This window comes from Bubalus kerabau, chromosome 15, assembly GCF_029407905.1.
Source record: "Bubalus kerabau isolate K-KA32 ecotype Philippines breed swamp buffalo chromosome 15, PCC_UOA_SB_1v2, whole genome shotgun sequence".
Taxonomy (NCBI): Eukaryota; Metazoa; Chordata; class Mammalia; order Artiodactyla; family Bovidae; genus Bubalus; species Bubalus kerabau.
Genome location: NC_073638.1, coordinates 47,897,390 through 47,968,373, shown reverse-complemented (window position 1 = coordinate 47,968,373; position 70,984 = coordinate 47,897,390). Strand labels below are relative to the sequence as shown.

Here is a 70,984-nt window from a genome sequence, read left to right as displayed (position 1 = left end):
ATAATGTTTATCACACCCACCAGGCCTCTGAAAGAGGACCCTGAAGACACTATGAGTGAAGTGAGTGAAGTCGCTCAGTTGCGTCTGACTCTTTGCGACCCCATCAGGCTCCTCCAGGCAAGAATACTGGAGTGGGTTGCCATTTCCTTCTCCAGGAGATCTCCCCGCCCCAGGGATTGAACCTGGGTCTCCCGTATTGTAGGCAGACGCTTTACTGTCTGAGCCACCAGGGAAGTCACCCCAATTCAACTTATTGATTTGAATGATCTTTTTAAGTCACTTGATTCTATTTATGCATCTGAATAAAGGGAGTACTCATTTCACAAGGATTTTTGTATGCAGAAAAAATAGGTTGAAGTGACTTATAAATTCTAACTGGCTAGACAATTGTTACAAATAGCTGTGAAAAGAAGTAAAAGGCAAAGGAGAAAAGGAACGATATACCCATTTGAATGCAGACTTCCAAAGAATAGCAAGGAGAGATAAGAAAGCCTTCCTCCTAGATCAGTGCAAAGAAATAGAGGAAAACAATAGAATGGGAAAGACTAGAGATCTCTTCAAGAAAATCAGAGATACCAAAGGAACATTTCATGCAAAGATGGGCTCAATAAAGGACAAAAATGGTATGGACTTAACAGAAGCAGAAGATATTAAGAAGAAGTGACAAGAATACCCAGAAGAACTATACAAAAAAGATCTTCATGACCCAGATAATCACGATGGTGTGATCACTCACCTAGAGCCAGACATCCTGGAATGTGAAGTCAAATGGGCCTAGGAACCATCACTACGAACAAAGCTAGTGGAGGTGATGGAATTCCAGTTGAACTATTTCAAATCCTGAAAGATGATGCTGTGAAAGTGCTGCACTCAATATGCCAGCAAATTTGGAAAACTCAGCAGTGGCCACAGGACTGGAAAAGGTCAATTTTCATTCCAATCCCAAAGAAAGGCAATGCCAAAGAATGCTCAAACTACCGCACAATTGCACTCATCTCACATACTAGTGAAATAATGCTCAAAATTCTCCAAGCTAGGCTTCAACAGTATGTAAACCGTGACCTTCCAGATGTTCAAGTTGGATTTAGAAAAGGCAGAGGAACCAGAGATCAAATTGCCAACATCCGTTGGATCATGGAAAAAGCAAGAGAGTTCCAGAAGAACATCTACTTCTGTTTTATTGACTATGCCAAAGCCTTTGACTGTGTGGATCACAATAAACTGTGGAAAATTCTTAAAGATATGCGAATACGAGACCACCTGACCTGCCTCTTGAGAAATCTGTATGCAGGTCAGGAAGCAACAGTTAGAACTGGACATGGAACAACAGACTGGTTCTAAATAGGAAAAGGAGTATGTCAAGGCTGTATATTGTCACCCTGTTTATTTAACTTCTATGCAAGTACATCATGAGAAAAGCTGGGCTGGATGAAGCACAAGCTGGAATCAAGATTGCTGGGAGAAATATCAATAACGTCAGATATGCAGATGACACCACCCTTATGGCAGAAAGTGAAGAAGAACTAAACAGCCTCTTGATGAAAGTGAAAGAGGAGAGTGAAAAAATATGAAAGAGGCTCTTTTCATCATGGTAATAGGGCAGACCACTAAAGGATTGGCAAGCAATGGTGGTATTAAAGTAGTGACAGCCAGTTTTTACTGAGACTCTTCTACACAGGCTCAGGTAATTTATGACAAGTGTGCTATAAGGGAGGACTTGTCATCAGCAATTCACAAAATCACATCTCAGATCAGGAATTACCCCAGTGTTCCAGAACCAGAGACAGACAAATTCAGGATTCAGAGCTGCATCTGTGTTACCCCAGTTGGCAGTGCCTTCTTTTCTCATCTCGTACTCTCAGGGAAGGGGAAGCATGGAGTCCCAGGGATGTGCCGTGAGGAATGAAGCAGAGCAGGGCTGGAGAAGGAGCCTGCAGATAGCTTAGGAAGTGCTGTAGGATGCTTTCAAACATCAGAAGAAGGGAGCTCTCATGCTGAATCAGTACAGCTGAAAAATGAGACAAGCACCAGTCAGGAGTGGGTAGAAACAAGCTGAGCCACTTTGTGATCTGAGTGCCTTTGCAGGTAGTGTGTGGGGGTGGGGGGTGCATAAAGGAAACATTCTCTTCTTTTAAGGACCAGACAACAACTGAGGTTTGGATTTGCATAAAACTAGATTATAACCTTTGCTTCATCAGTTATTCATTCCGAGACCTTTGGTAATTGACTATCTTTTTAAGAAGTTCACTTTTCACATTTGTAAAAAAGAAAAAGAATTACTACATTTATCTGACTGAGTTATTATGGGATTAGATTATATAATGCCTGTAAAAAGTTCAGCCATTGCCTCTCACATAAAAAGCAATCAGAAAATGGTCTCTGTGATTATTTTTTGTTTTCCACTGTCCCTTGCAACAAATAACTTCATGGGTACATACTTGCTTGCATTAATAATGATTGTCTTGGCTATGTGTTCAAAAGAGGTTGTCTTTCCTGCTCACAGTCTGAGTGGTACACTTCCTTGTACGGGATTTATTTCAATCATCCCTATCTCCCCATATCAGCTACAGCACCGTGCTTGACTCAGGTCTTTACCCATAGCTGCCTTGTGTAAAAGCTGTGGAGTTGGGAGAGCTCTGAACCAGAAGTCACAAGATAGCCTCTCCCTCTTTTTTTTTCCTGTCATATAATTTTTTTTAAATTTAGATATAGTTCATATACCATAAAATTCACCCTTTCAAGGTATACAAATAAGGTTTTTTTGTTTTTTTTTTTAATCACAAAGGTGTTCACTAGCACCACTGTCTAATTCCAGAATATTTTCATCACTCCCCCGAAGTGATTCCAAATGCATCAGTAGTCATTCTCTAGTCCCCGTCCCACCAACTCTTGGCAGCCACTAATCTACTTTGTGTGTCTGTACATTTACCTACTCCAGATTATTTTTAACTTTTATTTATTTATGCTGCACTGGGTCTTCATTGCTTTTGCATGGGCTTTCTCTAGTTGCAGCAAGTGAGGGTTACTCTTCATTTTGGTGTGCTTCTCACTGTGGCTTCTCATTGTGGTGACTTCTCTTGTTGCGGAGCACAGGCTCTTAGGTGCATGGGCTTTGGTACTTGCAGCATACGAGCTCAGTTGTGGCACGTGATCTCTAGGGCACAGGCTCAGTAGTTGTAGCACATGGACTTTGCTCCACTGCATGTATAATCTTCCTGGACCAGGGATTGAACCTGTGTCTCCTGCATTGTCAGGTGGATTCTCATCTACTGTGCAACCAAGGAAGTCCTAGACATTGCTTATAAAAAGAGTTCTATAATATGTGATCTTTTGTATTTGGTTTTACTCACTTAGCATGTTTTCACAGCTCATCTATCTTATTAAAGGTATCAATTCTTTATTCCTCTTTTTCCTCCATTTTTATCTTTTTCTCCTATTAGTGATTCTGAAATACTTTCCCCAAATGCTATAAGACTTCTGTCCCAAACACCCCCCACCTGTATGCTTCTGCCTAGGTCTGCTCTCAATGAATTATCCTATCCCTAGACCATATGTGACCTCATCTGCCCACCTGTCTCTTCCTCTCCCATTCACATGGGCCCCTTAATCCTCCTGCTAGAGTTTTGGACAGGCCTGATAAAATCTTGTCTCCAAAGCACCAAGGTCAATGCCAGACTTTGAGCACCCTTAAGACCATCTTTGCAGTCCATGGGGTTGCAAAGAGTTGGACACGACTGAGCAATTGAACTGAACTGAACACCATCTTTCCTGGAGAAGGAAATGGCAATCCACTCCAGTATTCTTGCCTGGAGAATTCCATGGACAAAAGAGCCTGGCAGGCTACAGTTCATGGGGTCACAAAGAGTCGGACATCACTAAGCGCTAACACACACACACACACACCCATCTTTGGGGTTAAAGTTACAAGATTGAGGATGGAGCTTTGAACTAGGACTCGACATGAGAAGTGTTGCCGGCTCTGTGATTTATAAGTTGTGTGATTTTTATAAAGTCACTTAGTTTCTCTGTTTATCAAAAGGCCAAAAATAATTTATTCATAGTTTTCCTATAAGGGATAAAGCAGGGGAATATGGTTTTGAAATCACAACTGGTTATAAAAGTGTTGGTTGTAAAGATATGACATCATCTTATTGTGGTCATTGTAATTTCTTTGGGTTTTTCTGGGAAAGTGACCGTGAGAGATAAAAGGGCTCTGTGTAAAGCTCTGTTAGAAGGTGGTTGTGCCTTCCCAATAAATGATAACCTTTGAATTTAGAGATTAGATCCAGGAGAGCCGTGCCAGCATGATGGCAAAGAGAGGTGAAGAAGCTGCTGAGAAAGATCTAATCATCTATGGAGAGATGAGGAGGTTCTGGTTTTCTTCATCGAAAGTTGAGGACCTGTGTGTCAGGCGCTGAACTCATTCAGTAATAAGAAAGCAGTCTCTGATCTCATGGAGCTTATATTCCAGTGGGAGGATTCAGACAATTAAAGATGCATATTGTTGTTTAGTTGCTCAGTCGTGTCTGATTCTTTGTGACCCCATGAACTATAACCCACCAGACTCCTCTGTCCATGGGATTTCCAGGCAAGAACACTGAAGGGGGTTACCATTTCCTTCTCCAGGGGATCTTCCTGACCCAGGAACTTGCATCTCCTTCATTGGCAGGCAGGTTCTTTATCACTGAGCCACCAGGGAAGCCCCGCAAAAGAAATGTATTAGGTGGTGATAAAAAGAAACATAAAGCCATTGAGTATATGGAAGGTGATGGTGTGGGTGGCTGTGCCTTAGCTAGGCTTGGCAGAGGAAACCCTTCTGGTAAGGAAACATGTAGGGAGAAAGTTGAAGGAAGTCAGAGAGTCATGTGGATACCAGGGTGAAGGGGCTTCCTTGCAGTAGGAACAGCAAGTACAAACATTCTGAGGGAGCAGCATGTTCTGGTGCTTTGAACACTGAGGATGTGTGTTTGTGGGCTGAGAAAAGGTGAAACAGACTCACCCAAAAGCCACTTCTTTCCAGGATCTCATTGTCCCTTTATCCAGTGAGTAAAAGGAAATTGTTTTATTGCTATAATGAGGGTGCAAATTGATGTCTAATGTGAGGCAGGGGCAAAGAACATGTTTGAAGTTAGAATGAGAAGTTCCCATTACCCCAGTGCTTGACCTCTTTATCCAGAACAGTGAGCCTCCCTTTGTCTCCTTCATTTCTTACCCCAAATCCTTTCTCGTTTGCCCATCTACCCAGGATTCCAAACACAAGAAGCACCTTAGAAGTCAGGGTTGGGCAGGCAGAGGCCAGGAAAGTGGCTACAATGACTTCAGCAGTCCTGGTGGACATCCAAGATGAAGTGACCTGCCCCATCTGCCTGGAGCTCCTGACCGAACCCCTGAGCATAGACTGTGGACACAGCTTCTGCCAAGCCTGCATCACTGCAAACAACAAGGAGTCCACGTCTGGCCAAGAGGGGCAGAGCAGGTGTCCCGTGTGCCAGACCAGCTACTGGCCTGGGAACCTGCGGCCCAGTCGGCACCTGGCCAACATAGCCGAGAGGCTCAGGGAGGTGGTGCTGGGCTCAGGGAAGCAGCTGAAGGTGATTCTTTGTGCGCACCATGGAGAGAAACTCCAGCTTTTCTGTGAGGAGGATGGGAAGCTCATTTGCTGGCTTTGCGAGCGGTCTCAGGAGCACCGTGGTCACCACACATTCCTCATGGAGGAGATAGCCCAGAAGTACCAGGTGGGTGCCCAGGTGGAGGGAAGACAGGCAGGAACAGACTGCTTGGTAGATTTTAACTTTTCTTTATGCTCTAATCTAATTTCTTTGTAGTCCTCCCATTTACCTAGAGGGTGAACCTAGAAAAAGCCCTTCTGACCAAGAGCAGAGACCGTCTCTGTCTTGCTTACCACGATCGGCCCTGCATGAGTAGAGACTGCTGCTGAAGACCAGCTGGGGGCTAGACAGGTTGAGTGCAGGGGATATATTGGCAGTGAGAGTAAAGAACTTAAAGTGATTCATGTTCAGGTGGTTCCCCCGCAGAAAAGAGAATGTGCCTGTTCTCACTGGTTTCCATCCCTTGTTTGTAAAAGGTAATTTTGACCTCAGTTTTTCATTCTAGGGCTGGCATCTCCTGAGGTCAGCATAGTTTCTCCCCCATTCTTTCCATGTCTCGGCCCTGAGACAGTTTGACACTTGACCCTGCTTGACTTGATGTGTTTCTTCCAGGAGAAGTTCCAGGAGTCTCTGAAGAAGCTGAGGCAAGAGCAGCAGGAAGCCGAGAAATTAGCAGCTGTTATCAGAGAGAAGAGGATATCCTGGAAGGTAAGAGATTCTTCTGAAGGTGTCCTGGAGCAGAAATCAAGCCAGGGCATGGGAGCTGAGGGCAAAGGAGACCTGGTTTTATCTGTTCCCCAGTTTGGCTAGATAAGCTTCCTTTTGCCCAGTTCTTCACTGCCAGCCTTCCAAACAAGCGTATTGTTCTTGGTGCCGAGTAAGGGGGAGAGAAAGGGGAATAGAAACGAACATATCAAAGGGAATCTAGGTTTCTGAAGATAATCATATGGGAAAATAACCATAGTCATTGGCAGCCCTTAATTAAGGATTCTGGACCTTGTTCTATAGTTTCAAAAGTTGGAAAATAGGTCAGGCACAGGCCAGTCATTCTTATATCAATGTTGAAAACTGGAAGAGGAGGCTGATGCCTAGTCCTGACCGGCTAGGGAAGATGTTTAGAATCTGAACCACCCCCAGGAATCAAAGTCTCTGTCTTAGAAGCCTAGATAAGGCAGCCTGGGGCCAGTGGTCTGAGAAGAGCTGAAAGGAGAACAGGAGGAAAGAGCAGGTTCTGCAGGGCCTACTCCCTCATTTGTTCCTCCAACCCAGTGAGACCTTCCAGGAAACCAGTGCGGAGCCTGCCTCCCCCACCCCTCCGCCCCTTATACAGGAGACCCTCAGCTCAGCAGACTAGCAGCCTCTTTCTTTTCCATGTTCCTTAAGAATCAGATGGAACCTGAGAGACACAGGATCCAGAAACAGTTTGATCAGTTGAGGAGCATCCTGGACAAAGAGGAACAGCGACAGCTGAAGAAGCTGGAGGAGGAGGAGAGGAGGGGGCTGAACATCATAGCAGAAGCTGAGGTCGAGCTGGTCCAGCAGAGCCAGTCCCTGAGAGAGCTCATCTCAGACCTGGAGCGCCGTTGTCAGGGGTCAGCAACAGAGCTCCTGCAAGTAAGAGTAGGAAAGGGGCCTGCGATCTGAGAGTCAAGACCAAGAGAAAATAACTCTCCTTCCCTTCTGATGTGGCACTCCTATCCTGGTGGAGGAAAGAAAAAAATTTCCTTTGATCATACAGTGCCTCTTTGCTATTAGACAGTTCAAGATTTATCCATGGATAAAGCATAGGATAATTAAAAGTACAAATGCTAAGGGATTGTCTCATTTTTATTTCCTATGTATAAAGGATAGTCCAAAAGTTAATTCAGTACTATGTCAAAGATCTTGTATAGTGAGTGATATTTTATAGCATCAGTTCTCAGTCTTGGTACTGTTGACCTCTGATGCTGTGTTGAGATTGGTCAGGTTCCTTTCACCCAGATTAGTCACAGGCATACACAACCAAACTCAAGTACTTTAGACATTTTTTTATGTAATCACCAGCTCTTCTTTGCTGTGACTCTCTTCTGTAGGACAGAATCATTGAACATGTTATAATAGAAGTTCAAACAGAGCTTTTGAAGAACAAAGAAAGAACTCCGGTCTCTGTGCATATATAGACTAGGAGGGTGCAAGCTGTCAAATCCAAAAATCTGATAGAGAGATTTGAACTGAGGTGGAAATCTGAGTGGCTATTTCTTCATAGAGTGAATAGTGTGACTGTTAAGTTGAAGCAGGATGTACCTTGAGACATTCTGAAACCTTCAGGCTATTCCTTATTTTCTGTTTGGTTTCTTGCTTTCCTCTTGCTGTCTTTCCTAGTGGAATAATCATTTCTTTACTTATTCTTGGGCCCTAGTTCTGGGGTCAGTTCAGTTCAGTGCAGTCGCTCAGTCGTGTCTGACTCTTTGCAACCCCAGCACGCCAGGCCTCCCTGTCCATCGCCAACTTCCAGAGTTTACTCAAACTCATGTCCATTGAGTCGGTGATGCCATCCAACCATGTCATCCTCTCTCGTCCCCTTCTCTTCTTGCTTTCAATCTTTCCCAGCATCAAGGATCCGGATCTTTTCAAGTGAATCAGTTCTTCACATCAGGTGGCCAAAGTACTGGAGTTTCAGCTTTAGCATCAGTCCTTCCAATGAATATTCAGGACTGATTTCCTTTAGGATGGACTGGTTGAATCTCCTTGCAGTCCGAGGGACTCTTAAGTTTTCTCCAACAGCACAGTTCAAAAGTATCAATTCTTTGGCGCTCAGCTTTCTTTATAGCCCAACTCTCACATCCTTACATGACTACTGGAAAAACCATAGCTTTGACTAGACAGACCTTTGTTGGCAAAGTAATGTCTCTGCTTTTTAATATACTGTCTAGGTTGGTTATAACTTTTCTTCCAAGGAGCAAGTGTCTTTTAATTTCATGACTGCAGTTACCATCTGCAGTGATTTTGGAGCCCCCAAAAATAAAGTCTGACACTGTTTCCACTGTTTCCCTATCTATTTGCCATGAAGTGATGGGACCAGATGCCATGATCTTCGTTTTCTGAATGTTGAGCTTTAAGCCAACTTTTTCACTCTCCTCTTTCACTTTCATCAACAGGCTCTTTAGTTCTTTTTCCCTTTCTGCCATAATGGTGGTGTCATCTGCATATCTGAGGTTATTGATATTTCTCCTGGCAATCTTGATTCCAGCTTGTGCTTCTTCCAGCCCAGCATTTCTCATGATGTACTCTGCATGTAAGTTAAATAAGTAGGGTGACAATATACAGCCTTGACATACCCTTTTCCTATTTGGAACCAGTTTCTTGTTCCATGTCCAGTTCTAACTGTTGCTTCCTGACCTGCCTACAGATTTCTCAAGAGGCAGATCAGGTGATCTGGTATTCCCATCTCGTTCAGATTTTTCCACAGTTTGTTGTGGTCCACACAGTCAAAGGCTTTGGCATTGTCAATAAAGCAGAAGTAGATGTACTTCTGGAACTCTCTTGCTTTTTCTGTGATCCAACGGATATTGGCCATTTGATCTCTGGTTCCACTGCCTATTCTAAATCCAGCTTGAACATCTGGAAGTTCATGGTTCATGTACTGTTGAAGCCTGGCTTGAAGAATTTTGAGTATTACTTTACTAGCATGAGAGATGAGTACAGTTGTGTGGTAGTTTGAGCATTCTTTGGCATTGCCTTTCTTTGGGATGAGAATAAAAACTGACCTTTTGCAGTCCTGTGGCCACTGCTGAGTTTTCCAAATTTGCTGGCATATTGAGTGCAGCACTTTCACCGCATCATCTTTTAGGATTTGAAATAACTCAGCTGGAATTCCATCACCTCCACTATCTCTGTTCATATCGGGATCATGGGGTAGTTCGAATTGAGGTCATGGGGTCATGGGGTAGTTATTTTCCACCTCTTGGAGCTTTTCCTCATTCACTGCTTCTGATTTCATGTTTTTAGCTTATTCTTGCTTTTTTCTTCATCTTGGATGTTGGGTGGCCCTAATGCTTGCTTCTAACACCACTTATTCTAACCCCTTTACAAGTGTCCTCAAAACGGAAACATTGCTTCATAAGTACAAATGGATAATCAGTGTGTTTAATAGTTGAGGCCCCTGCTCGACTCTTCTACCCAGAACACCCAATTGTCATTTTAACGAGAGTGTTATCTTAGTCAATTTTCGCAGAACTTGCCTATCACAGACTTCCTCCTTCTCTTTTTCGTATCTGTTTAACATTGTTGCTCATGAAGATTTGACAGCTGGACATATACCTGTGGCTTTCAAAATGTGAGCCCTGAGAATAAAGCTAAGCTAAGAGGAAAAGGCATGAAGTGGCACCCTGACTTGATCATTTGAGTGTCTTATTATAAGTAGGCCTTAAGATTAATACAGCCTTGGGACTCCCCTGGCTAGTCCAGTGGTTAAGACTCTGTGCTTCCACTGCAGGGGGTGCAGGTTCAATCCCTGGTCAAGGAACTTAAGATCCCACATGCAGTGTGATATGGCCAAAAAAAAAAAAAAATTGTTACAAACCTGAATCTACATCTGCCACTTTACATATTCAAGCAAGTTTGAGTTGTGTTTTTACAAGATACAACCAAAAATAGCTCCACTACTATGAAAATAGTTATTCTTGTATTGCACAGATCAAACCATTGGCCTTTTCTTTTACTGAATTGAAATGTATAGAGCAGAAGTTAGGAAGATTAATTAAGAGGCCATGAGATAATTCTACTCAAATGAATCAGGCAGTGGTGGTGATGATAGTAAAGAGCAGTGGCTAAAAGAAGTTAAGGGTGTGAAATGGACTACTTTGGTCTAAGATGGGATGTTGTGGTGAATATCAGTTTTTTAGGACAGTACTTTGTCTACCTTTGGTGACTGAATGCTGATGTCATTGAAAAAGATGGAAAGTAGCAGAGGAGACTTTATGGTTGCAGAAAAAGTAAGTTTTCTTTCAGACATCTTGAAATTGTGATTCCTCTGGCTTATGTTGTTCTAGTCACTAAGTCGTATCTGACTCTTTGTGACCCCATGGACTATAGCCTTTCAGGCTTCTCTGTCCATGGGATTTCCCAGGCAGGAATACTGGAATGGGTTGCCATTTCCTTCCCAGGGGGTCTTCCTGACCCAGGGGATTGAACCTGCATCTCCTGCATTGGCAGGTAGATTCTTGACCACTGAGTCACTAGGGAAGCCTGTGGCTCATGTACTGGGGTATATAAAAGAAATGTGAACATCATCAACAGGTATTTGTGTTGAAATCAAGAAAAATACAAAGTCAGCAAAGCAACCTAGAGGGTTAGGGGAGGTGGGATTTGAGAACCAGCCGCATTTAAGGCCTTGTGTCCTCAGCAACCGGAATGTAAGCATCTAGATCACAGAAATTAGGACTTAGTCATGTAAGAGCATCTAGGACCAGGCACAGTGCCTGGCAATTAATAGATGATGCACATATATAACATCACACACATACACACACATTTATAAAAATAAATGCACCATGGCATGAGTTGAATCGTTTCCTGATATGCCTGGATAGGGCCTCAGGGAGAGTCTGCCTTGAATTCTTACCTCTGCTTTGTGGCCTCCATATTGGATCATCTCTAGCCCCAACATATCATGGGGTGGTAAGGGTGGGATGATAGACATGGATGTGGCTGTAGTAGAGGACAAGGTCTATTACTCCTTGTCTTAACCTCTCTCTTTCTTTTCTAGGATGTGAGTGACGTTGCGAAAAGGTATGTGTAGAACATGAGGTGGTTCTCTTGGGTTGACAGAAGATTCCTATACCCTGTGAGGAGGGGTAGGATGCTCCTGTGGTAGAGTCATCTTACAGTCAATGAGAAAGGGGAAAAAGTCACCAGGCAGGGAAGATTTAGGACTGTGGTGTCTTGAATTGCTTAGCATGAGAATTTGGGGTCCTCCAGAATAAAGGGAATGGCTTGGTTTCTATGTTAGGAGAAACTGGTTTGTGGTAGGTCACAAACTGAGGACGGTGGTGTCCTTAATCAAGGGTTACAGTATCACTGACTCACCTTGTACCTTGTGATAGAACAAACCTCTGTATACCTGCTTCCAGCCCTGATTCCAGTACTTTATAGCTATCTAAAAATACACAGCGATTTTCTTTGCCCATATACTTTATTAGAGGGAAATTTCCCATTTGCATTTTTTTTTTCAGGGTTCAGGAATCAGCTCTAGGGACCTCTGCTTAAGTTTCCCTTTCTCTCTTGGCTTTGAAACAATCCATACCTTGCTACCAAGTTTTCCTCAGACTAGCATTTTTCTCAGTTACAATAAAAACATGGACAGGTCTTGAAAAAAAGTGGCTTTGGCCCTGGAACAAGAATATATTCTGTATCACATACTGTAGAATTTCATTCTTCAAGGTGACCCCTAAAGTTGCCCACATACCTGGTACCTTGAGGCTCCTACGGACATGTGACCTGTGGAGCCTGTTGTCCCTTTGGAAGTTTTCACTCTCGGTCTGGAGGTGAGGACATTTCCTTTCTCCAACTGAGGTAACATTCCCAGAGACTAAGGGACTGTTCTGCAGGTCTTTCTCCCTAGGCATCTGTAAGACATTAAGAACTAAACCACAGACTCTTCAGAGGGAATCCCTTGTCTGATAACTCTGAAAGCCCCGTAGCAGGTCCTGATGTCCTGCCTGTCCACACAGATACCTGTAGACTCTCTTAAGAAGTCACTGATGTTTTAAATATTTTGTGTCTTTTTTTAGAGGTAGCAAAAAATTTCCCAGCCATTATTTTATTTAATATTATACAGTTTCTGGGCTTCCCAGGTGGCTCAAGAGGTAAAGAATTTATCTGCCAATACAGAAGATGTGGATTCAATCCCTGGGTCAGGAAGGTCCTCTAAGGAGGAAATAGCAACCCACTCCAGTATTCTTGCCTGGAGAATCCCGTGGACAGAGTAGCCTGGCAGGCTGCAGTCCATGGGGTTGCAAAGAGTCGGACACGACTTAGTGACTTAGCATGCATTCAGTCTCTAGGATGCAGACAAAGAAGGAAAAATTGTTGTGTTTCACAAAACAACAAACCGAACAAAGAAACCAAAATGAGGCTTTGAGGGATAAATCCTATCAACTTACAAAAAAATTGTTCTATAGTTGAATCAAAAGACTATATTAGTTTAAGGTGTACCACACAGTGAGTCAATATTTTTATACATTATACTCCATTTAAAGTTATTAGAAAATATTGGCCATATTCCCCAGTCTGTACAAAAGATACATGCACCCCAGTGTTCATTGTAGCACTATTTACAGTAGCCAAGATGTGGAAGCATCCTAAGTGTTCATCAACAGTTGACTGAATAAAGATGTGGTGTAGATATTAATAGATAGATATAGATACAGATAGAGATACTATTTTTGTGACTCTGTGCTCAGTCGTGTCCAACTCTCTGCAACCCCATGGACTGTAGCCTGCCAGGCTCCTCTGTCCATGGGATTCTCCAAGCAAGAATACTGGAGCGGGTTGCCATGCCCTCCTCCAGGGGATCTTCCCAACCCAGGAATCAAACCTGTGTTTGTTGCATCTCCCGCATTGGCAGGCGGATTCTTTACTACTGGTGGCACCTGGGAAACCCAGATATAGGTACTACACAGTCATTAAAACATGAAAATCTTATCAACATGTACACATATGGTGAGAAGCTAGTTTTTAGTCCAAGTCTTCTGGCTCCTATGCCGGAGCTCTTTGCAGAATGATGCTAATTTTCTTCAGGAAAGAATGTTGAAGTTCACCAATGGGCCTGGGACACAGGAATTAGAGGCACCCAAGTTTAGCAGTGTTGGAGTTTCATAATGTCTTTTCTCTCTAGGAGTGAGTTCTGGACCCTGAAGAAGCCAGAGGCTCTCCCCACCAAGCTGAAGAGTATGTTTCGAGCTCCAGATCTGAAAAAGATGCTTCGAGTGTTTAGAGGTGAGGAGTTTCAGGGAACAGAGTTTGGATGAGGGATCATGGTAGTAGTAGGAAATGAAAAGAATGGAGGGCGTGGTTGGTATTTGGGAACAGTGGCAGAGGGAGTGACACAATATGCTGAGGAAGATGCGGTTCATACTTAAAAGGGGAATGAAGTGGCCAGTTCACAATCGTAGAGAATTCCCTGACACTCCCCTCACCCAGGTGAGGGAGGGACAGCAGACCTGAGACTGCTGGTGTGATTGACTCTTTGTTGTTACAGAGCTGACAGATGTCCAGAGCTACTGGGGTAAGTAGAAACTGTGGCCTCTTTAAGCTGACGTGTGCTTATCCTTCCCACTCATAGCCACACACACTCTCAGATATGAGGTGTCGCTATTCCCCCCCACCACCCAGCTCCATTTCCTCCCACTCATCACCTGTGTTTCCTCTTCTCAGAGTCATAAGACCATGTACCTATCCTCTGCTGATGCTGTACTTTTCTCCCACAGTGGACGTGACCCTGAATCCCCACACAGCTAATTTAAATCTTGTCCTGTCTAAGAACCGGAGGCAGGTGCGATTTGTGGGCGCTCAGCTGTCTGGATCTCATCTGGAAGAGCATTACGGCTGTGGTATCCTGGGCTCTCAGCACTTCTCCTCAGGGAAGCATTACTGGGAGGTAGATGTGGCCAAGAAGACTGACTGGATCCTGGGGGTGTGCAGTGATTCAATGGGACCTGCTTTCTCTTCCAACCAGTTTGCAAACAATCGGAATGTTTACTCCCGATACCAGCCTCAAAGTGGGTACTGGGTGATTGGATTACATCACAAGCATGAATGTAGAGCCTACGAGGAATCGTCCACTTCCCTGCTCTTATCCATGACAGTGCCCCCTCGCCGAGTTGGGGTGTTCTTAGACTATGATGCCGGCACAGTCTCCTTTTACAATGTCACCAACCATGGCTTCCCCATCTACACCTTCTCTAAGTGTTACTTTCCCACAACCCTTTGTCCGTATTTTAATCCTTGCAACTGTGTGTTCCCGATGACTCTGAGTCGCCCAAGCTCTTAAACATTCTGAGTTTATACCCTGTACTCCAAGTCTCTCCTGCATCTCAGTTTATCCTTTCTTTCCTATTGACCATTTGGTGAAGATTTTTTCTTTGTTGATGCAGTATTAGGAAATAACAGTTCTATCTGATGTCAGTTTATGTACTGAATGGAAAATTTTCAACATATATTGTGTCTATAATTATTGAGATAATTACATGTCATTTTTATTCTGTTACTGAATATATTGATATGTTTTCATTTTTAAAACCAACACAAATTTCTGGAATAAACCACTATTATTATTCACAAGCAATACTGGATTTGTTTTTGTTCATACGTTGTTTAGGTTTTGTTTTCATCTCTGTTTATAAAATAAATTGACCTGTAACTTTATATTCCTGTAACATTCTTGTCAGCTTTTATGAAGTGCAATATATGAGCATAGAAATTGCTGGGTTTCTTGTGTAAGTATATATAGAATTGAGTGCTAAAATCCATTGAGGTTTTTTTGTGTGTGTAAGTATATAAGATTGAGTGCTAAAACGTTAATTTTGTTGGTTTTAAATTCAATTTAAAGAAAGGTTCTAACTTCAATTTTCACTACAAACTTCGTGGAATTTAAAAATCTAAGATACTAATTAAAAAAAATAATTATTCTAAATGGATTGAAATAAAAACAGGGGAGAGGAAGAAAATGACCAATCCAATACAGATTTTTCTGCCAGAATGTGGGGAAAATGTAAAGAGAAAATAATCAATATAAAGCACTTTTACAAAGAGAATGATTTCTTCTACTTTCTCCATACTTCCTTTTCTTTATATTCATGAACAGCTTGTGAATAAGTGCCTTTGGTAGACAGGTGATGTATGCTTTTTGAGCCAACTATAAAATTATGATGAGATGGCTGTAGGGATGGAAACAAATATCAAGCAGTTGAATATCGAGAGCTTGGCTGTCCATTAGGGTAGCCAAGAGGTTCTGGTGGCTCTTGAACACTTGTCTGAATTGAGATGTATCATACATATAAATTGCACACTAAGATTTTGAAGACAGTTCAAAAAAATGATGTTAAATATCTTAGTATCTTTCACATTATAGATAGCAATGATAATGGGCTTCCCAAGTGGCTCAAGAGGTGAAGAATTTGCCCGCCATGCAGATGACCTGGCTTTGATCTCTCGGTCAGGAAGATTCCCTGGAGAAGGGAATGGCTAGCCACTCTTAATATTCTTATCTGGAGAATCCTGTGGACAGAGGAGTCTGGCTGGCTATACCGTCCATGGGGTCACAGAGTCAGACATGTCTGAAGCGACTTAACACCCACACACTCATTCACAGTAGTGAAATAGTTCAGTTGAATCAGATCAGATCAGGTCAGTCGCTCAGTTGTGTCCGACTCTTTGTGACCCTATGAATTGCAGCATGCCAGGCCTCCCTGTCCATCACCAACTCCCAGAGTTCACTGAGACTCAACGTCCATCGAGTCAGTGATGCCATCCAGCCATCTCATCCTCTGTCTACTTCTCCTCTTGCCCCCAATCCCTCCCAGCATCAGAGTCTTTTCCAATGAGTCAACTCTTCGCATGAGGTGGCCAAAGTACTGGAGTTTCAGCTTTAGCATCATTCCTTCCAAGGAAATCCCAGGGCTGATCTCCTTCAGAATGGACTGGTTGGATCTCCTTGCAGTCCAAGGGACTCTCAAGAGTCTTCTCCAACACCACAGTTCAAAAGCATCAATTCCTCGGTGCTCAGCCTTCTTCACAGTCCAACTCTCACATCCGTACATGACCACAGGAAAAACCATAGCCTTGACTAGACGGACCGTTGTTGGCAAAGTAATGTCTCTGCTTTTGAATATGCTATCTAGGTTGGTCATAACTTTCCTTCCAAGGAGTAAGCGTCTTTTAATTTCATGGCTGCAGTCACCATCTGCAGTGATTTTGGAGCCCAGAAAAATAAAGTCTGACACTGTTTCCACTGTTTCCCCATCTATTTCTCATGAAGTCATGGGACCAGATGCCATGATCTTCATTTTCTGAATGTTGAACTTTAAGCCAACTTTTTCACTCTCCACTTTCACCTTCATCAAGAGGCTTTTGAGTTCCTCTTCACTTTCTGCCATAAGGGTGGTGTCATCTGAATATCTGAGGTTATTGATATTTCTCCCGGCAATCTTGATTCCAGCTTGTGTTTCTTCCAGTCCAGCGTTTCTCATGATGTACTCTGCATATAAGTTAAATAAGCAGGGTGACGATATACAGCCTTGACGTACTCCTTTTCCTATTTGGAATCAGTCTGTTGTTCCATGTCCAGTTCTAACTGTGGCTTCCTGACCTGCATACAGATTTCTCAAGAGGCAGATCAGGTGGTCTGGTATTCCCATCTCTTTCAGAATTTTCCACAGTTTATTGTGATCCACACAGTCAAAGGCTTTGGCATAGTCAATAAAGCAGACATAGATGTTTTTATGGAACTCTCTTGCTTTTTCCATGATCCAGCGGATGTTGGCAATTTGGTCTCTGGTTCCTCTGCCTTTTCTAAAACCAGCTTGAACATCAGGAAATTCACGGTTCACATATTGCTGAAGCCTGGCTTGGAGAATTTTGAGCGTTACTTTACGAGCGTGTGAGATGAGTGCAATTGTGTGGTAGTTTGAGCATTCTTTGGCATTGCCTTTCTTTGGGATTGGAATGAAAACTGACCTTTTCCAGTCCTGTGGCCACTGCTGAGTTTTCCAAATTTGCTGGCATATTGAGTGCAGCACTTTCACAGCATCTTCTTTCAGGATTTGGAATAGCTCAACTGGAATTCTATCACCTCCACTAGCTTTGTTCATAGTGATGCTTTCTAAGGCCCACTTGACTTCACAGTCCAGGATATCTGGCTCAGTTGTATGGTAGGTAGTAAATGGTTATTTTTTTTTTTTTAACTGCCAAACTATTTTCCAAAGTAATTATGCCATTTAACATCTGCTTTATCATTGTAGAAGTTATTCTACATCCTTGCTATAACTTGATTTTGTTTAAGTGTTTTAATAGATGCACAAGTGAAATGTCTCATTGTAACTTGAATCTGAATTTCTCTGATGCCTAGGGATGCTGAATATCTTATTTTTCTTTCTTGTTGTCAACTGTGTATTTTTTTTTTTTGATGAAGTGTCTTTTCAAGTCTTTGATCATTTTTCTTTAATTGTTGCTTATTTTCTCATTACTGAGTTTTGAGTTGTTTTTTATACATTCTTGATATGTTTCTCATTATATATATGCTTGCATATATCTTCTAATATTTGTCTTTTCTCTTTATTTACTCTATTTATTAAGAGTCTTTCAAAGAGGATGAGTTCTTAATTTTAATAATGTCCAAATTAGCAAGTTTTTCTTTTATGGATCTTGATTTTGATGTTTTATCTAAGAACGTTCCTAACAAAAGGTCGCAAAGAATTTTTCTTTAGTTTTCTAGAAGTTTAGATTTTATACTAAGTCTATGAACTGCTTTGAGATTTAAAAAAGAAAATAGTGCAAGGTATGTGTCAAAATCCATGTCTTTGTATATGGATCCAATCATTCCAAGCACTATTTGTGGAAAAGACATCCCTTTCCATTGAAATTGCTTTGTAGCTTCATCATGTCTCAATTGGTCATATATATGTGAATCTTTTTCTGGATTCTGTCCTTTCCCATTTATCTACTTATCTATCTGGATATCAGTATTGTATGTATTGGTTATTGTGGTTTCATAATATATCTTGAAATAAGTTAGTATTAAATTTTCTATCTTTTGTTCTTTTCCAAATTTGCTTTCACTATTCTATATCTTTTGAAGTCACATGTGCTGTTGTGCCTTGATTGACCTCATTATGATCTCTGTCCACATGGTCTTTTATTCATCTATCCTAGGCTTTCTGAATGGCTACTGGGTTCCAAGAAGGCAAATGAAAGCTGCAAGGTCCATATGCCCTGGAATTCACACATCACTTCAAACTTATTCTGTTGATCAAAGCAACTCACAAGGCCATCTCTAATTCAGAGGGTTGAAGATTAGGCTACTGCTCATGTATAGGGGAGTGGCATGTGTGCACAGCAGATGGAACAATGCCAGCCATTTTTGTACATGGTCAACCACATTTGGTTAAGTAGCAGGTTGATAATGTTCAAAAACTTGACCATACACTCTGCTGGAAAGATTATGAGAAAAAAGACACTCTAACTGGAGTAGGTTGCCATTTTCTTCTGCAAGGGCTCTTCCTGACTCAGATTGAACCCACATCTTCCTCATTGCAAGCAGATTCTTTTATCCCTGGGCCATCAGGGAAGCCCCTGTACACTGCTAGTGACAATCAAAAACGCTGCAGTCACGAGGAGGGGATTTTCAATATCTAGTAAAACTAGTATACAAATGCAGCTATTGTTTGACCGAGGTAATTGTGTTTCTAGTAATTAACCTTAAGATTTATTAATAGAATTAACCAACTAAAGAAGAAAGAAAAAATGAAAAGGTTCTTTGATAATAATGCAACCGTATCACAAGATCACATGTAGTTGGGATCCCAAAGTGAAATGAGAGAAAGACTGAAATCTGGCAGCTTAGGTAAAAATCAAAAATTTACATGTTCAAAACTCTTGAAAAACTTCATGGTATAAAAAACAAGGAACGCTACATCTAGATACATCACAATCAAAAATTAACAAATTGAAAATACTCAATGCAGTTAAAGGAGGCAGGGAAGAGAAATACAAATGTCCAAGTTAATAAAGACTCACGACTCTTCTATGAATTATTAAGCATGCATTTTTATATTGCCTCAGGTAATAGTTAAACATAATTCATGACTCAAATTTGAAACTTATAAAAACTCAGGGGATGAATACTGTATAACTTCAGTGTAATCCTTTTCATGACTAGCAAAACTTGAAAAATCATTGGTGCCTTCACATTACAACTATTTATATTCCTGTTGAAAATAGATTTCATATGAATTAAAATGAGCCTGTAGCAAGGCTAGATTAGGTAGAAAAGGCTTTTATATCAGAAAAACCTGAGAAAAGCAAAAATGAAGAGAAGTAGAAGAAAGAGTGGCAGATAGGCAACGGTCATAGAGATTTAGCCCACGTGGGAAGAGGGTGAGGCTGGTAGAGACAGCTCTGTCCCTGGAGTCCTGATGTGCTCCCCTCAAGGGCTCCACAAAGGAAGATAAACAACCCTACTCCTGACCGTCACATAACAGATCCCCTGTCTGTCTGATCCTATAATCTCAGCCAAAAGCTGGTGAGTGAATTCAATATCTGTTGAGTGGGTTGTTCCAGAATCAAGGAAGGACTGTGTGTGTGTGTTACTTGCTCTATCATGTCCAACTCTGAGACCCCATGGACTAGCTCGCTTGGCTCCTCTGTCCATGAAGTTCTTCAGGCAAGAATACTGGAGTGGGTTGCCATTCCCTTCTCCGGGAGATCTTCCCAACTCGTGGATTAAACACAGGTCGCCTGCAATGCAGCAGATTTTTTACCATTTGAGCCACCAGGGAAGACCCAGATAAGGACTGGGCCAGTGTCATGTCCCAGACAGGCCAGCAGGGACAGGACTCTTGGAGACTATTGATATATGTGGACAAGGAATGGTAAAGACCAGAGGTGCAGATCTGATTGGTTATAGCAGATGTGGGGAATGGAATCTGGAAAGGGATGTTGAGAGCATGTAGGGGCTAGATGAAGGATCCTGAAGTGTGGTAAATAATGAGAAAGAATTCAATAAAATGACAAGTATCCTAATAATTAGATGAGAGATGAGAAAACAGAAAACATAATTACATAGACTATAGTCTCCTCTTGGAAAACCATGAAAAGAGCCCTGAGAATGGCAGGAGACTGTGGTCACCTACCCTGTACCAGACATTTTAAGGAGCTTTGAGGAAACAGGGAATTTTGAAAGATATGAGAACTAGGAGCCAATTTTCCTCCCCAGAATGATAAATCAGGGTCACTAAGAGGAGGAGCTGGAGTCGAAGAAATAATGAGCATAAAATATACCTTAGCCACTGAGATAGATATTTTAAGATATCCCTTAAATATTCTCAGAAACCCCAAGAAGAGAGTATTCATTGTTTGGCTCCATTTCTCTTCATTCTGTGAAAGGTAGATCACCATGGCTGTCTTCTCAGAAGTATCATCCAGGTCCATTACACCTGGAACATTTTACAAAATTCATCTGCTTACATATCCACCATTCTCTCAAATCATCTGTCTAAATAGGACTCAGTCACCTGGTATAATGCCTGAAATATAGTCACTGCTCAAAATGTACTTGTTGAATGATTAAGCTCATGGATGAAGAAAAGTGTTTAGTAGGAAGTAATTGATGAAATCATATATTCATTTCTATACACTGAAGAATATTCCACGTACCAACTACTGCAACCTCCTGCCCTCCAGCAATAAATTCTTTCTTTTTCCAATTTCATTTATTTCTAAGTTTAGCCCTTTAAAGTGGGAACATCAGGGGTGCCTCATCTCTGCCATGGAAACCCTGTCTATGTAACCCCTTAAAACTTTCATGACTCCCTTCACAAGTAAGCAAACTGTAGGTAGTGGAGTTAGAAGATCTAAATTCATTTCTATCAATTGTTGATTGTGAAATTTGACAGGTGATTCATAGTCTCTGAGTCTCACTTTTCTTAGGTGTGAAACAGAGATAACATCCACTTCCTAGACTGGATTTCTACTCCCTACATAAAGAATACATAACATTAACCTGCATACTACAATCCCTGGTATAAAACAATGCTTAATAAATATCAGTGACTTTTTGTGGCTTTATTATATTTAGACCCATTCTACTTCTGGAATATGAATAATCTTTTAGAACCAGACTCTTCAGTCAAGTACTAATAAACTTTCACAGGTAATCCTTCTAAACTAGTATATTGTACACTACTTGCTCCAAGACATCTAATGGCTACTCCCCACGTTAAAGATGGAGTCTAAGTGTAAGTTGTGATCAAGGCCTTTAACAATCATGGATATCTGCCTGTTCAACCCCCTGTGAAAATCTTAAGTGCCTGTTACTATGTGCTGGAAGTGTTCCAGGAGCTTCCTTTATTGCAGTAATCTATATATTTACCTTGTGTTGTGCTATCATATGTCTCACTTCTCATTCATAATTTATGATAAGCTCATCATTTCAAGGTCAAGTTCAAGTGTCAATATGTTAACAGGTTTATCAGACATGAAGACTGATTTCTTCCTTGTACTTAAATTTTCTCTTTGAAAGAGAAATACATATAATAGCATCTCTTTGTTTAGTTGGAGGTAAGTGTAGTTGGCTATCACTCAATGGCGCGCAGACCATATTCTTTCACCCTTGCCTATTTCCTATGATTTGCATGTTCAAAAAAGATGGAGAGTATGAGATAGGCCAAAAGCTCCTGGTATATTTGTCACAAAGTGTGTTTGTATGGTGGTGGTGGTTTAGTTGCTAAGTCGTGTCTGACTCTTGAGACTCCTTGGACTGTAGCCTGCTGGACTCCTCTGTCCATGGACTTCTCCAGGCAACGATACTGGAGAGTGTTTGTATGATCCCTCTTAATAAATATATTAAAGAATATATATTTTCCTCGATCTCTGTGAATAGGAAGTGCAGTCCCATGTCATCTGCTCCAGGTATGACTGCTTCTAACCACAGCAGTGTTAGCCGCACATTCTTCCACTTGCTGGGCATCCCTGGCCTTGAGGACCAGCATGTGTGGATCTCCATCCCCTTCTTCATTTCCTATGTCATCGCCCTGCTTGGGAACAGCCTGCTCATCTTCATTATCTTCATGGAACGGAGCCTCCATGAACCCGTGTACCTCTTCCTCTGTATGCTGGCTGGAGCAGACCTTGTCCTCTCCACATGCGCAGTCCCTCAGGCCTTGGCCATTTTCTGGTTCAATATGAAGGAGATCTCCCTGGATCACTGCATCACTCAACTTTTCTTCATCCATTCCACCTTCATCTCTGAGTCGGGGATCTTGCTAATGATGGCATTTGACCGCTATATTGCCATATGCTACCCTCTGAGATACACCACTATTCTTACACACACACTAATTGGGAAAATCGGTACGATTGCCTTTCTGAGAAGTTATGGTACAATTTTCCCCATAATATTTCTTTTGAAAAGGTTGACTTTTTGCCAAAGTAATGTCATTCCACACACCTATTGTGAACATATTGGCTTGGCCAAATATGCTTGTAATGACATTCGAGTGAATATCTGGTATGGGTTTTCTATCCTCATGTTAACAGTGGTCTTAGATGTCCTATTAATTTTTGTTTCTTACATTCTGATTCTCCATGCTGTCTTCCACATCCCTTCCCAAGATGCTCGTCACAAGGCTCTCAACACGTGTGGCTCCCATGTCTGTATCATCATTCTCTTTTATGGGCCTGGAATCTTCACAATCCTTACTCAGAGGTTTGGCCGCCACATTCCACCTCATATCCACATCTTGTTGGCTAATGTCTGCATGCTTGCTCCACCTATGCTGAACCCCATCATTTATGGGATCAAGACCAAGCAGATCTGGGAGCAGGTAGCCCATGTGTTGTTTACAAAGCAGAAATAACTTTAGCACAAGATGTGAGTTTTCAGAATCTCTAGCTATCTGTGAAGAAGTCTATGAAGTGGTGGGAGGGATCAGCTGAAACACTAGGAAATAGCTCAGTGAGTCCTGTCTGAGATCAAGTTCACTCCGAGATTGCAGAATTTAGTTTTCTGTTGTCAAAACAACCTGGCAGAGTGAAGCCATGTTTGACTAAGTAAGCGACCTCCTTCAAAGACCCTGGAACAGGACGGATTGATTTTCAGAAGTCATCTATAATTAATAACACTATAGTATAATCTTCAGAATTAGATGAAGTGAGAACAGTGCTCTAGCTTGGGATTTTGCTCAGCTACACCTAACTGAGTTTCTCCCGCTCTGAAACAAACCTCTTTTACATACAAACCTCTGTGCCTCAGTGTCTCTCATTCATAACATTCTTAGAATCAGTGATTCCAGGATTTTACAGTTATTCCTATTATATCATAATTTATATCCTATCGACATGCATGTCTATAATAAGAGGATGTAATTACAAATACGTGTGTTTCATATTTTGTAGAACAACTCTTGAGGAGACTGAGGAGGTTGAGAATGATCTGAGAAAAATAGCATATTGTGCATAGTTCTATTTTAATACATATTTGACTAAAATCTATAGTTTTTGTAGAAAATGTTAGAAAAAAGAAAAACATGAAATGAAACTCATGGACTCATAAACAGCCCTCAAGCAATTTTAATATTAAAATTTTTTCTATAGTTGTACATCTTTATCTGTATACTTATATATCTATGTCTGTCTCCATCTATATCTAAATCTATATCTTAATCTGTGTCTGTGCTTTATTTCCTTCTGAATCTATTTTTAGCTTTATCTATCCTTGTGCTCTAAGGAAATATTATGATACATGTATAGATGTATAGATTATGTATTATACTATATACATGGTGTATAACTTATCTTTTTTTCTAGCAGAACATTGCTGATACTGGGAACAAAAGCCAACAAACGCTTGACTTTTGGCCAAAATAATGTCATTCCACACTCCTGTTGTGAACATATTGGCTTGGCCAAGTATGCTTATAATGACGTTTGAGTGAACATCTGGTATGGGTTTTCAATCCTCATATTAACAGTGGTCTTTGATGTCCTATTAATTTCCAAGGTTTATGAATTTATAAACTCATTACTATCTTTATATAGTATTTCATTGCAGGGTTTTACAATAACTTATTTAACCAAGCATTCCCTTTTTAAATCCTTTTACCTGGTATTATGACTATATATTCACAAATTTAAGTCTCATTCAATTTGTTATTTAAGTACACAGTCCAGGTGTGTTCTAAATAGATTATTTTAAGTATTGTCTTTTAATATAAAATGCAAATGCTCAGTGTAAGACAGTTGGGAAACAGCAAAAATATTTTTAAAAATTCCTAGTCAGGAGAAAACCAATGATAGCTTTTCTTTATGTTATCCCACCTTACATTCTTTGTTCCATGGATATGTAATTTCATACATTTTCAATATTATTGGATATTTAGAGCTTTCCATTTTTAACTGTATATACCAGACTTCTCTGAACATATCTAAGCTTGCTCTGATCTTTCAATTTTTATTTTAGGAATAAAGTCTCAGAAATGCTGTTGTGGATTGGATTTTTAATGAATCCTATAAAATTACTCTCAGAAAAGATTCATAATGTATCTTTCTGCACTAATAATGAGGCTGAGTAAGAACAAAAGAATAAAAAAGATATTGTACTATAATTTTAATTTCTTTTTAATTGCTATTGAGACTAAACCTCTATTGGAGAGTCATACTTCATCTTATGAAGTAATGATAGCTACCATTCGTTGATGACTGTGTTACAGGTCCATGCTAAGCATTTTATGGACATTACCTCATGTTGTCTTCATTTGGACCCCTTAAAACAGTATTACAGATGAGGAAATGGAAGTCTACTAGTGAAATGGCAAAGGCAGGAACAAATCTTCTTTTGTCAAGTTTGTTTTCTTGGCTACTAAATCTCTGAAATGGTTCTGATTGTTTCTGCTTTTGCCCATTGAAGTCTCAAAAACTCCATGTTGTCCTAATTGCTCTTTATTATTTTTTACAAATAACATAATACTCTGTGTTTTCACTGTCACATTTTGAGTATTTGCCTCTTTTTAGTTAATTGTTAATATTTCTATAAACTTTTAAATATTAACAGCTATGTGTAAGCCTTTTCTCTTGTTTCTTTCTTTATTGGTTACTCACAGGAAATTCTCCTTAAGCTTGAAAGCTTTGAGCCTTTGGGTATTATTCACATCTGTCTACTTTCACCTCCTCATCCTTAAATTAGGATTATTTAATCAAAATTATGAAGTTCATATGAAGATTAAATAGGCTAATATATGTAAAGTGTCTAGAACGATGTCAGGCCTATAGTGTAATATGCATTTGATATATAATAATTATTATTATATTATTGTTTGTCTTAAGATGTCTTTATTTCACATTCAGCAATTTTTTTAAAAAGGTTTTTATTCTGAAGTAATTTTAGATTCATTATCATTAATAAATAATTAAATGTAAGATTTTATTTCTCTAGAGTAAATGCTCAAGCACACAATTCTGTGTTGTAGGATAAGTTTGTGTTTATTTTTATAAGAAGACACCAGACTCTTTTCCTGAGTGGCTCCATTTTAATATATTCCCACCAGCCATGTATGAACGATTCAGATCTTCCATTTCCTCATCAACATTCGGTGTCATCACTATTTTTTATTTCAGTTGGTTTGTTTTTCATTGTAGTTTTAATTTGCATATTTCTAAATGTTGATGATGTACATTTTTCATGCTCTTGTTTGTCATCTGAATGCTCCTCTTTAGTGAGATGTCACTTCATGTATTTTGCCTGTTGTTTTTTTTTTAATTTTTATTTATTTATTTAGGGCTCTCCCAGGTCTTAGCTGTGGCACATGGGATATTCGATCTCCATTGCAGCATGTAGTATCTTTGGTTGCAGCACGAAAATTCTTAGTTGCAGCATATGGGATCTAGTGGCCTGGTCAGGGATTAAACCTGGGTCCCCTGCCTTGGGAGCATGGAGTCTTAGCCACTGGACCATCAGGGAAGTCCCATTGCCTGTGTTTTAACTGGATTCTTTTTTTCTTTTTAACTGTTAAGTTTAGGGAGTGTTTTTTCTTTTTTTTTAATATAATTTAAATAAAAGGCATTTGTCACATGTGTGGTTTGCAGATAGGTTTACCCAGCCTGCAGCTTGTCTTTTCATCTTAACAGAGACTTTTTCAGAGTAAATGTTTCTAATTTTTAAAACTTCGTAAATTTTTTTAAGTTGATAAGTCTAATTTATTAATTTTTGCTTTTATGAGTTTGGCTTTTGGTGTCACCTGAAAACTCTTTACCTAGTTCTTGTTTCTAGGGATTTTCTTTCTTACAAAATTTTTCTAAATGTTTTATGAATATTTATTTTATATTTAAGTCAGTGACCAACTTTGAATTAATTTTTGTATAAGGCGTTAAATTTGGGTCAAGACTCATATTTATTTATTTTTTTCCTTTAGACGTTCATTGCTTCTTGGTTAATGTAGCCAAATAGTAAACTTTAACATGAAGTACAGTGACACATTAGTTTTTCTTTAATTGTTTTAAATACTTTAAGTCTTTTTTATTTCTTTCCTTATAAATTTTGGAATAAGTGTATCTAGATCTACAAAAATTCTTGCTGAGATTTTGATAGAATTGTATTAAATATATATATATTCTGTAAAAATTGATACCTGATCTCCCTTATTTTGAGTCTTCAAATTCATAAGTCTGTTATGCCTCTCCATTTATATGCTTCCTTTTATTTTTTATCAGCACTTCCTAATTTTCAGCATACATATCCTATCCATAGTTTTCTAGCTTTATACCTATGTACTTTTTTCTTTTGCTCCAAGTGTTATTTGGATGTAAAAAACAGCATATGTCAGCGTGAAACATAGGTCATAACTACTAATCTATTTATCTAACTCTATAACTTGTTGTCTATTGATTTTATTCTAGTTTTCATTATCTAAATGAAAAAGGAATAATCGATTTTTTAAAAGTAGTCAAAGGATAGGTCCACTTATAATGGATACAGAAATTTTTGCAAGAAAGTTGTTAAAATTTCAACAATTTGGGGGACTCTCTTTCTGCGTTGGATTTGTCCTTCGTCTCTAAGTATGAGTCAGAAGATGGGAAAGGGCAGAAGGGATATTACACCTTGGAAAGCAGTTTCCAAAGGTAGCATTTTTTCTTATGTAATGTGTTTTCCAAGAGTATAGGAGAACCCAGGATTTCCTCAATGAATACAGCACAAAAAATTAGCCTGGGGACTTCTCTTGTGGTGCAGTGGATAAGAATCGGCCTGCTGATGCAGGGGACACAGTTTCGATCCTGGGTCCAGTAAGGTTCCACATGCTGCAGAGCAACAAAGCCCATGTGCCACAACTATTGAGTCCATGCTCTAGAGTCCATGAGTCACAACTACTGAGTTCACATACTGTTAACTACTGAAGCCCATGCACCTAGAGCCTGTGCTCTGCAACAAGAGCTACCACAAAAGCCTGTGCACTAAAATGAAGAGTAGCCCCCACTCACTGCAACTAGAAGAAGCCCCCACACAACAACAAAGATCCAGTGTAACCAAAAATCAAATAAATAAATTTGTAAACAGGGATTTAAAAAAAATTAGTCCTTTAATTGTATTTCCTCAATAAAGCTAAATAAATAGATAAATAAATAAAAATTTTCATGGCGACATAGTGTTCTAGGATTATCCTGTGCCCAAGAAGGTGGGAGACTTTTGACAGGGACTTCTCTGCTCAAGATTGTTCCCATCAGGTGTGGTTTCAACTCCCATCTCCTAGGAGATGGTGTAATGCTTTTGGGGAGCAAGTAGAACACTGGACAGGAAGGGTTGATTCAAATTGGTTGACTGGGGGACTTTCCTGGTAGTCCAGTGGTTAAGACTCTGTACTCCCAAAGCAGGTGGCCCAGGTTCGATCCCTGGTCAGGGGACTAGATCCTACGTACCATAATGAAGATTGAAGACCCCACATGCCACAACTAAGATATATCACAGCCAAATAAATAAGTATTTGTTTTAAATGGTAGAATGATTGAGGGCCTGTGCACAATTATGAAAGTGGTGGAGACCCTCCACTTCTAGCTGGTCTAGGAAACAGAGATGGCTAAACAGAGCTTCTCAACCTCAGCATCTTGGACAGGACACTGTTGTGGGAGCGATCGTGTGCATTCTAGAATGGTTGGCTGTATCCCTGGTCTCTGTCCACTAGATGGCAGTACCATCCCCTGCAACCAAATTTGTCACAGAGGCCAAAGGCCCCTCCCCTCTTGAGAACCTCTGGGTTAAAGCATTACTCACTCCCCTGTGGCCCTAAGGGACAGCTGCCAACTTGGCCCAGAGTTCCTTCCCTCTTCCTCTTCCTGCCAGGCCAAGATTTCACTTTCGTTTCTCTGCCAGCTCCTCATAAGAAACTGCCTCATGCAGACTGAGCCCTATTTGGTGAGTGAATTCTGACTTTGATTGCCCCTGCTTTTCTTCACCACTGAAACCAAGAGTCTTCTCTGGAAGCTGAAGGTGTGTGGGGAGGTTTGTGGAGGCACAGAGGGCGGGAGACTTTGGAAGGAAAGTACTAGGCTTAATTGGATGAGTTTAGATTGTGGCCCAGGCTTGCACCGAAGGTCAAAAAAGCCAACTTGCAGGCTTCCTGCTGAGTGCAGACAGTTGGCAGCTCTGAGTCTAGAGAAGGAACGGCCTGGAAAGAAGTGAGTGTGGAAGAGGCAGAGGGCCTTGCTTGCTTCCTGGAGGAGCACTTATTTCTCCAGGCTGAGTCCATCTGCATCTCTTTCCTACACCGTAGCTTTGATTGTTTACCTTCCTGAGAGGAAATAGAATCCTCTGTCTGTGTGCTTATCTTTCTCTGTGTGTGTGTGTCTCTCTCTCTCTCATAAAGAGATGAACAGAAAATCTACTCACCTCCACCTCCTCAGAAGAAAACCTGGTGAAGGAGGTCCCTGTTTTCCAACTATGTGAAGCCCCAGCTTCTTGTATGGAGCATCAGACAGAATAGAGCCTTGGGAACATGGCCAGGGGCAATGTTGAAGTTGATCCTTTCGCCCTCCTCCTAGCACCACTGAGGAGCTGTCTGTGGCCGTCCTGACATCCCCTCAGCTTCTGTCCTGCCTGAGGATGGCAGGTTGGATGTTATGACAATTGCCCACCTCTATGGCTTCCACTTAACATGTGTCCCGCTGAGGTCCAGTCTCAGGAATCTGCTTGCACTTCCCTGAATAGACCTGCTACTCTCTCTTCAGTAGTCTCTGCTGCCTTGGAGCTTTTCTTCCTTCTTCTTCCGCTTAGACACACCTTTGCAGTGATTGTTCCCTCAATTACTTATTATTTACAATAGACCACTAATTAATAAGGAGTTGATTATTGCTCAGAAGGAGTCCAAAGACTCAGCGGTCTTGCCAAGAAGTTTGCTCTTATCGATTTACACTAAGGATGTCCCATCTTAAGCTCACATTTCACAGTGATTGATATCTTTCTTTATTGTTATTATCCTATCTTATTTTTTTATTTTAAAATTTATTTTATTGAAGTGTAGTTGATTTACAATGTTGTGTTAATTTCTGCTAGGCAGAAAAGTGATCCAGTTATACATATATATTATTTTTTATATGCTTTTCCATTAGGTTTATCATAGGATATTGAGTATAGTTCCCTGTGCCATAGAGTGGGACCTTAATGTCCATTGATAGAAGAATGGATAAAGAAGCTGTGCTACATATACACAAGGATTGATATCTTACTTACCTTCTGATACATGGCCTCTCTGTTCTGTGTGCCTACTTTTCAGAAGTCATTGTTACTGCCTTTCTGTGTGTCTATGCCTTACTCTTGAATAGGATCCACTTCTCCCCAGATAACAATTGTCTTCTCAGGGTCAAAAATAAGGTGCAATAAATAGGAGGAAAATAGATTTATTCATTTATTTTTAAGATGTATTTCATAGGAACTAAAGCAGGCGGCTGGCTTTTAAAAGTACAATGAATATCCATTCAGCATACAATAAATGTTAAATACAGATAGTAGCTTACATTAGAGCTGGGAAGAGATTGTAAACAAACAAAACTAAATGTAGTATATAAGAAGATGATGAATATTATGGAAGAACATTTTTTAAATGTTGACTCAGGCTGAGGGATCTGCAAAGACCCAGTAAAGGTCTTGCAATTTTAAGTAGTGCTCTTGAAGCCTCATTGATTTGTTTTTTACAAATTTTGATCACACCCTGTGGCATGTAGGACCTAGGTTCCCCAACCAGGGATCGAACTTGCATCTCTTGCATTGGAAGGTGGAGTCAACCACTGGACCAATAGGGAAGTCCCAAAGGTCTCATTGTGAAAAGAAAATTGAGCACAATCTTACAAATGTGAGAGACTTAAAGGCCTGCTTTTCTCATTGGCAGTTCCTGACTCAGGAAACCCTGAGAAGAGTCTGGGATGTTGTCCAGAAGCTCCTAGGGCCATCCTTCCCTGCACTCCACTTTCTAGAGACACTTTCATTTTACTGTCTAATCTGCAGAGAAGCATAGAGTTTATAATATCATGAATCCAGATATTAGGAGAAGACTCAAGTATAGGATGCATTCATTTGACACCATGGCAACTATCTGACCTGGGAGTTCTATCAGGTAGATACTTCTTGTATTCCCTTCTCCATGTCCCTGAAAAATGGCTGCTGGGCTCTTGGGGTCATTCTTGGGTCTTGGTTGGGTCACTGCCCATGTTTGGGGGCTCTGGCTCCTCTGCACCTTTCTCCTTTTGCAGCCATTTATGGTGGCATCCACTTTGACATCAGTTCCTTGCAGCCAAACTCTAAACAGGAGATCCAAAGCCCCACAGTGGAATGCATGTTCTACTCTTCCCTCCTCTGTAGACTCTTAGTGTTTCTCAGTATTGAGTGGATTCTCAATAGAATGAAAACATATCATGCCAATGTTGGCTCATAGCTTCAGTTGTAAGCTAGGATGGACAGTGTCATATTATGTAAACCCCTGGTCTTGCCAGTTATCAGAGCCTGATCTGACACATAGTCACTGCAGCCAGGAGTTAACAACATATGGCCTTTAGACAATTTTCAGTATCTCTACCATTGGCTAGATTATACCCACCAGCTTTACTTCTCACCAGGTTCACTTCATGGATGATTGGTGAAGTGGACAGATTTCTAGACCTAAATTTATCTCCATGCAGCTTTCATTATGCCCCTCTCCCCGACTCTTTAGAGCAAGGGTAAGTTTATAGCTTATGAATCCCTCAGATCTTTGTTTCAATATCAAACCTTTGCAACTGTATTCGTTTCCTAGGACTGTCACAAAGAAAAATGGATCACAAATTGGGTTGTTCAAGGAACAAAAATTTATTTTCTCACAGTGCAGGAGGCTAGAAGTCCAAAATCAAAGTGGTGGTAGACTTGTTTCTTTTCTGTAGGCTCCAAGGAGGAATCTAGTCCATGTTCACCTCCTAGTTTCTGGTGGCTTTCAGCAATCCTAGTCATTTCTTGCCTCGTGGCTGCACTACTCCAATCTCTGCCACCATTGCCACATGGCCTTCTTTCCAGCGTGTCTGTGTGCCCTCTCGTCTTCTTAAAGGATATTGGTCATTGTGTTTATAGCCCACTTTGTATCAGTATAATCTCATCTCAACTTGATTACATCTGCGAAGACCTTGTTTTCAAATAAGCTCACATTCAAGCAAGTGAATGTATCTGCATATGAGACAAAACACCCATCATAGCAAGTTCCAAGATATTAATATCTACTGAGATATTCCCTTATTTTTATTTCTGTAAATTTTTGCTTCATAGTTCCTTGTACTAAGGAGTCCAGGTTCTGAGAGTCAGCATCGCCATGCTACCACTCTGCGACAGGACCTCTGATGACCACGAGCACTAGTTTCGGGGTTGGTTTGCCATTCCCACTCATGTATCTTAGCAGAGCAGAAGCCAACCAGGTTCACTTAGCCTAGCAGGGGCGCAGAGGAGAAGAGACCCAGAAGTCAGTATGGCCACCTCTGGTGGGCTCTGCATGAGGGGCCATATTGTAGTATAGTAGGTACGTAGTCTCTCTCTTCAGGTCATTGCAAGAGAACAAGATCAGGTGGATATGTATGAAACTAATGTAGTTTAAGTAAGTTTTGTGCCAGCAGATTGATTACCTTGTAAGAACCAGAAGCATAGCTTACAGGACCCTATAGGTGACCCTATAATAGTCACAACTTCTTTGACGAAGCTGAGGTCTCTGTTTACTAAAAATAACAAAAATAAAGAACAGGAGAAGGTAATGCCAATGTCTTACTTCTTACAGGAAATAAAGACTTAAGCCTGATGATAATCCTTCATTCCCATATACACAATCTCTAACTCCCAAGCCTGTCATTTTGTCTCATTTCTCATTCTCTTCTGCTTCTCTCCATTGTTTCCATCAACTTGTCCTACAAACTTCCATCACTGAACCTCTGCTCTTTGGAAGGAGACTTCACATCATGTGGGAATTGTAAAATTTCTGGTCCCTGCTGGGTTCTTGCCATTCTGAAAGCCTAGCAGCTCTCTGTATACCAGTCAGGCTGACATTTTAAAGCAGGTCAAAGATGCCGTGCCTTTCACTAACAGGACATTCACATAGGTGACTCCTTTTCTCTAAAATATTTTTTTCCTCTAATTTCATATTCCCTTCTCATCATTCAGCTTTCGATTAAAATCTTACTTATTCAGCAGCAATATCTTCGATATTCTCCTATTTGGAAAATTATTTTATTTCTCAAAAATATGTACCTCTAGGTAATAATGTTTATCACACCCACCAGGCCTCTGAAAGAGGACCCTGAAGACACTATGAGTGAAGTGAGTGAAGTCGCTCAGTTGCGTCTGACTCTTTGCGACCCCATCAGGCTCCTCCAGGCAAGAATACTGGAGTGGGTTGCCATTTCCTTCTCCAGGAGATCTCCCCGCCCCAGGGATTGAACCTGGGTCTCCCGTATTGTAGGCAGACGCTTTACTGTCTGAGCCACCAGGGAAGTCACCCCAATTCAACTTATTGATTTGAATGATCTTTTTAAGTCACTTGATTCTATTTATGCATCTGAATAAAGGGAGTACTCATTTCACAAGGATTTTTGTATGCAGAAAAAATAGGTTGAAGTGACTTATAAATTCTAACTGGCTAGACAATTGTTACAAATAGCTGTGAAAAGAAGTAAAAGGCAAAGGAGAAAAGGAACGATATACCCATTTGAATGCAGACTTCCAAAGAATAGCAAGGAGAGATAAGAAAGCCTTCCTCCTAGATCAGTGCAAAGAAATAGAGGAAAACAATAGAATGGGAAAGACTAGAGATCTCTTCAAGAAAATCAGAGATACCAAAGGAACATTTCATGCAAAGATGGGCTCAATAAAGGACAAAAATGGTATGGACTTAACAGAAGCAGAAGATATTAAGAAGAAGTGACAAGAATACCCAGAAGAACTATACAAAAAAGATCTTCATGACCCAGATAATCACGATGGTGTGATCACTCACCTAGAGCCAGACATCCTGGAATGTGAAGTCAAATGGGCCTAGGAACCATCACTACGAACAAAGCTAGTGGAGGTGATGGAATTCCAGTTGAACTATTTCAAATCCTGAAAGATGATGCTGTGAAAGTGCTGCACTCAATATGCCAGCAAATTTGGAAAACTCAGCAGTGGCCACAGGACTGGAAAAGGTCAATTTTCATTCCAATCCCAAAGAAAGGCAATGCCAAAGAATGCTCAAACTACCGCACAATTGCACTCATCTCACATACTAGTGAAATAATGCTCAAAATTCTCCAAGCTAGGCTTCAACAGTATGTAAACCGTGACCTTCCAGATGTTCAAGTTGGATTTAGAAAAGGCAGAGGAACCAGAGATCAAATTGCCAACATCCGTTGGATCATGGAAAAAGCAAGAGAGTTCCAGAAGAACATCTACTTCTGTTTTATTGACTATGCCAAAGCCTTTGACTGTGTGGATCACAATAAACTGTGGAAAATTCTTAAAGATATGCGAATACGAGACCACCTGACCTGCCTCTTGAGAAATCTGTATGCAGGTCAGGAAGCAACAGTTAGAACTGGACATGGAACAACAGACTGGTTCTAAATAGGAAAAGGAGTATGTCAAGGCTGTATATTGTCACCCTGTTTATTTAACTTCTATGCAAGTACATCATGAGAAAAGCTGGGCTGGATGAAGCACAAGCTGGAATCAAGATTGCTGGGAGAAATATCAATAACGTCAGATATGCAGATGACACCACCCTTATGGCAGAAAGTGAAGAAGAACTAAACAGCCTCTTGATGAAAGTGAAAGAGGAGAGTGAAAAAGTGGACTTAAAGCTCAACATTCAGAAAACTGAATTAAGACCATGGCATCTGGTCCCATCACTTCATGGCCAATAGATGCGGAAACAATGGAAACAGTGAGAGGCTTTATTTCTGGGGCTCCAAAATCATTGCAGATGGTGACTGCAGCCATGAAATTAAAGGACACTTACTTCTAGGAAGATAAGTTATAACCAACCTAGACAGCATATTAAAAAGCAGAGACATTACTTTGCCAACAAAGGTCCATCTAGTCAAAGCTATGGTTTTTCCAGTAGTCATGTATGGATGTGAGAGTTGGACTATAAAGAAAGCTAAGCACCAAAGAATTGATGCTTTTGAATTGTGGTGTTGGAGAAGACTCTTGAGAGTCCCTTGGACTGCAAGGGGATCTCACCTGTCCATCCTAAAGGAAATCAGTCCCGAACATTCATTGGAAGGACTGATGCTGAAATTGAAACTCCAGTACTTTGGCTACCTGATGCAAAGAACTCACTCCTTGGAAAAGACCCTGATGCTGGGAAAGATTGAAGGTGGAAGGAGAATGGGGACGACAGAGGCTGAGATGGTTGGATGGCATCACCGATTCCATGGGCATGAGTTTGAGTAGACTCCAGCAGTTGCTTATGGACAGGGAGGCCTGGTGTGCTGCAGTCCCTGGAGTCACAAATAGTCAGAGCCAACTAAGCAACTGAACTGAACTGAGACAATTGCTAGTCATAAAATTACTTTCCTCTTATAATGTTTACTCTGTCTGTGTGTGTCTCTGGGGAGTGAGTGTAAGTATGTGGGAGGACTCCTTATGGAAAGGTATATTGGGAGAGACAGATGGGAAAATCGATTGATTGATCCATAGATAAATCTTTACTGAAAAACTATCTGTGCTCCTAAAGCTCACCTATAGGAGAACAGCTAATTAATGGAAAGAAAAGAGGAAATGCTGAGTTTTTTTTTTTTAAAAAAAGGTCTAATTTCCTCTGGAGAAGTGAGAAGATCCTTTATGTATTCATCAAACATAATGTTCCCGGTGCTAGGCATTAGGGATACAGCAGTGAATAAAAACAAGTGCCTAATCTACACAGATTGCATTTTTGGAGTAGGATACTTTAAGAAAGGTATCATATATTATACAGTGATAATAAGAAAAAGATGGTAAGTGCACACAAAGTGATGTATTGATGCTTGTGCTGTAGATGAGTTAATCGCATAAGGCCCTGCAAAGGAGAGGCCATATAAGGAGGGAGTCAGATGAAGCATAACAGGAAGTCATGCAAATATCAAGGGAAAGATCATTGTAGGGTGAAAGAAAAACAAACTGCAAAAGCCCTGAGGCATTAATGGCTTTCCCAGGCCATTAATTCCATTTGTTCTTTCTTGTTCTTCAGTATTTCAGTCTTAATCAGTTTTTAATGTCTGCATGATTGAAATCTTTTTTATCTATGCCAGTCTTACATATCTCTTTTCAATTTGCCCATCCATCCCAGAATCCTTAAGCAAGAAGAGCTCCAGAAGTTTGGACAGGAGGAAGCCAGGGAGCAGCTGCTATGGCTTTAAATACTGTGGTGAACCTACAGGAAGAGGTATCCTGTCCCATCTGCAGGGAGCTTTTAACAGAACCCCTAAGTCTAGACTGCGGTCACAGCTTCTGCCAGACTTGCATCACTAACAAGGAGACAGACACCAGCCTAGGAGGGGACAGCAGCTGTCCTGTGTGTGGTGCGCGGTACTCACTTGGAAACCTGTGGCCTAATCTGCACCTGGCCAACATAGTGGAGAAACTCAGAAAGGTCAAGCTGAGCCCAGAGGAGGGGCAGAAGACAAGTCTCTGTGTGCACCATGAAGAGAAGCTCCTACTCTTCTGTAAGGAAGATAGAAAAGTCATTTGTCATCTTTGTGAAGAATCTCAGGAGCACCATGGTCACCACATATTCCTCATGGAAGAGGCAGTCAAGGAAAGTCAGGTAGGGCCCAGGATGCAAATTAGTACTTGGTGGAAAATCTTACCTTTTCGTTTGCTCTGTTTGGCACCATAGTAGTGAGCTCTGTTATCTCCGATGTATGTCTCTTAACGGTATGCTCCATTTCCAATGTCTGAAGGACATTTCTGTGTTTTTCTCTAGTTACATAAAGAAGGAGCCAAAAGTATAGACTCTTGGCTGAAAGTGAGAGGTTTTCTTCTTTTGTCTCTTTTGTTGTATTGATTGGCTATTCCTTCACCAGATTAGCTCTAGTTGCTGAGATTAGCTCTCAGCAGAATGGGTGCTGTTGAAGATTGTAGATTGGATATAGAAAGAGTGTCAATAAGAAAAAAGGACATTCCTTGCAAGAGCAGAATCAGTAATTACTCTAAAAAAGAGAGAGAATTGGCAAGGATAGTGACTTTCACCACTTAGGAATAAACAATGCATTTACCTTCTCAGATTTTCTTCTATCTCATGTCATCAATTTTAATGATAAGATTCAAACTGGTTTCCATAAACTGGTCTCTTCTGAGATCAGCATGGTTTCTTCCCTGTTTATTCTCTGTCCAGGTGCTGAAAAAGCCCAAAGTTTGATGCTGATGTAGTTCCTCCCTTATAGGAGATGATCCAGGCAGCTCTGACAAGGCTGAGGAAGGAGCAGCAGAAGGCTGAGAAGTTGGAAGCTGACATCAGAGAAGAGAGAACTTCCTGGAAGGTGGGAGGAGACTCTTCCTAATGCATTTCTGAGTTAGGAGTCAGCACAACTGTCTCTCCTCCTGTCCTAATCATTAGGAAGCCCCTTCCTCTTGTCTCCTGGCATTAAATGAGTCCAGGTGCCATTTTATTTGTGATCTCCTTTGTCCTTTCCCTGTGGGAAGTAGGGGCTAGAGAGTGGATATGTTTCAAACATACACAGAGTTTTGGAATTCAACATGAAGACTGACTTTATGGTGAGTCTGTGTTGTTGTGCTCAGTTGCTTCAGTCGTGTCTGACTCTTTGCAACCCTATGGACTGTAGCCTGCCAGTCTCCTCTGTTCATGAGATTCTCCAGGCAAGAATACTGGAATGGGTTGTCATTCACTTCACAGGGGATTTTCCTATCTCAGGGACTGAACCCAAGTCTCATGAGTCTCCTGCATTGCACACATGTTCTTTGCCACTGAGCCACCAGGGAAGCCCTCTATGGTGAAGAAGCCTGGAGAATTCTGTCTTCCATTCCTCCTGCAAGTCTCTGACACCTTCAATGAAAGACAATGGCAAAAGACTGAGCTTTTTCTCAAGGTTCAAACTTAGGGACTGTAGTAATGCAGGGAGGCATGAGTGTCTGGCACAGCTATACAGAACTCAAACCTCACTCAGACTTTACATTTTGGCCCAGGGTTGGCAGATAAGATTGTCTGAGACCTTTTTGATGTGTACTGAGGGAAAATAATAGAAAAAAAAAAAATCTGAGCTTTCCCCAAAATTGCTTGCCTACTTTAACTCCCCTCCTGGTAAGAAGCCCCTGAAAAATATTTTCCTGGCTTTTAATCCCTTACACAGACTTCCCAGCTGACAGATTCATTCCATCTCCCTCTTGTCTAACCTTACAGTATCAGATTCAGACTGAGAGACAAAGGATACAAACAGAGTTTAATCAGCTTAGAAGCATCCTAGACAGTGAGGAGCGAAGAGAATTGCAGAAATTAGAGGAAGAGGAGAAGAAGACCTTGGATAGCTTGGCTGTGGCTGAAGCTGAGCTGGTTCAGCAGGGCGAGCTGCTGAAGGAACTCATCTCAGATCTGGAGCGCCGCAGTGAATGGTCAGCTGTGGAGCTGCTGCAGGTGAGGAAGGCCATCCAACCTGCGGTTCTGAACCCGTGTCAGTTACCTTCTCATCTGTGTCCTTGAGTTCTAATCCTGTTGTTGTCACTAAGAGGCTCCTTTGAAATATTTATCAAGCTTATCTTCACTCATATTGATGGCTTTTCTAATGTTGAAGCAACCTGGCATTTCTGGGATAAATTCAAGTTGACTATGATGTATAATGGGCTTCCCAGGTGGCACTCGTGGTAAAGAACCTGCCTGCCAATGCAGGAGACATAACAGATCTGGGTTTGATTTCTGGAATGGCAACCTACTCCAATATTCTTGCCTGGAGAATCCCATGGACAGAGGAGCCTGGGAGGCTACAGTCCACAGAGTAGGAAAGAATCAGACATAAATGAATTGACTTAGCATGCATGGACGCATGATGTATAATCTTTTATATTTTGCTGGATTAATTTTTCTAGTGTTTCACTGAAAAAGTTTCATGTCTATATTCATAAGGGATATTAGCCTGTAGTTTACTTTTCTTGTAATGTCTTTGTCTCATTTTAGTATCAGAATAGTATTGGCCTCATGGAATGAGTTGGGAAGTGTTTCCTCATCTTCTGTTTTTTGGAAGAATTTGTGAAGTATTTGTATTATTTTGTCTTTAAAACTATCAGAATTCACCAGTGAAGCCATCTAGAACTGGATTTTCCTTTGCAGAAAGTTTTTGGTTTCCAGCCCAATCTCTACATATTTTAGGTCTATTCAGTTTTTCTATTTCTCTGTGAATTAGTATGGATAGTTTCTGTGTTTGAAGGAATTTGTCCATTTAGTTTACATTATCTCATTTGTTGGTATACAATTTTTCATAGCCTTTATAATCTTTTAATTTCTGTTAATTCAGTAGTACCATCTCTTCTCTAATTCTTGTTTTAGTAATTTGCCTCCTATGTATTTTTTTCTTGAGATATCTAGCTAAAGAGTTATCTATTTTATTGATTTTTTCAAATAATTTCAAATAACTTTGACTGCTCTGTTTTTCTCTATAGTTTTCCTATTCTTTGTTTCCTTAATCCTGCTGTTTTATTTCTTCTCCTTGACTTGTGTTTTCTTTCTTCCTCCTAGGACATGAGTGGAATCATGAAATGGTGCGTATGGGTGATCAAGAGTCATGCTCATGTGGTATGAAGAAAGGTTGGTAGCCATGAGAGCAGAATGAAAAATCTCCCCAAACAATGAAATTTTGATGTAGTATTATTTTAAACTGTGGTCATAGATGAGGATTTAGTGTTCTATAGCTTTTGAGAATGAGCCGGATTCTATGTTAATGAATTCGGTAGTTGGAATTCACAGAGTTAGGGTCTATAAGGATAAAGAGGATAAAGGATTTTACTGTTAGATTCTTGTGACTTCACTCATTTATTTCACCCTCTGTCCTTTGGTTTCTTTATTTCACTGATGCTCGCGTTAGCACATGGACCTTGTCAAGCCCTAAAATAGTTACGCGGGTCAGCTTTAAAGAGGGAAAAAAAAAAAGTTTTGTTTTGTTTTAAATTTTGCCTACATAGAAGTACAGTGGGACTACACCATTCCACAAGGTTCTCTTTAGATTTATAAAAGCAGACCTGAGCCTTGAGGTTATTGGTTTTGACTCTGGTGGCAATAATTAATCTTTTCCAAGTCACACATTTTAGAAACTTATATGGGAAAGTGTAGTCTTTGTGTCTAAAGTTTGCTGATCCATCTAGCACCACCAAATTCTTTACAAACACATGAAATTCTAACCATTTTCAGTTCAGTAGTCATAACTTCTCTTTTGCCAGAAGTTTTTAACTTTTTCCCAGAACTCCTTAAAATCTCCAATGTTGTTTGTGGGCCACAGCCCTGGAAGTAAAGCTTTGAACCAGGGCACAGGCTTATCGACTCTCCAAAAATAGACCCATACCACAGTCAGGATCTGTAGCCTCCCTACTGATCTGCCTGGGAACGTCCATCTGGGAGACCCATTGTGTATGATGACTTTTCCATATTAGTACCATTTTAGAGGTAGCAAAGGGTTTCCCTGGTGATTCAGACAGTAAAAGAATCCATCTGCAATGCAGGAGACCTGGGTTGGGAAGACTCTGGAGGAAAGCATGGAGGAATACTCACTCCAGTATTCTTGCTTGGAGAATCCCCATGGACAGAAGAGCCTGATGGGCTACAGTCCATGGGGTCGCAAAGATTTGGACATGACTGAGCAGCTAAGCACAGCACAGCACAACACAGAGGTAGCAAAAGCCTTTCCTATACAGTATTTCACCTAGTTTCATATTCATTCCATGAAGTATCAAAAGAAGGGCTAATATATTCCATTTCTAGAAGGACAGAGCTTTTTATTGTGTTTTTTTAAGTGAAGGTGTTCTTCCTAAGTGGGCAGGAAGACACGAGCACATTTCTTTTGTCTGCGGTGTCAGAGCCTTCACTTCTCCCCTCCTGGGGTTTCTCAGGGAGGAAGGTTTAAGTGCATCATTGCATGGAAGGAGAGGAAGGCAGTGGTATTAAAAGGATGGAATGTAAGAGATGCAGGGTCAACATTTTTGTCATCTCCAGGAGTGAGATCTGGACACTGAAGAAGCCAAAAATGGTTTCCAAGAAACTGAAGAATGTATTCCGTGTTCCAGATCTGCATGGAATGCTGCACACGTTTAAAGGTGTGGAAGCCAGGGCAGGAGTGTGGATATGGGATTCTTGTGGTGCCAGGGACTAAATTTCGGCACAAGTTGGGGTTGAAAGAAGGAGGGTGTTCAGAGAAGGGGTATTGCTGAAGAGGATGTGGTTATATAAAAGGGAGAATGGCTAGGTTTCTGGTTCATCCTCTCATTCACCACTTCATAGCTTTACAGTAGTCCTACCTCTTACCCCACCCTAGAAAAGAAGTAGGTATCAGTGCTTAGTCACTTGCATCAATCAACATCATTGAATCTTTTATCATTTCAGACCTAACACGCGTCCAGTGCCACTGGGGTAAGAAGATTTATTGGGTCTTCAAATTACTGTGTTCTGACCCCATTTCCGAAGTTTGCAGTTTCAATTAGATTTGGTCATAGCCCATGTGTTCACCTCCTGATATATGCATATAATATGTCACTCTAATGTTTGAACCCCTTTCCCCAGTCCATCAACACAAGTTCTTCACAGTCAATTGCCAAGTTCCCTCTTCATAATGTCACTGGATAAGCTTACCCTATATTTGCCATATGTTTTGATCTTTTTTTTTTCCTCTGCAGTGGACATCACATTGAATCCATTCAACCTAAATTTGAATCTTGTCCTTTCAGAAGATCAGAGACAAGTGCTATCTGTGCCAATATGGCCTGTTAAGTATTATAATTATGGTATCTTGGGCTCCCAATATTTCTCCTCAGGGAAACACTACTGGGAAATAGATGTATCCAAGAAGACTGCCTGGATCCTAGGGGTATACTGTAGAATACGTTCCTGTAATAGAAAGTTTGCTGTTCAACAAAGCACGAGTTATGAAAATGCTTACTCCATATACAGACCTCAATTTGGTTACTGGGTTATAGGGTTAAAGGATAAATTTAGATATGAAGCCTTTGAGGACTCCTCCACCACTCATCCTGACTCAAGAGTCTTAACTCTTTTCATGACTGTTCCTCCCTGTCATGTTGGTGTTTTTCTAGACTATGAAGCAGGCACTGTCTCATTTTTCAATGTCACAAACCATGGGTCACTCATCTATAAGTTCTCTAAGTGCAACTTTTCTCGGAATGCCTATCCATATTTCAATCCTTGGGACTGTCCGGCTCCCATGACACTGTGCCCTCCAAGTTCCTGAAACTTCTGTTCCCTCTCCCACTTCTTATAGTGACCCTTGCCTTGGATTTCATCTTTTATACCTGAGCCGATCTGTGCCATTCACACCATCTCTTCCTTCCAGTCTCCCATCTCTACTTTAGAACTTGTGCTCATCTTTGGGATGCAGAGTACATCTGCTTTGAGTTAGCAGACATGCTTAGTTACCCATTGACTCTCTTTTGATTCTCAAAGAGAGACCTCTAATCCCTTCTAAAGAAAAAACAGTAATGGTATAACGTCTTTGCCCTCATAATCCTCCATAAATTTCTTTTTTGATCACCAACCTAAAGAAACATGGCAAAGCCTGTCTGCCTCCATCTATGACATCCAGGACAATCTACAATCACTCCCCACCCACTACCATCAACTAAGTATTTGAGCGAATGTCTGTTGCCCAGGACACACTCAGTTTATCAAAGGGTCATGGAAAGGAAAACACAAGCAATATCTGTACACAGAATAACAATTTTATGTTCAGAGTGTTGGAGTTCTAATCCTGTCTTGACTTTACAAGGTGTGTAATGATGAAAATTTTCTGAGCTTCTTTTTCCTTAAGTGCAAACTACGGTTTAAAACTGTGCCTGACTCTTAAGATCATTGTGTAAAACTAAATGTCAGTGTAAAACAACTATTTAAGTGTCCTGCACAATTTAATAAAGATTTACTCTATGATTACAGAAAAGTATAAGCTGTGTCAATGTCCTGTGTACATATTTGTGCCCTTCAGATGAACAATAATGGACCTATCAAGTCTCATTTTTCAAGTTCCCAGACTTGGCTGACAAGACCACTCCAGTTCCCATCTTGTTTTACAGAACTTTTTTATACTGAGGCTGCTCTATATGGGACCATTTTTAACGTCCTTTACTGGAAATGGGTCAGAAAAGTATAAAAGTATGAGTTTCTGAAACCTGTCTAGCAGAGGAAGCCATGTTTAGGGACAGCTGCTCTTATTAAGGATAGCCTTTTGATTTTCAGGCCTTTCAGTTATGGTAAAACACAGTACAGGGCTTCCCAGTTGGCACAGTGGTAAAGAATCCACCCTTTTGATCCACCTAAAGATCGAATGCTTGTTCGATTCCTGAGTTGGGAAGATCTCCTGGAGGAGGAAATGGCAACTCAATCCAGTATTCTTGCTTAAAAATTTACATAGACAGAGGAGCCTGGTGGGCTACAGTCCATGGAGTCAAAAAGAGTCAGACAAGACTGAGCACACGTGCATGCGCGCACACGCACACACACACACACACACATACACACTCACATACACATTCTACAGTATATGCCATACCATGTACTTTTCTTTTCTTTTTTTTTTGTAGCTAGTTTCAAATTCATGATGAGAAATTGACCTAGGATAGCAAAGGAGCAAGCTTTTCTTTGAGAAGTATATGTAATAAATTAGAGCAGACTACTATACAGCATCTACATCAAATTATAGAAGGGTAGTACCTTGTCCTGGTGGAATGACAAAACATATAAACTGGGAATGGTATATATATACACATTCATACACACATGTACATGTGTACACATATCTATAATTATGTGTATAAATATACATATGTACATAGAGTATCTTTATCCCAGTAAATCTTCAAAAATATCATATAAAGAACAAGTTCCTATCAGGTCATGAAAGGAATACATAAACTTATGAGGTACATCCAACACTTCATGGCTAACAGTGCAGAAGACAGGATGATTAGGCCTAGGACTGCGTTTCTCCAGCACAGGTGCTCTTTCAGTAGAATACTCCCCAAGAAAAGGTAGAAGTCAGATTCCCTAGGATGTGGAGTAGGAGGGAGAGCCATTAATGAAGCAAGAGCAGGTCATGGTAATGGCTAAAACTAAGTTGAGCTATTTCATAGCAGGGTACTCTTACAGGTCACATATTATAGTGGGGGAACACTGTGGACAGTTAAGAGCTTGGGCTTTGAAATAACAAAATTTTATTATCATACTTACTGCTGCTGCTAAGTCACTTCAGTCGTGTCCGATTCTGTGTGACCCCATAGACGGCAGCCCAGCCCTTATTAAAATTAAATAGATTCAGTTTTTCACAAGAAATAAAAGTACTAAGACTTACCTCATAGGCCTATTGTGGGAATTAAATAATAGAATATTTGTAATAACTTAATCTCCCAGCATATAAGCACTGATCCAAATTGATAGCAATTAATTTTCTCTGTGGGCTTCCCTTGTAGCTCAGTTGGTAAAGAATCTGCCTGCAGTGCAGGAGACCCGGGTTCAATCCCTGGGTTGGGAAGATCTCTTGGAGAAGGCAATGGCAACCCACTCCAGTATCCTTGCCTGGAAAATCTCATGGACAGAGGAGCCTGGTGGACTGCAGTCCATGGGGTCGCAAAGAGTTGGGCACGACTGAGTGACTAACACTAACTAATTTTCTTTGTGACTAGAAATGCATGTTAAGAATGAATAGGAACTCACTTTTTTTTTTTTTTTCATTTTAAACACGTTTATTTAAACAACAAGATGCTTGACTCATAGAGAAAACTATCCAGGATTCATTTCTTTTAGAGTAATTTATCCCTACTTAAAGACAGATTGCTCTACATGTAACAGCTATGTACAAAAAGTTATAAAATTGTTCATGGTTTTACATTGATAAATGAAAAACATTAAAATTCTCCAATCAAACAAGGTATACAAGAATTTTTATGTTGTTCTTTTTTGTTGTTGTTGTTAAACAGTGAGAGCAAAATAACTTACTGGAATACAAAGATAAGAGCTGATGGGCATGCCATTAACGGAGAAAAGGGGGTATTTTCAGAGAATCAGTATTTTTCTCTATCCCATCTCTATTTGATGCTGAGCAAAACATACCATTGGCCATTCAGTTTAAAAAAATGCAACATGCTTGTGCACATACACCAGTTACTTCAAGTACAATAAAGGAATGGGTACGAGGGAAACGGAGAAACTATACTGTAGTAGTCAGGATGTGGTGGGAGAAAACTGTGGTTTTCTAACTGACAATGTCTTCTTGGTCTGGAGGAACAGAATTCTGGAGTTAAGTAGCAGGTTCCCTTTTTAGTAGACACTTCCTTCCTGCTGCTGGAATATGTCAATTGTATCTTCATCTTCCATCTCCAACTATGCAGGTATGTCTCTTTCACTGATTAGCTGCCCATCAAATTGGAATCTGATCTGCCCCATTGATAAATCTTGTCATTCACAATAGGCCTTTATTAGTTTACTATGTGGTGTATGTAGGGTAAGGGAGTTAGAGAAGGTGAAGTTCAGAAAAAAATGAGATCGGCACTTTACAGGAACAGATCACCTTTAATGAGACGAGAAGGGGCAGCAGTCAGATTAGTGAGCTAATGCACTAACTCAAGAAAAGAGTAAGTATATATAGGCATATATGTGGAAATCAAGTGTCTTAAGGGGGCCTGTTCTTCTCCAAGGTTGTTCGGATTAGTTATCTCTTAAATGGCTGGGGCAAGGAATTCTGGAGATTGGCCAGAGGCTGGGACCAGCTGGGAGCTGGGCGTAATCTACCTTAATGTCCATTTTTTCTTCAGGTGAGAGATTTCTTTGTTTTGCAAAGAATGGTGGGGAGAACCCAGAGGGGGGTTTTAACTCCAGGCTGTTTAGAGCCGTGTAACTCTCCTTCAGTGTATGTATGCCTCTTAATCTTAAACCACACCACAGAGCCATCCTGCCCCACCACCTACAAATTAATATGATTGATGTTCTCAGTCTTGACATCTTCCTTGGGCTTCTTGTCTACCATGTCGAGGACTGCAGTCTCCTCAGCTTCTGCTTCACAAAAGAGGTACGAGGTCCAAACTCAATGAGCACACAAGCAGCACCAGAAGTGGAAGAAGAAACGATAATCTACTTTAAACATTAGTAACTTTGCTTTCCTTTGATAAGGAATAACTTGATTTGGGACTTTCCTGGTAGTCCAGTGGTTAAGAATCCACCTTCCAATGCAGGGTACAAGGGTTCTATGCCTGGTCGGGGAACTAAGATCCCACATGCCATGGGTCAACTAAGCCTGGCACAGCAACTATTAAGCCTGTGTGCTCTGGAGCCCATGGACCACACTAGAGAAAAGCCGCGTGCTGCAACAAAAGAGCCCTCATGCCTCGGGGAAGATCCCACATGCCACAGCTAAGACCTGATGCTGTCAGATACATAAATTCACATTAAAAAGAATAACTTGATTAAGGAATCACAAATCATTTTGTATATTTACTTTTTCTTAAATCTTTAAATACTTTTACTTTAAAGATAGTTTTCTGAATTTACAATTCTATATTGTTATTTATTTTCTGTAAACATCCTATTTGATTCTACTACTTAATACTCTGCTATCAATCACATGGGCTCTTTTATGGTGGTTCAGTTCCGTTCAGTCACTAAGTCATGTCCGACTCTTTGTGATCCCATGAACTGCAGCACGCCAGGCCTCCCTGTCCATCACCAACTCCCAGAGTCCACCCAAACCCATGTCCACTGAGTCAGTGATGCCATCCAACCATCTTATCCTCTGTCATCCTCTTCTTCTCCTGCCCTCAATCTTTCCCAGCATCAGGGTCTTTTCCAATGAGTCAGCTCTTCGAATCAGGTGGCCAAATTATTGGAGTTTCAGCTTCAACATCAGTCCTTCCAACCAGGACTGATCTCCTTTAGGATGGACTGGTTGGATCTCCTTGCAGTCCAAGGGACTCTCAAGAGTCTTCTCCAACACCACAGTTCAAAAGCATCAATTCTTTGGCGCTCAGCTTTCTTCACAGTCCAACTGAGAGGGTAGGAAGGCCAGGGATCTCCAAATGGAGGAAATAGCCTGCAAGTGTCAGACATTTTTATCTTTCTTAAGCCTCAGGAGGAAACAAACTAGTGATATTTTTTCCTTCTCTATACAAATTCAAAAGGAGGTTTCTCTTCAAATACTGTGTTGCTATAAGGACACCTGGTTTCACCTGAAGTTAACTATTCTCAAACCTAGAGATAACCAATGCCTTTTTCTTATGGAAATTTTTGTCTTAAGCTATGCTAATGTACTATGTATTTACCCCCAAACTCTGTCTTCAAGTCGGTTCTGCTTCTTGGCTCAGAACCTGCTGGACAAACCAGTTTGTTATACTCAGATATCGTTCCCCTAATCTATGTAAATGAAACTATTTGTATGGGGGAAGGTAGCCTGCTGAGTTCACACATCTAATTCTGTTCTCATCTGGAAATGACACCCACACAGACACACCCAGAAACCATGTCTGGCACAAATGACCAGTCAGTGTTAACACACAAAATTAACCATCAAACTAATTTTCTTGCTTCATTTTGTAAGACTCTAAGGATTATATGATAAACTGCATTAGATGACATTGTCCAACAAATAACCCTCCTACAGTTTCCTCTTTTTCAACCTATTTAGGAAAAGTCTCATTTTAGCCATATAGCATCCAGCTTCTGAATGTCAGTGTCAATGAACTACCCACTCTGTGATCACCCCTCTGATTGACAACCTGAGTGATTTCAGATTTGTTGAGCCATTTCCTCCAACATGACCTAATAAGACAGACTGTCCATATTCACTTACTTCAGCTGGTGGACACAAGCCAGGGGAGAGCATGCCAGTGTTATTGCCTCAGGGGAGCCCTCAGTGTGGGTCTTCACTGGGGGAAAGGGGGTACTTTACTCCCTCCTCCTGACAGCTCCTTAATATGGAACAAGACATGGTGAGTGTCTGAAATTGCATTGCTTATGAAGCCTGATTTTCCAAAGGATTTATTATTTTGAAGAGACTTGAGCACAGCTTCTAGGAGAAGAGCTGAGAAAAGAATAAAATGTACTCACTGACCCAACAGGCTCAGGAGTAAAAGCCTTGTTTCCTCACAGTGTCCTAGGTAGACATCTCTTACTGGTTTATAGTTTCTCTCCTTTCTCACCCATACTCCACCCTCTAGAATTTAGCTTTCATTTTCACTTGTCATCTATTAGAGATCTTAGTGGAGGTCAGGCGCTGGTGTTTTGAGTGAATCCTGAATACATCTGCCTGTCTTCACAATTTCTGCATTAGGATGTGAGGATTGCTGAGTGGTTTGTGGAGGGAAGAGTTTGAAAGACACACAGAAGAAAAAACGAAATCTGCTTGGGTGAGTTTCATTTGCTGTCTGGAAGCTGTTCTAAAAGAGGAAATGGCCCAGCCTGCAGGCTTCCTGGTTAGAGTGCTGGCTAAAGATCAGTCTGTGGGAGGTGGAGTCTTAGAATAAGGGAGGTTGGAAGAAGAAAAAGGCTTTGTTTGTTCCTCAAAGGGACTGTATTTCTCTAGGCTGAATATACCCATCAGTTCAGTTCAGTTCAGTCGCTAAGTCGTGTCCGACTCTTTGCGACATTGTACGTGAGACAGGGATCAAGACCATCCCCATGGAAAAGAATCTACCCATATCACCTTCCTATTTTGTAAGTTTGAATCGCACATGCAGAGAACAGCCAGAATCTTTGATTTTTCAGAGGTAGAAAGACCTCCTTCAACAACAGGTCAAAGGCCAAGGTGGTCTTTCAGTTCTGATGTTTTAATTTCTAACTGTAAAAATGCAATATTTATGCATGGCTGTGTAGAAAATTTCTTCATCACTTTGGTCTGCCTGTGCTCAGGCATCTGATGGTGTGCCAGCTGGTTGGCCCGGAGCTCTGTTATGTATTCATTCATCCAGACACAGTAAACTGCTGCAGTTCCTTACATCACTAACCTGCCCCTCCTTCTCCTTGAGGAGGATCTGCCACCCAGAACTAGCTCAGCTGAGAGATCGGGGCAAGAGGAGCATGTGGGAATAATTTCCAGAAGTGGCATCAGGAAATATCCAACTTTTAATAACAATGACATCTAACTTTTAATGTTAAAAAGTTGATTTAATGCACTTGATTGGTGTTAATGATATTAAAAAGATGTCTGAGAAGTATCATAGGACCATGAGGAAAGTAAGTTAGAGAAGTCTTTGTAGTTCCCCCCGTCCTCCTTCTTACAGAAGTTCCATCTTAATCCCCATTTCCCAGACATGGGACACAAGACAAGTCTCTTTTCTCACCATGACTTTTCAGCTTCTGACCAAATCTTATTTCTTCAACGTTGACTTTGGAAATTATCATCTCTACTACATATTACTTGTTGCTGTCTCAGCTATAATCAGTTTTAGAATCTTGTCTTCTGAGCTCACACAGTTCACCTCTGTCAGGCCAAAAACTACAGAATTTTAGAATTTATTTGTTAGTTTACTGTTTCAGGTTTTATTTTGCTAGTATCACAAGGAATTTATGGTGTATAATAATAGATGACTGTCTGGGAAATAAAACAAAGCAAAATTTCATTTTCCAAGTCTACTTAGGAAAAGTGACTTCTTTCCATATAACATCCGTAATCTGTGGCTTTATCCTACTTATAGAAACAGTTTTACTGGAATCACAAAAGAAGAAAGTTCTATATATAAATTTACTTCTAGGAACTTTGCATAACTATTTTCTTTTTATGTCCTTTTTGTTTATCTATAGTTATTTCCTCTGAGGAATTTTATCTCTGTGCTCAGATGTGAGAAAAGCAACCTGTAAGATTCAGCCACCTGGCACCATGGCAGCCAAGTGGCCTAAAGTTTTATCAGGCAAATGCCATCATATTCCTACATCTATCTCTCTGATTGCATTGGAGCCCTTGGTCCACTGCTTAGGGAGAAGTCGAGGGGTGGGTTCAGCCTTCATGTATAGAGACTAGTTCCTTCCATGTCAGTTGTGCTGCATCAACTTTGACGTATTAGCTCTTTGGAGCCCTGAAAGGAATATAAATTCTGCAGCCTTACGGCTGAATGCTTGCTCTGTATCTCCTGTCTCTATACGCTTTTGGTGCATCTCAAAATTGGTTGGATGGAAGAGAAATAGTTGGAGATTCCATTACCATTTGGAACGCAGCTTGAGTCATCAATTGATATAATGTCCACCTCTGATCTTGTTCTTCATCGGAGTCTGATTGGGTCATAGTCTTTGCAGCCATGGGCAAACTGCATATGGCTTCTGAGCTATTTGGGTATCTCTACCTTTAACTGGGTAGCATTTCTGCTTCACTTTCAGCCTCATTCTTTATTATGTTTCCTTCATGTAGGATGAACATGGCACAAATGGAATTTCAATAGGTCTCAATTTATCTCTATTCAGCTTTTATGAGTTCTACATCCCTTGGGCAGAGCAAAGGGAAACTTATTAGCTGTTTCATACTGGAGATCTTTCTTTTACCATCAAACTTTGGCAACCATCAAGATATGGAATATCATCTGAGATGTTCCTTTCCTCATTTATTGTTTCATAGCCCCATTTGCTTGAAGCCCCTACAGAACATCTAAGACTAGACTATGGCCAGAGAGCCATAGTGATTCCAGGTTGAAGAGCAAGCATCTCTGCTGTCACTTTGTGATGCCCCTTCTGACTGACCACTAGCGGTGGTTTCAAATCTGGATCACAAATCCCACTTACACAATCTCATAACACATAAGCTGCTGAAAGGTTGCTGCTATGCGCTGAGAACGACACAGGATTCTTGGCCTCTGGAGGAGAGGAATTCAATCTGTGGCCAGTGATGCGGCTTGATCGCTCAGAGCGTTTTATAGAAATAAGTTGTATTAAAGTATGAAAGAGGGAAAGCTTCTCACATAGACATCAGAAAGGGACAGAAAGAGTGCCCCCTTGATAGTCTAGAAGGAGTTATATACCTATTAGCAAGCTGCTAATTAGAGAAAGGAAATGCCTCAAAACTGAGAGAGTTCCACCAGGCCTCTCACCCACAACATGCACTGTGAGATAGCATTGGCACAAGGTGAGGCATCCTTGGCCGTAAAACAAATGACATGAATCTTGAAGAAAGGCAGATTTCCAACAAATGCATAGTTCATTCATTCAGTTCAGTTCAGTTGCTCAGTCATGTCTGACTCTTTGCAACCCCATGGACTGCAGCACACCAGGCTTCCCTGTCCATCACCAACTCCCAGAGCTTACTCAAACTCATGTCCATTGAGTCGGTGATGCCATCCAACCATCTCATCCTCTGTCGTCCCCTTCTCCTCCCACCTTCAGTCTTTCCCAGCATCAGGGTCTTTTCCAATGAACACAGATCATTAACATAGCTTAAGAAAGACCTTTACATGAGAAAAATGCATTGGTTACCTCAAGGTTTGAGATAAGGTTACGTTCAGAGGGAACCAGGTATTACCATGACAGCACACGATTAGAAGAGAAAAGAAAAAAAAAAAAGCCTGCCATTGAAGTTTTATTTCCTCCTGCCACTTGAGGACCTCTGGCCTCCCTATCAAGGCTATTAATACTCTCACCACCAGGTTTACTAAGCTTAGCTGGAGGTGTCAGGACAGGAGACACAGCACTGGGCCTAAGTGCCTCAGGTGAGCTCTCAGAGATGATCCTTACAGGAGGTACATTATCCCCATCATCTCAGCTTTGTAAGGAACCACACTAGATGGATGTGTGCGAACCCACCACAGGTGAGATAAGCCTAATGAATCGATTACCTTGTAAAAAGACCACGAGCACCAGTTTTCAGGTCCCTAAAAGAGACATATTTGATGATGATAGTCACAATCTCCTTGTGAAAAATGAGGTATATTCTAACCAACTGTGTTTATTTAAGAACTATATAATGCCTTCCTAGTCCCAAATGCAGTTTATATCAGACTAATTGTGTTATCCATAATGTGTTCTTGAAAGGCTGCAGAACTTCTACTCAGTTGTAATCCAATAGGTTTCCCAGAAAACAACACACACACACATTCACACAGACTTAGGAGAATTATAGCCAGTATTATCTTTATAGGAAGAAAGAGCCCAGACCTGATGTTAACCGTTGTTACTACATATCTAATCTAAAACAGAATCCTGCCTTTTTATCTCTCACTCTCATATGCTGTCCTGCATTCCCCTCATCACCCTATTCTCAAACTATCATCATCTCTCTCCTGAGCAGCTGCATCCTACCTGATCTTCCTAATTCCACATTGGGTCCATCCAACACTTTACAGCCCAAGGTCCCAACTGGTCATGCCCCTACTCTTCTCTGATGGGAAAACATTGATAACTTCTCCTGACTCTTGGAGGTGGGTCTGCAAATGTTACGAATGCTAGGAAGTATCATAGTTAATGTCACTGCAGCCTCTAGTGATATCAAGGGCCTGGCACTTTTCTGTGCTCCTGTCACACTGGCCTTTTGAAACCTATATAAGAGGTTGTGTCTTCAAGGAACAGGTCATTTCCTACACCTAAAATGTTTATACTCTCTTTACTTCCATGTTTCCTTCATCTTCCTTGAGTTCAGCCCTTATGTTTTCAAGTTGGAATTCTTGGATAACCCCCCCTTTTTTTTACCCCTATTATTTGATCTCTGATAAACATATATGTCTGTATAGTGGTATCTTTATATTTGATCTTTTGCATATATAAGACCGAATTTTTATTTACTACTACTTTCCAGGTGAGTATCAAGTTTACAATGGTCTAAATCATCTTTTTGAACTCATCTTACTGTGTATGGATATTAATCCAGTTGCCAGCACATAATTCTTTATCAACAATAATTAGATGAATAATATGACCTAATATTTTGAGATTTTTCTTCTCAAGACTGACATTCATTTCATCTATGTTTATATATTGTTATATATCTGACTTCTGTTATTCTATGAGTCTGTTTATACTAACTCCGTCCTCACCATCATACACATACTTCTTTTAGACTCCTATCAATGCTCCTAGGAATATTTTTGGGCCAAAGGGAAATCAATATGTACACACTCAAAACTTTGTAGAACTATCCAGCTGGTTGGGATTTCTTCATTTCCACACACCCCTTCACATTGCTCTGAATAGTAATTGGGTCCATGAAGTAACTTCTGTTTGTCTCAGATTAACTCAGAGGGGTAGAAGACAGGCCTCTGAAAGGGTGCCATTAATATATTAGGTTCAACCCATTCAGTGTATTAAAGATGCATGATCTTTGTAAGTCACTGGCTGTATTTACTCATCTGATGAAGGATTTGCTCTTATCACATGTATAAACACATTATAATATACTATGTCATAATAATATGGGAGATCATTGCAAATGTCCAGCAGTTAATGGCAGTTGCTACTGCTGCTGCTGCTGCTAAGTTGCTTCAGTCGTGTCCGACTCTATGCGACCCCACAGACGGCAGCCCACCAGGCTCCCCTGTCCCTGAGATTCTCCAAGCAAGAACACTGGAGTGGGTTGCCATTTCCTTCTCCAATGCATGAAAGTAAAAAGTGAAGTCACTCAGTCGTGTCCGACTCTTAGCAACCCCATGGACTGCAGCCTACCAGGCTCCTCCGTCTGTGGGATTTTCCAGGCAAGAGTACTGGAGTGGGGTGCCATTGCCTTCTCCTATACTTTTGTTAAGTAACATTAAATAATAAGAATCATTAAATTTACTGAGCTGATAGTAAAGCATTAAATTATAAAATGTCCTTTTGACTTGGTAACCAAGATCCTTTCCTTGTTTCTCCATGTTTTCTGTCCTTCAATAATTTGATCTTGGCCTGTATTTGATTTATAAGCAATTAATACCATGTTTTTCTACCTTTCTTACTCTGTTCCCTTTTATCCTTCCCAATCCTGTAGCAATCTGTGAGCAAGAGAACCCACAGAAGTCAGGACAGGTAGGAGAAGGTGAGCAGGTGCTATGGCTTCAGAAAAATTGGTGAACCTACAGGATGAGGTGACCTGCCCGATTTGCCTGGAGCTTCTAACAGAACCCCTGAGCCTTGACTGTGGCCACAGTTTCTGCCAAATCTGCATCACTGCAAACAGCAAGGAGTCCCTGACTGGCCAAGAAAGGGCGAGAAAGTGCCCTGTGTGCAGAATCAATTATAAATCTGGGAAACTGCGGCCTAATTGGCACCTGGCCAACATAGTGCAGAGGGTCAAGGAGGTCAAACTGAGCCTGGAGGAGCAAGAGAAACATCTCTGTGCTCACCATGGAGAGAAACTCCTGCTCTTCTGTGAGGAGGATGGGAAGGTCATTTGCTGGCTTTGTGAGCGGTCCCAGGAGCACCATGGTCACCCTACATTTCTCATGGAAGAGGTCGCCCAGGAGTACCAGGTAAGAGACCACAATGGAGAAAAAACAGGGCAGAAAATTGTAGTTGATGAGAACTGTCTACTTTACATTGGACTTTAATTACCTAATCACCATGAACCTGGGGCCTGTGATTTTTTTTCTTCCTGTGCTCACATTCTGATGTCTGAGGACATAAATGTACATTTTTACAATTACAAAGTAATAACCCTATACACAGACTCTTAGCCTAGAAGTATACATCCATGTACCTTGTGCTAATATGTAGAGACTGGTGCCCAAGAGAAGCTTTCCTTAACTCTTTGAACAGGAGAGGTAACTAGGACACTGGGTGGATTGAAATGTAAGCTATTTCCTTGTTGCAGGATCAGGTTTCTTTTTAAACAACCAGTCTTCTCTAGGTGAGAGGATGGTGACTTTTATCTCTTCAGTCTTATAGAACACATTCCCCACCTCAGGTCTTCTTCCAAGTGAAAGTGAAGTCACTCAGTTGTGTCTGACTCTTTGCAATCCACGGACTGTAGCCCACCAAGCTCCTCCATCCATGGGATTCTCCAGGCAACAATACTGGAGTGGGTTGCCATTTCCTTCTCCAGGGGATCTCCCCGACCCAGGGACAAGTAATAGGGTCTAACTGCTGTTCTCAGTTTCTGTAAAGCATATTCTCTTTGGAAATCAGGCTCATTTCTCCTCCATTTATCCTCTACAGTGATGTTGGGAAAATCCATAGCTTGACTGTGATGTGATTCTTTTCTCAACAGAAGAAACTCCAGGCAGCTCTGGAGAGGCTAAAGCAGGAGCAGCAGGAAGCTGAGGAGTTGGAGTCTAACTTCAGAGAAGAGATTGCTGCCTGGAAGGTAGGAGGAGACACTTCCTGAAGGAGTTAGACAGATATCTGGGCAGGACCTTAGGTTGATCACAAGGAGCTACCTTCCTATTTGTTTCCAGACAGTTAAGTCATTTGACTAGTCCTTTTCTTCACTGCTTCCCTGATAAGAGTGGGTGCTGAAAAGTGAACATAAAGCAAATGAACACAGATATTGGAAAGGAGGTATTCTTTTAGAGGAACTCTCTGGTGGGGATGACTAGGCAATTTCATGTTCCATTTTTGACATATTCATTAGCCTTTGACTCTTCTGAAAAAGACATCTGACAATGGCTCACGGTTCTGTCCTGAGTGTTCGCCTTTTTGGCAGAGGTTGGTTGGTGGGGGTCAGAAGCAATGCAGGGAGGCATGAGAATTCTGAATAGATGAGTGAAGGCTGGAATCCTTTTGGCTTTTGGTTGTCCTTAACAATGCAGACTTGGAGGCATTATTTTGAAATGTGATAGAGAGAGAAAAAAAAAAGCAAAGTCAGCTTCTCCAAAAATTGTTTTCTTCCTCTCTCTCTCTCTCATTACTGAAGAATCAAACACAACATGAGAGACAAAATGTCCAGGCAGAGTTTAAAAAACTGAGAGAAATCCTGGACAGTGAGGAAAGGAAGGAACTACAAAAGCTGAAGGCTGAGGAGACAGCTATTCTGTGTACCATGGCAAACTCTGAGAATGAGCTGGTCCAGCAGAGCCAGTTGGTGAGAAATCTCATCTCAGATATAGAGCATCGTTTGCAGGGGTCAACAATGCAGATGCTGCAGGTAAGAGTTGGGAAGAAGCCCTAGCATCTAAGACACAAGAAAAATGAAGGCAAAGTTTCCATTGCTTTCAAGTTGCTGTGCTCCTTCTGGTGCTGTCACTCACCTGCATCCTTCATTCCTTGTAACCATAAGTTTGTTCTCTAAGTCTGTGAGTCTGCTTCTGTTGTGTAAATAGTTCATTTGTATCTTTTTGAAAAGATTCTGCATGTAAATGTTAGCCTATAATATACACTATATTATATGTCTGACTTCACTCATATGACCATCTCTAGTTCTATCCATGTTGCTGCAAATGGCAATGTTTCATTCTTTTTAATGGCTAATATTCCATTGTACATATGTATCACATCTTTATTCATTCCTTGGTTAATGGACATTTAAGTTGTTTCCATGTCTTGACTACTGTAAATAGCACTGCAGTGAACACTGGCCTATGTATCCTTTCAGATCATATTTTTCTCCAGGCATATCCCTAGGAGTGGCCTTGCAGGATCATGCTGCTGCTGGTGCTAAGTTGCTTCAGTTGTGTGCGACTCTGTGCGACCTCATAGACGGCAGCCCACCAGGCTCCACTGTCCCTGGGATTCTCCAGGCAAGAACACTGGAGTGGGTTGCCATTTTCTTCTCCAGTGTGTGAAAGTGAAAAGTGAAAGTGAAGTTGTTCAGTTGTGTCCAACTCTTAGCGACCCCATGGACTGCAGCCTACCAGGCTCCTCCGTCCATGGGATTTTCCAGGCAAGAGTACTGGAGAGGGGTGCCTTGGATCATATGGCAGCTCTATTTTCAGTTTCTTAAGGAACCTTTATTGGCTTCACCTATTTACATTCCCATCAACTGTGTAAAAGGGTTCCCTTCTCTCCACTCAGTCTCCAACATTTATTGTTTGTGGGTTTTTAGATACTGGCCATTCTAACTGGTGTGAGGTGATTTGAGTTTCTCTAATAATTTTGATTTGCATTTCTCTAATAATTAGTGATGTTGAATATCTTTTCAAATGCCTCTTGGCTATCTGTATGTCTTCTTTGGAGAAATGTCTATTTAGGTCTTCTGCCTGTTTTTTGATTTGGTTATTTGTTTTGATGATATTAAGCCACATGAACTCTGTAAATTTGGAGACAAATCCCTTATAAGTCACATCATTTGCAAATATTTTCTTCCAATCTGTGGCTTGTCTTTTCATTTTATTTAAAAATATTGAATTTGATTAGGTTCCATTTGTTTATTTTTGTTTTTACTTCCAGTACTCTGGGAGATAGATCCAAAAAACATATTGCTGTGATTTTTGCCAGAGAGTGTTCTGCTAATGCTTTCCTCTAAGTGTTTTATAGTGTTTCACCTCATATGTACATTCTTAATACATTTTGAGTTTATTTTTGTGTGTGGTGTTAAGAAGTGTTTTAATTTCATTTTTACATGTAATTGTCCAGTTTTCCCAGTTTGGTGGTTTCCCTTCCTCTGCAATTTTTTGGAACAGCTTCAGAATTGTCAATAACTTTTCCCCATGATAGAATTCACATGTCAGCACATCTGGTCCTGGACTTTGTGCGTTGGATTTTTTCAGTCACAGCTTCAATTTCAATACTTGTGACTGGTCTGCTTGTCTTTTCTATTTCTTTCTGGTTAAGTCTTGGGAGATACCTTTCTAAGAACTCGTCCATTTCTTTGAGGTGGTCCATTCTATTGGCATACAGTTCCTTGTAGTAATCTCTTATGATTCTCTGTATTTCTATGGTATCAGTTGTAACTTCCTTGGTGGCTCAAATGGTAAAGCATCCGCCTACAATGTGGGAGACCCAGGTTCAATCCCTGGGTTGGGAAGATCCTCTGAAGAAGGAAATGACAACCCACTCCAGTACTCTTGCCTGGAAAATCCCACGGACAGAGGATCGTGGTAGGCTACAGTCCATGGGGTCGCAAAGAGTCGGACATGACTGAGCGACTTCACTTTCACTTTCAGTTGTAACTTCTTTTTTATTTCTAATTTTATTGATTTGAATCCTTTCCCTTTTTTTCTTGATGTGTCTGGCTAAAGGTTTATCAATGTTGTTTATCTTTCCAAAAAGAACCAGCTTTTAGTTTTATTGACCTTTGCTATTGTTTTCTTTGCCTCTACTTCATTTATTTCTGCTCTGACCTTTATGATTTCTTTCCTTCTACTAATTTTAGGTTTTGTTTGTTCTTCTTTCTCTAGTTCCTTTAAGCATAAGGTTAGGTTGTACATTTGAGAATTTTCTTGTTTTCTGATGTACGATTGTATTGCTATAAACTTCTTTCTTAGAACTTCTTTTGCTGAATCCTGTAGGTTTTGGATCATTATTGTGCTTTTATTTTCATTAGTCTCTGGGTACTTTTTTATTTCCTCTTTGATTTCTTCAGTGGTCCCATTGGTTGTTTAGTAGCATATTGCTTAACCTCCACAGATTTTTGGTTTTTGTGGGGGTTTTTTTTGCTTATAGTTTATTTCTAATCTCATAGCATTGTGGTTGGAAAAGATGCTTGATATGATTTCAATTTTCTTGAATTTACTGAGGCTCACTTTGTAGCACAGTATGTGATCAATCCTGAAGAATGTTTCATGTGCACTTGAGAAGAATGTGTATTTTGCTGCTTTGGATGGAATGCTCTATAATATCAATAAGTTCATCTGGTCTAATGTGTGATTTAAAACCTGTGTTTCCTTGTTGATTTTCTGCCTGAATAATCTGTCCATTGGTGAAAGAGGGGTGTTAAATTCCCCTGCTATTATTGTATTAACTGTCAGTTTCTCCCTTTTTGGCTATTAGTATTTGCCTTATATATTGAGGTGTTCCTATGTTGGGTCAATATATTTTTAAAATTGTAATATCAACTTTTTGGATTGATCCCTTGATCATTATGTAGTGTCTTCCTTTATCTCTTATAACAATATTTATTTTAACATCTATTTTGTCTTACATGAGTATTACTACTACAGCTTTTTTTTTTTTAATTTCCATTTCCATGGAATACCTTTTTCCACAAACTGAGAAGTTCCAGATGTAGTAGCTGGGTTTAGAAAAGCCAGAAAAACCAGAAATCAAATCGCCAACATTCATTGGATTATAGAGAAAATTACAGAATTCTAGAAAAACATTTACTTCTGCTTCATTGACTGTGCTAAAGGCTTTGACTCTGTGGATCACAACAAATTTTGAAGAAATCTTTAATGATATGGAATACCAGACAACCTTACCTGCCTCCTGAGAAACCCGTATGCAAGTCAAGAAGCAGTAGTTAGGACCAGGCATGGAAAAACAGGCTGGTTCAAAAATGGGAACAGAGTAAATCAAGGCAGTAATTATCACCCTGCTTATTCAACTTACATGCAGAGTACATCATGCAAAATGCTGGACTGTATCACTCACAGGCTAGAAATCAAGATTGCTGAGAGAAATATCAACAATCTCAGATTTGCAGATAATACCACTCTAAAGCAGAAAGTGAAGAGGAACTAAAGATCCTCTTGATGAAGGTGAAAGAGGAGAGTGAAAAAGTTGGCTTGAAACTCAACATTCAAAAAACTAAGATCATCACATCCACCTCATCATCACTTCATGGCAAATAAAAGCAGAAAAAAAAATGGAAGCAGTAACATATTGTATTTTCATAGGCTCCAAAATCATTGTGGACAGTGACTTCAGTCATGAAATTAAAAGACATTTATTCCTTGGGGAAAAAGCTATGACAAACTTAGGCAGTGTATTAAAAAACAAGAGACACCACTTTGCCAACAAAGGTCCATAGGGTCAAAGGTATGGTTTTTCCAGTAGTCATGTACAGATGTGAGAGTTGGACCATAAAGAAGACTGAGTGCTGAGGAATTGATGCTTTTGAATTGTGGTGCTGGAGAAGACTCTTTAGAGTCCCTCTGACTGCAAGGAGATCAAACCAGCCAGTCATATAGGAAATCAACCCTGATTATTCATTGGAAGGACTGATGCTGAAGCTGAAGCTCCAATATTTTGGCCACCTGATACAACCAGCCAACTCATTGGGAAAGACCCTGATACTGGGAAAGATTGAAGGCAAAGTGAGAAGGGGAGTGGCAGAGGATGAGCTGGTTAGGTAACAACATTGACTTGGTGGACATGAATTTGAGCAAACTCCGGGAAATTGTGGAGGACAGAGGAGCTTGGCGTGCTGTAGTCCGTGGGGTCCCAAAGAGTCAGACATCATTTAGCAACTGAATATCAACAACAATCTTTTTCCATCCCCTCACTTTCAGTCTGTATGTGTCCCTAGAGCTAAAGTGAGTTTCTTGTAGACAGCATACATATGGGTCTTGTTTTGTATCCATTCAGCCAGGTTATGCCTTTTGTTTGGAGAGTTCAATCCATTTACATTTAATGTAATTATTGATATGCAAGTTCCCATTGTCATTTTCTTAATTGGTTTTGTTTTTGTAGGTCTTTTTCCTTCCCTTTCTCTCTTATTCTCTTCTCCTGTGGCTTGATGAACACTTTAGTGTTGTGTTTGGCTTGCTTTTTCTTTTTTGTGTATGTATCTATTATAGTTTTGGTGTTTGCTGTTCTTGAGACGTTTTCATACAGCAGAATATATACTTACAAGGCTTTTCAGATTGCTGATCTCTTTCCTGCCTAGACAAGTTCCTTTAGCATTTGTTGCAAAGCTGGTCTGGTGATGCTAAATTCCCTTAGCTTCTGCTTTTCTGTGAAGCTCTTTATATCTCTGGCAAATCTGAATGAGATCCTTGCTTGGTAGAGTGTTTTGGTTGCGAGTCCTTTAAATATATTGTGCTACTTCCTACTAGCCTGCAGAATTTCTGTTGAAAAATCATCTGATAACATTATGGGAATTGCCTCATATGCTATTTGTCATTTTTCTATTGTTGCTTTTAATATTTTTTCTAGCTTTTAATTTTTGTCACTTTGATTACTATGTGCCTTAGTATGTTCCTCCTTATGTTTATCCTGTCTGGGACTCTCTTTGCTTCCTGGACTTAGGTTGCAGTTTCCTTTCCCAGGTTAGGGAAATTTTCAGCAGTTATCTCTTCAAATATTTTCTCAAATCCTTTCTTTCTTTTCTATCTGGGACCCTTAAAATGAGAACAGTTGTGCATTTAATGTTGTCCCAAAGGTTTCTTAGACACTCATCGTTTTTTGTTGTTGCTGTTTTTCTTTATTCTGTTCTGCAGCAGTGATTTCCCTCACCCTGTCTTCCAGGTTGCTTATTCATTCTTCTGCCTCAGTTATTCTGCTATTGATTCCTTCTAGTACAGACTTCATTTCAGATATTGTATTCTTCACCCTTATTTGTTTTTTAGTTCTTCTAGGTCTTTGTTGAACATTTCTTCCATCTTCTTGATCCTTGCTTCCATTCTTTTTCCAAGATCCTGGATCATCTTCACTATCATTATTCCGAATTCTTTTTCTGGAGGTTGCCTATCTCCATGTCACTTAGCTCTTTCTCTGGGGTTTTATCTTGTTCCTTCATCTGGGACATATTCTTCTGTTGTTTTATTTTTTTTCTAACTTTCTCTGATTGTTGTTTCCATTCTATAGGCTGATGGATTGTAGTTCTTGCTTTTGCTGTCTGTCTTCTGGTGGATGAAGTTATCTAAGTTCTTTGTGCAAGCTTCCTTATGGGAGAGACTGGTGGTGGGTGGAACTGAGTCTTGTCCCTCTTGTGGACAGGGCTAGGGATACTGGTGGCTTCCAGGAGAGCTCACTCCAATGAGTGCCAGTGTCTTTGCCACAATGAAAAGCCATCCTGTGCTTCTGCAGGAGGCCTAGCAAGTAGATCTCACCCAATCTCTTATGGGATCACTGCTTTTTCTCCCTTTAGTCCTGGTGCATACAAGATTTTGTGCATACACTTCAAGAGTGGAATTTCTGTTTTCCTCAGTCCTGTGAAATTTCTGTGATGAGACTCCCTTGGCTTTCAAAGTCAGATTCTCTGGGGACTCCTCCATTGCTGGACCCCAAGGCTGGGAAGCCTGACCTGGGCTCAGAATTTTCATTCCTGTAGGATAACTTCTGTAGTTTTTTTTTTTCCCAGTTTGTGGTTTGTCCACCTGTTGTGTATCAGATTTTATTTCATTGCAATAGCACCCCTCCTCCCATCTCACTGTGTTTTCTCTTTTGTCTTTGAATATAGAGTATATTTTTTGGTAGGTTCCAGCATTTTTTTTGTCAATGGCTATTCAATAGTTGTGATTTTGGTGGTCTCTCAAGAATAGGGTGAGTACACACCCTTCTACTCCACCATCTTGAGACCAATCCCCTAGAAATAGTTTCTTAGGCCCATATATGGTTTTCTTTATTTGTATGTGTGTATATATTTGTGCACATGTGTGCAGGGGGAGCTGTTGATTTAATTTACTATTCCTTTCTTAATTTTTTGAAGTGAAAATTTAGACCACTGATTTGAAACAAGCTCTTTTGACACAGTATTTAATGGCAAAGTGCATTTAATTAACTAATTGTATTGCATACATTTTGATTGTTTTATTTTTGTTTCCATTCACTTTGACTTATTCTCAAATTTCCTTTTCAGTTTTTTTTTTTAATTTTCTTTTTAAAATTTTGATTCTGTATTAAATCTAGGGTATTTTAAAGTGTGTTGTAAATGAGAAAATGCTTACTGATTTCCGAGTTTCACTCTCTTGAGGATTTCAAAGTTAATCTTGTCAAAATCAAAGAACACACATCTTTATTATTTTAAACTTTTATGTTTATTGTTACTTTTTATGGCCTAAAATATTGTATATATAGAAAAATTTTTATTATGAATTTTAAAAGATTATATGTTTCTCATTTATATGGTAAAATGGGCTATAGACATTAGTTAGGTCTAGTTGGTTGGTAGCATTGTCCATGTCTTCTGTAAATTTGAATGTTTCCATATAAGCTGTTCTCTCATTAGTGAGAGTGAGTTATTAACATCTGCAACTGCTATTATTGAATTGTGTGTTTTTCAATAAACAATTATTGAATTGTTTTTTCAAAGCAAAAATTTTGTTTTTGCTTTGAGTATTTTGAAGCTCTGCTGTTAGGCACATACACATTTATAATTGTTGTATATTTTTGATGAACTGAACCTTTTATAATTATAAAATTGCCCTCATGTCTTTTCATAATATATATCTTAAAGTATATTTTCTTTAATATTAGCATAAATATTTGACCTTTTTTTTATTACTGCTTGCATGATATATATTTTTCTATCTTTTTACATTTTCCCTTTTTGTGCCTTGACTATGTCTCATGCAAATAACCATAGGTGAATTTTGCTTTTTATACAGGTCAACAATCTCTGATTTCAATTGCTTCATTAATACATGAAATTTAAAGCATTTACTAATACACTTATATTTAAATTTGCTCTTTTGCCATTTGCTTTCTATTCAGCTCAGTTCAGTTCAGTCACTCAGTCATGTTCAACTCTTTGTGACCCCATGAATCACAGCATGCCAGGCCTCCCTGTCCATCACCAACTCCCAGAGTTCACTCAAACTCATGTCCATCGAGTTGGTGATGCCATCCAGCCATCTCATCCTCTGTCCTTCTCCTCCTGCCCCCAATCCCTCCCAGCATCAGGGTCTTTTCCAATGAGTCAACTCTTCGCATGAGGTGGCCAAAGTATTGGAGTTTCAGCCTCAGCATCAGTCCTTCCAATGAACACCCAGGACTGACCTCCTTTAGAATGGACTGGGTGGATCTCCTTGCAGTCCAAGGGACTCTCAAGAGTCTTCTCCAACACCACAGTTCATCAATTCTTCATCAATTGAAGCATCAATTCTTCGGCACTCAGCTTTCTTCACAGTCCAACTCTCACATCCATACATGACCACTGGAAAAACCATAGCCTCGACTAGATGGACCTTTATTGGCAAAGTAATGTCTCTGCTTTTCAATATGCTATCTAGTTTGGTCATTACTTTCCTTCCAAGGAGTAAGCGCCTTTTAATTTCATGGCTGCAATCACCATCTGCAGTGATTTTGGAGCCCCCCAAAATAAAATCTGACACTGTTTCCACTGTTTCCATCTATTGCTTTCTATTACTATATGGATATTGTACGTTTCATTCTTTTCTTTCTCTTTAGCTAGTTTGTTTTGTGTTAAACGGATATTTCTAGTATAAAATTTTAGGTCTGACTGTACTTTTTTAGTTTTTGTCCTAATGGTTGGTGTAATGTATACAATATGTTTCCTGCCTTATATAATCTATTTCAGACTGATACTAACCTAGTTTCAGTAAAACTAGAAACTGTTTCATTACCTTCAGCAACAACACAAAAATATTTGCTCTTTAATGTGGGTAACTAATCCTATGCAGTTACCTGTATTCAGTTGTCTGAATGCCTGTAGGCATACAAGCATTATTATAACTGGGAGAAGAAACTCTCTTTTCTTCTGGAGTTTATATCAGGAGGTTTATGTTTCCTTCATAAACTTGGAAAAAGAGTCATTAGGGGCTGAATAAATAGAATTAAAGAAAGATTCTGGCCAGATTCTGAGAATAATGTTCGAGCTTCAGAATTAAACTATGATTAAAGTTGCAATTGCCACCCTAATTCCTTATTCTTTCTCTTCTTATTCTAGTTTTATTTGATTTCTTTGTCATATACACAAAAAAGCCCTAATACAAAGAGTTGTTTTTTTTTTTTTTCTTTTTGAAACTCAGCTGTTCTAGTTTTTGGTGACATGGAAGTAAATCTTTAGTAAAAGAGACCAAATAAAGTAACAGATACCTGTTCAAACAAATAAAACAGTAAACATGATGATTACTACAATTAGATGGCTAAAAACTGTTAAGGACTGGATTGAACAGACTCAGCAGAGACTAAAGTGCAGATAAATGCACGAGTATGTGTACAGTAAGTGTATATTGGTAGCATTATGCAAATGGTGTACAAGAGACGAGACAATTTAGTTGGTGAATAATAAGTTACATATTAGACATCCTACATTATTGATTCCTGTGGCTTATTTACTACTGAATAAATTAATATAAGAGACAAAGTTGAATAAAAAAGAAAGAGTTGGAAATCAACTGCACATATATGGATGCTGAATTTAGGGAATAGAAGAGATCACTAAAACAGAGCTTATAAAATGAGAAGAGAAAATTTTTTCAGGCTTTTCCTGAAAAGCTTATATTGATATATATGTTTGCTTGTACTCTCAACAAAAGCCATCTACATAGCTTGAGGAATATTAAGATTATGATTTCATTTCTGATTCTCTAAGTTTAATGCTTGGTGTACAATAGTGTCCACAGTCCAGTTGAATAAATGAAAGAACAATGAATTATTCAAATCACCTCATGGGGAACCAGAATTACAGGCCTCTTGTTTTTTCCATAAATATGTCTCATCTCCAGATACTAGAAGCTTCATACTTCCACAAGGGTTGAAGCTTTTTTACATTTTTGGAAACCTGACAACATCACATGAATCTCCTAGAATTATGGGCCTCACTCTTGTCTTTACTTTTTGGCTCTCACATTGAAAGCATTTCTATTCCCAAAATCAGGGGTTGATGGGGATGTGATTAAGCTTTGTAAGTGGGGGAACCTATTACTTCTTGACTCACATTTTCTCTTTTCTCACTAGGATGTAAATGACATCTTGAAAAGGTATGTTTGACAGACCAGAGATGGTCCATTTATGCTGTGAAAATAAAATAAAAACCCTAGACATAGCTGGTGACCAGTTAGAATAAAACAATGTTCAGGGCTGAAAAAATGGGGTGTAGGTTTACCTTAAATTTCTATTCACAAATCATGGCTAGATTGTTCTATAAATCACTGAGAGTGAAACAGATTCTACAGTAGGGAACTTTGCTTGTGGAAAGTTGCAGAGTTAGGGTGAATAGTAATATTAGGATAAAGAATTGCACTGTCAGACTCCACAAATATTTCATTCACACTATGTCATTATGCAACTCAGGTTCCCATATTTAATTGTGCTTATCATGGGAAGTTTGAGTCTTCTTCATCTGCCAAGTACCCAGAACTGGAAACAACTTCTTTATATTTGAATTTCTTCCCTGGGTATGTTAGAACAGGTCCTTGTATATCTTTCTGTTTAGATTTCCAAAAGCACATGTGGGCCTTAGGCTAGACTTGAAAGTCAGCATCTTTGTGTCTGAATTTGCACACCTACACAATAGCCTCAAGCTGTTCACAAACACATGAAAATCAGGTCACTATTAGTTTAGTATTCATAATGGCTTTTTCTTCAAGGGTATTTGTCTCTGGAGAACCTGAAATTTCAGCATATTCTCCTTATCAAGAAACAGCCTTTGAAGATTTGGGGATTCTAGACAGTGTTCTCATACTTGATTTGTCTAGAACACCAAGGAGCCAGATCCTGTTACCTCAACTTTCTGACATTTTCTTGGAAATACATATCTCAGCAGTGACTTTTCCACAAAATGATTTTTTTGAGATACCAAATATTTATCTTGTTAAATTAATTATTTCATATAATTTCCTATGTCTGTGCATGTTAAGTCACTTCAGTTGTGTCCAATTCTTTGCGACCCCATAAGCCCAACAGGCTCCTCTGTCTATGGAATTCTGCAGGCAAGAATACTGGAGTAGGTTGCCATGCCCTCCTCCAGGGAATCTTCCTGACCCAGAGATCAAACCCATGTCTCTTATGTCTCCTGCATTGGCAGGTGGGTTCTTTACCACTATTGCCACCTGGGAATCCCATAATTTCATATGATTTCTAGGAAATAGGCAGAGGTTAATGATTTCATTATAGAAGAAAGAGACTGTCCTTCTGAGAGGTCAAGACCATCCCAAGTCACACAGAGGGTAACTGGCAAGATGGACATGAGCACATTACTTTTGTCTCCAAGGTCAGGCATCCACTCTCTACCTCCCCAAGGTCTGCAGGGAAGACAGTTCAAGTGCATCAGTGGGGTGAAAATTTTGAAAGTCTGTGGTTTTAGAGGGATAAATAGTGAGAGATGTGAACATCAATTTTTGTCATCCCTAGGAGTAAGACTTTGACTCTGAAGAAGCCAAAACCTGTTCCCAAAGAACAGAGAAGTGTGTTTCAAGCTCCTGATCTGAGAGACATACTGAGAGTGTTTAATGGTGAGGAGTGCTACCCAAGTGTGTCTTTGGGTTTTTTGTGATGGAGGAAAAATGGAGAGGAGGCTCCAGTTAAAGACAGCAAAGCCCAGATACTATGTGCTTATGATGTGGTCATTTTATGATGAGTGACAAGAGATGTGGTTTTATCCTATCTTTCACCAGTTCACTACCTCACCATAGCCCTTCCCCTAATTTGAAAGAAAAGAGATTACAGGACTGAATCTTTTGCTTATGTTTAATATTGTGGATTTTTAACATTTCAGGGCTGAGATATGTGCAACGCTACTGGGGTAAGGAGACATCACAGTGTCATCAACCCCCCCTTTCTCATTATCTTTTAGAATTTTTCATTGTCTAGTAGACCTCATGTTTTAAGACCCATGTTTTCCCTCCCAATACATACAAATGTATTGTCTTTCCACTAAAGTTATTCTAATATAGTTTTTTAAATGTCTGAAATAAAACTACATCACGGCCCTCACATAACCCTCTAAATTTTCAACAGTTCACGTGACCCTGAGTCATACAACAGGTAATCGAAATATCGCCGTTTCTGCTGATCGAAGACAAGTGACATATGTGTACAAAGACCAAGGAAATAATCCACGTTGGAAACAAGTTTATGAAGATTATGGCGTCCTGGGATCCCCAGTTATCAAATCAGGGAGACATTACTGGGAGGTAGACGTGTCAAAAAAATGTGCCTGGATCCTGGGGGTATATGGTGAAAAACACGTTGAATACAATAATACAAAGTTACCGCTTAAAGCTGATGGAAATCATCAAAATGTTTACTCGAGATGCCAACCTAAAAATGGCTACTGGGTCATAGGGTTAAGTTATGGTTCTGTATATAATGCTTTTGATGAGTCTTCCTCCTCAGATCCCATGGTCTTAACCCTCTCCCTGAGTGTTCCTCCTCGTCGTATTGGAATTTTTCTAGACTATAGTGCTCGCACTCTCTTATTTCTCAATGTCACAAACCATGGGTTTCTCATCTATAAATTCTCTTCATGTTCCTTTTCTCAAAAAATATTTCCGTATTTCAATCCTATGACCTGTAATGTCCCCATGAATCTGTGCTCGCCAAGCTCGTGAACCTTCTCACATCCACCTCTCTGTAGTGCCTCTTACTATGAGTGGATCTAACACATCTGAGCTTATCTGCACCATTTTTACCTTTTTTCCTTACTGCCTCCCCTTTCTTCCATTCGAATGTCCTTCATTCATCAATAGGGTTTACAGTTTGCATTGTGTCATATTTTCCACAATATCATGTTTGCATTAGGAGAAAATCTGAATTTACCATTTTTCATCCACCAAGGGAAAATGACTGATGCCCCATAAAGAAAGAGTAGTAGCAAGGCAGCACTTCTGACAAATTTTCACAATCTTATTTCCTCTGCCACTGACTGAGATGATGAAGAAAAGCTTCTCAATAACTGTTGCGTATTATTGAGGACCTATTGTAAGAGTCATTCATAAACAGATGCATCTTAAGCAGTGTCACTGTTTAACTATCATGTTTCTTATTCATCAAGAAATTAACTAGACAATATCATAGCTCATATGTACTAAGAGTGTAAGTTTTGTGTCCAGAGTATCTGAGTTCAACTCCTTTCTCTTCATATTATTAGCAGCGTAACCTAGAATAATATCCCTAAAAGCTGTCTTTATTTTCTTAAAGTAATCTTAATTTTAAAAGCCGCACATACACAAGATCATTGTCAGAAGATAAATGCTATCACATAGAGAGTGTCTAAGTGTCTCAACTTAATAATAAACACTTTATCTATTAATTAATGAAAACTATGACTTTTCTCTCAGTGTCTCATTCAACAGATTTTTGTCTCTTGGAACACAAGGGTTCTCTCTACTAATATCTAATTTTTCATATCCTAGGTACCTCTTTGTTGTTGTTAAGACTACTCTAGCTTTTCTGTCATAGAAAATATGTACATATGTGTGTGTGGGATCACAGTTAAAATTTTATTATGATTTTGATGTTACTACATTCAGGCTCTTATAAAGCAACTATATGGAATCCAGTTCCTCACTCACAAAAAGATTATACAGAATTTACGTAATTACTATTGTGAATATGAAATTGTAAAATCTTTTTAATAAGTTCTGTAACTCCTAGGACAAAAGTGGTAGTAAAATTTGTCATATATTCATTCTGATTCCCTCTCACTGTGACTGAAATAAATCATTTTCAGAATACATACTGCTTTATTTTCAACATTATTACCCTTCCAGTTTTAAGAAATACAATAAATTAATTAAAGAATGACATTTTATTTAAATTTTGCCTAATTGTAAAATGTTGCTGTGTAGCTGCTTCATTTTATTTTTTAAAAAAATTCTGCACTGATCCTTTTTCCTTGAAATTGGATTTCAATTTGGGTTTTGTTTCCCCAGCTTTGCTGCCCTGGTGGCTCAGCTGGTAAAGAATCCGCCTATAATGCAGGAGACCTGGGTTTGATCCTGGGGTTGGGAAGATCACCTGGAGAAGGGAAAGGCTACCCACTCCAGTATTCTGGCCTAGAGAATTCCATGGACTGTATAGTCCATGGGATCACAGAGTTGGACACAACTGAGCAACTTTCACTTTCACTTCCCCCAGCTTTACAAAGCTATCATTTATTGTGATACATTAGAACTCAGAAGTATAATTGTGGAGTTTCTTAACAATGATGTAGGTAGGTGTTTTGTGTGCCCTGGTCAACTTTAGTTTTGCAGTGAGACGTGAGCTGTCAGGAATGAAGAAAAAGTTGTGTTATCTTCCTTTAGTGAGACAAGAGGTGAATTATTTCTGCAGGGGATGTTCATTCAGGGTTTGATGGGATCCCCAAGTCTTTAGAATTTTTAATCCCAATTCAGCCTCCAATGGAGTTAAAGTTTAAAAACAAATGCCAAAGTGGATCAAGGGTACCTGCTCTCATCTCTGCTAGTTCCCCCAAATTCCCAGCTCCTTTAACTTTGGACAATCTTTGAATTCACAAGGGAGTCTAAGGAGAATTTTTTTTTTCCAGTTTCTGTCTCTCTGGTGTGTATGCACACATCCACATCTTAACACTCATCCTTGGAAACAGGGGGAAACTGGTCTTTTAAATTTATCCTTTGCCTTCCTTACATCCCATTGCTACAATGACTGATGCTCTGATACACTAGGAAAAATCTGTACTCTTTAATTATTGACAAATGACTCTCCAGGGTCATTGATAACTTTTCACTTACTAGAAGCCCAATCTTCCAGTTCAGGATGAAGCAATTAGTTAAAAGAAAATGAAGACCTGAATTTTATTTAAAAAGAAAAGATCTGCACCCTGAGGGGCATTCACTTTCTAGTAGTGGCTCCTGGCCCCAGAAATAAAGCCCTCTGCTGAAAGTATGTAACATTGATAAGTAGCTTCCAGTCAGATATTCTCTTCTCAGAGAAAGGACAAAGTAGGTGTCCCAGAACCTCTTCAGTAATTGGTGCTCAGAAAACAGGACAGTTACACATGAGAAAATGAGAATTAAACATTATCTCACACAAAATTTTTGTTCTTTGCAGTAGTAGAAGCAGTGTTAGTCGCTCAGTCGTGTCCAGCTCTTTGCGACCTTATGAACTATAGCCCGCCTCTGTCTATGGGATTCTCCAGGCAGGAACACTGGAGTGGATTGCCATTCCCTTCTCCAGAAGATCTTCCTGACCCAGGGATCAAACCCAGGTGTCCTGCTTTGTAGGCAGATTCTTTACCATCTGAGCTACAGGGAAGACCTTTGTTCTTTGCAGGCCCACAACAGATTGGATAATGTCCACCCACACTGGGAAAAACAAACTACTTTACCAAGAACACATCCAATTCTA

At 40.1% G+C, this 70,984-nt stretch overlaps 4 protein-coding genes and 1 pseudogene across 9 annotated transcripts in view; 4 read left to right on the top strand and 1 right to left on the bottom strand.

The window, feature by feature from the left end:
- Positions 1–15,021, top strand: part of LOC129629061 (tripartite motif-containing protein 6-like) — a 19,486-nt gene extending 4,465 nt beyond the window's left edge. The window contains exons 2-8 of one of the 4 annotated variants that reach the window (XM_055548847.1): positions 5,246–5,735; positions 6,222–6,317; positions 6,993–7,223; positions 11,356–11,378; positions 13,486–13,586; positions 13,849–13,875; positions 14,078–15,021. In XM_055548847.1, coding sequence (XP_055404822.1) covers positions 5,313–5,735; positions 6,222–6,317; positions 6,993–7,223; positions 11,356–11,378; positions 13,486–13,586; positions 13,849–13,875; positions 14,078–14,640 — 1,464 coding nt within the window. In that variant the 5' untranslated portion in view covers positions 5,246–5,312 and the 3' untranslated portion in view covers positions 14,641–15,021. The remainder of the gene's footprint in view (positions 1–5,245; positions 5,736–6,221; positions 6,318–6,992; positions 7,224–11,355; positions 11,379–13,485; positions 13,587–13,848; positions 13,876–14,077) is intronic. The other 3 variants (XM_055548849.1, XM_055548848.1, XM_055548850.1) reach the window with 3 other exon arrangements.
- Positions 15,022–22,276: 7,255 nt separating this feature from the next.
- Positions 22,277–23,221, top strand: LOC129629064 (olfactory receptor 52B4-like). The gene has a single exon (XM_055548852.1). The coding sequence runs from the start codon at positions 22,277–22,279 to the stop codon at positions 23,219–23,221; it is 945 nt and encodes a 314-aa protein (XP_055404827.1).
- A 5,400-nt stretch (positions 23,222–28,621) lies between these two features.
- On the top strand, positions 28,622–42,971 carry TRIM34 (tripartite motif containing 34). 3 transcript variants are annotated; one of them, XM_055548841.1, is made up of 8 exons: positions 28,622–28,761; positions 36,152–36,628; positions 37,248–37,343; positions 38,222–38,452; positions 39,548–39,570; positions 41,015–41,115; positions 41,402–41,428; positions 41,692–42,971. In XM_055548841.1, the coding sequence occupies exons 2-8, from the start codon at positions 36,212–36,214 to the stop codon at positions 42,261–42,263; spliced, it is 1,467 nt and encodes a 488-aa protein (XP_055404816.1). In that variant the 5' UTR covers positions 28,622–28,761; positions 36,152–36,211; the 3' UTR covers positions 42,264–42,971. The 3 variants fall into 3 exon arrangements, with proteins under 3 accessions (XP_055404816.1, XP_055404815.1, XP_055404817.1); XM_055548840.1 differs by having other exon boundaries at positions 28,736–28,836; XM_055548842.1 differs by lacking the exon at positions 41,402–41,428 and having other exon boundaries at positions 28,736–28,836.
- A 2,366-nt stretch (positions 42,972–45,337) lies between these two features.
- Positions 45,338–46,043, bottom strand: LOC129629065 (small ubiquitin-related modifier 2-like; annotated as a pseudogene).
- A 2,236-nt stretch (positions 46,044–48,279) lies between these two features.
- LOC129629062 (E3 ubiquitin-protein ligase TRIM34-like) lies at positions 48,280–68,740 on the top strand. Its single transcript, XM_055548851.1, has 8 exons — positions 48,280–48,414; positions 53,943–54,423; positions 55,161–55,256; positions 55,806–56,036; positions 65,633–65,655; positions 67,028–67,128; positions 67,392–67,418; positions 67,634–68,740. The coding sequence occupies exons 2-8, from the start codon at positions 54,004–54,006 to the stop codon at positions 68,224–68,226; spliced, it is 1,491 nt and encodes a 496-aa protein (XP_055404826.1). The 5' UTR covers positions 48,280–48,414; positions 53,943–54,003; the 3' UTR covers positions 68,227–68,740.
- Positions 68,741–70,984: the final 2,244 nt, after the last annotated feature.

Coding starts and splice junctions, on each gene's coding strand:
- TRIM34 (XM_055548841.1), top strand. CDS start 36,212: ATGGCTTTAAATACTGTGGTGAACCTACAGGAAGAGGTATCCTGTCCC. Junction 41,116..41,401: donor AATGCTGCACACGTTTAAAG/GTGTGGAAGCCA, acceptor TTATCATTTCAG/ACCTAACACGCGTCCAGTGC. Junction 41,429..41,691: donor ACGCGTCCAGTGCCACTGGG/GTAAGAAGATTT, acceptor TTTCCTCTGCAG/TGGACATCACATTGAATCCA.
- LOC129629064 (XM_055548852.1), top strand. CDS start 22,277: ATGACTGCTTCTAACCACAGCAGTGTTAGCCGCACATTCTTCCACTTG.
- LOC129629062 (XM_055548851.1), top strand. CDS start 54,004: ATGGCTTCAGAAAAATTGGTGAACCTACAGGATGAGGTGACCTGCCCG. Junction 54,424..55,160: donor AGGTCGCCCAGGAGTACCAG/GTAAGAGACCAC, acceptor TTTTCTCAACAG/AAGAAACTCCAGGCAGCTCT. Junction 55,257..55,805: donor AAGAGATTGCTGCCTGGAAG/GTAGGAGGAGAC, acceptor TCATTACTGAAG/AATCAAACACAACATGAGAG.